Source organism: Falco rusticolus, chromosome 2, assembly GCF_015220075.1.
Source record: "Falco rusticolus isolate bFalRus1 chromosome 2, bFalRus1.pri, whole genome shotgun sequence".
Lineage (NCBI taxonomy): Eukaryota > Metazoa > Chordata > Aves > Falconiformes > Falconidae > Falco > Falco rusticolus.
Window position 1 is genome coordinate 90,019,979 of NC_051188.1, and position 59,048 is coordinate 90,079,026.

The window sequence follows — 59,048 nt, forward strand, 5'->3', positions numbered from 1 at the left end:
GGAATGAAACTGTTGCAGACGGTGAAGTGTTACAGGGAGAGACTGCATTTTGAAAGTTAAGGTATTGAGGGTTAAAGATTCCTACTTTAAAATGATTCAGGAGTTAGTACAGATACTTATGCACCTTTTACCAGTGCTTCTTTTTCCTTACAACCATGGATTAAGCAAAAGTACTGACTAAAGCAAAATACACTAATCATGTTAGTGCACAGTATCCATATGTTGTTACAAAACCGTGTAACCATCAGTTTTAAAAGTCACAGTTGAGGTGTGCCTTAATGGGAGGGCATGGGTGGATCTCAAAAGGGCAAGTGTTGAAGTACATTAGAAAAGGATACATATCTATCTATATATATATCATTGTGCAAGAGTATCCAAGTCCATACAAAAACTTTAGACTGAGAAAGAATAATCTCATAAGCATAATAATACTGATCAAATGTAATTTGGCAAGTAAATATCAAAGAATGCATTAATAATACATTAATTAAGATATTATCAAATTGTTAGCAGCTTAATATCATAGGCATCCTTTTCTAGACATAGTAAATGCATTTATCTTAAAATCAATTATCTATGTGTCTAATAATTAATCTCTTCAACTTTGATGTATTATTGAAGTAGAGATGTGATTATTCAGATACTACGATAGAAGACACATTGCAAAGTAGAAGTAAAACCAGTCTTAACAACACTTTCAAAAGTTCTGATGTTAGAGGGGTTTGCAGGGCTTCAGGGAAGTTATACTTGATCACAGTTCATTGCAGGTTCAGACCTAAAATCAGCTAAGATGTGGATTTTGGTATGGAGAGGTTGTAAATTTTGCCAGTTTGAAGACAATACCATCAGAACATGAATTGGTCGGGTAAGTGTTTGAGCCTTGAGGAGAGCAAATGGGTTTTTAGATATATTCTGAGTAATATTCATCGCTACATTGTTGGTCATTGAGATGAGCTAAACAGAGGAAAGGAAGACTGGAATAAAATGTGATTCTGCAAATGTTAATTTACCATCATAACTTGAAATGAAGGGGCACTTTCATGGAGCATGTGAATGCAGAATGAGCACACAAGTCTGGCTGAGGATTTAAAGCACAGATAAGGATGCATGAAAGAAGAAATAGATGGGTAAAGATGAAATACATGGTCCATTAAGCACTTGTGCCGGTTAGGAAATTGCTTCTGGAAGGAGTAAGAAAGTCAGTGTAAAGAAGAAATCTGAGACACAAGAGGAGACATACAGAGACTGGCACACTACAGAGATGTATATAGCAGCAGTTGTAAATGTTTGAAGGACAAATATGTTTTCATTTACCTTACTAACATTACTATGTAAAAATCTCAGTATATGGGAGAAGTTCAGGTAATGGGAATTATGGAGATACGTAATACAAGGGATCTTTTAAACTGAAAAACCCAAACAAGAAAAGAACTTTCATACTTGCTGTGCCTAGAAAAGGAAAGAGCAGAATGTTACACAAATTTCTTGGTCTTTTTAATGTTCCAATTACAGAACAAAACAGTCTTGCTTTATTTAAATAGAAATGAGGTCAAAATATTCTGTTAAGGTTCAGGATTTGTTTGCAGTATTTAACCTGATTACCAAAAATACATGCTGGAAAGATGGGGGTTTGACTTTTTAAACAGATGAAATTTGTTAAGTCACTGTTCATGTGAACAATTTAAGTAAAGGAAAAGCACAAGCATTCATAGAAGCATGCCTTTACTAGGTTAACCTGCTGCAAAGAGCAGTTGTACATGCTTTTTCATCATTTGTTAAATACCAGTGCTGATCTATAACAAAACAGGTTTTTCTTAATTCATAGCAGCATTTACCCATCTGTTGTAACTCTGTTAGGCACATTGTGACTGGAATTACATCCAAAAGAAGGTCCTCCAAAGCTGTTGCATTCCAAGGAGAAATGCATGTGAGACTAAAGAAAAACAAAGGAAAAGGAGAAACCTGAGAGATGTAGCTCAAATATTATTCTAGAATACAGTACTGTAAGTATATTAGTTTGAGGCTTCAGCTGCTCAGTTTAGGTGATAGTCTTGCTTGCTCACCTGTTGGGTGTTGCATCCTCTGCAGTATGTGAGAAAAAGCATGGAATATCTATTGTAGAGTAGCTGTTCAGCATTAGCTTCTACATTGGGATCTCTTTACAACTTTAAAATGCAGGAAAAAGAAGAGTTCAGCAGAGAAGGAGGAGAGCGCACAGGGAAGATAATGCCGAACAGTTGGTGTGGAAGGTTTGGGTATTGGGGTTTTTTGTTTGTTTTGGGTGGGTTTTTTTGCTTTAAATTACATTTCCCTATATACACGATCCCCTATTCTACTGCAGAATGAAAAGTAAGTGTAGAATAGTTTCAGTCCAACAGGTATTGTTTCGTGCTTACTGTAACCTGAAGTAAAAGCATATGATAGCATTAGACCTATCCAGTTTGAACCCCAAAACTTGTAGAGCAGCACTGAACCCTAGGCAAAGAAGTGCACTTAGCTTGCGTAAGTGGAAGTGAGATAATGCTTTGGGGCAAAGTGGTTTGTAGTTTAATTTAACAGACTGTTAAAGCCTGTAGCATTTCTATTCACCTATGCATATATGGTATTGAGCTGTTCTGACTAATTGGAATGTCTTGCACAGGATGAAGGGGTGAGGATATGACCATAACTGCCCACCTGGACTCTAGGGATGGTTGAAGTTGCTCCTGAATTGCTTCATCATACAGCACAGCGCTCAGTCAAACCAGCACTGATTTTGTTCTGCCTCAATGACAAGAGGGAGCTGCTTCATGATCACATAGCCCTCCACACAGTGGATGAACTGTCATCTTGACTGATGTCCTGGTACTACAGATCCCCTCTGCCCCCTGCCAGCCAGAGCACCTGTGAACTCTGACAAAAAGCTGTTTTGCTTTACATAGATCAGTTTATGTGAGGAACCTGAACTACAAAACAGTTCTTGTTTTCCTAATAAAAATCATCAGTTTGAGAGCTGGCTGCAGTAAAGCTGCAAACACCTTCATGGATACTCTAGTCAGAGTATAAATGTTATGGTCTGGCACCTCACGGATAGTTGGTGGGTGCAGGAAGCACAGAGCAGCCTGCAGCTCTCAAAAGTCATTTCCAGGACAGATGATTTTCAAGCACCACTTTTAGCTCCAGATCTTGAGAACTGAACTGTACTTCAAAGGGCTACCCCCTGAGCTGCACAGCCTGATGTGACTGAATGAAGCAGCTTAATGTTTATAGTTTCTTTCTTCGGGTTTGTTATTATCCTTGGATAGAAGGTATTGCCAGTCCACAGCCCTACTTCATACGGGTGCAAAGAAAGATGCGAAAATTTTAACAACTACTTTGTATAATTTCCTAAGAGAAACTGTTTATTCTTTTTTGTCATACTTGAGATTTGATATTCTATTGAGAAACATCATTTGGAAATTAGCACCTGGGCTTTCTGTGCCAACACTTACTTCTTTTGGCAATTTCTCTCTGAGCAGGTACAATATTTGTGCGGCAGGAGACCACAGATGATTGAAAAATGGCCCTGTAGCAGGTCTGATTCAATAAAAGTAAGGTTTGATATAGATCATGTTTGACTACTTGATAGATAGGTATGACTAGGAAATTTATTCATATCTTCACCACTGAAAGCATTCATTCTTAATTGTCTTATATTTCAGAATGTTGGAGGCATCAGAAGCTAAGAATTTTTTTCCTTGTGACTCATGGGAACTAAAATAAGTATCCTGATATTGATTGAGACTTTAAAAATCTTCACACCCACAGTTTATCAGTCTTCATCTTTTATTTTCTGCTCAGCAGATACAAACCAAAGATAGCAACTGATCAATCACATATGATTCAGCAGATTGGTGCAGTTGTCCTTGAATTTGGTCATTTTTTTAATCTAAAGGCATTAATTTCTTTAGAATATCCTTAATATTCTGCTTCCTCCAGCCCATTGCCTCATCTCCCTTGTTCTGGGTGCATCTTTCTACCAGGCAGATTTTTCATGTCTCAACCATGTCTTTATTCCTGTTAATATGCCATTTAGAGGAAGAATTGTCAGATATTAGTCCTTCTTCTCTTTGTTAGACTTCAGATGATTGCTCTTACAGTGGGATTATAGCTGTGTGAGCTGATTACCTGCATAGCTGCAGTTTTGTTTCATGCTTTTACAAGAGGTAAGTACATTGCTTTGTGTGGTGCTGAGTCCCCAAGGCCTCTGATATATCTGTATCTAGTTCCTATACATCTTTGGACCAGTTGGGTACAATGGCAAAATCCCCTCCTGTACATCAGGTGAGGTCTTAACCTGGCCATTGAAGACAAGAGCTAATAGTGTTCAGCACAGGTAAGCAACAGGCCCAATGATGAAGGATGAAGATGAAGGATGACCTTCACCAAAAGAATCTGTTATGGGGTTGAAAAAGGTAATAGATGCCTGTTCAAATTATCCTGACTTGTGAAAACAATGAGCAGTCTTTCTGTTCAAAACTTCACCAATGACTCAGTCAGTTCCTATTTTGTCAAAGATGTTTGCCCAGAACAATACCTGATGGTGCAGTGTCACTTTTTTTGTTTTTTTTCCAAATGATGCTGAATCATTATAGCAGACAGGATATCTACAAAATCAGCACATCATTTGAAATTCATATTCCCTTCAAAATCTGCCAGTAGCCTTGCTTTTTCTTATGGTATCAGTTTTTCCAGGTATGGTGGCTAAGATTTCACAGGAGCAAAGTGGAAACAAATTTGTTACTTGTATGTCATCATCGCATTTCAGTTACTCAAAACATTCTGATAAGTAGGAATTTTACAGAATACAAGCAACAGAAAATATGCCTTTTGAGTAATTCAGTGATCAAAACTATGATGTTCTAGACTTTGTGGGGGTTGTATTCATAATGCAGTTTTTAGAACTTAATACGAATTCCTAGGTGATGCTAACAACACTATTAAAAGATGCTGGAACTCTGAAATTTAGAACAAGGTCACTGGCAGCCTCTAATGAGACCATCTTCTTAATACAAGGCTAATTATTTCTTAATGGAACAGTCTGTGATAATAATCACCATGCTTTTATATTGAAAAGAAAGAGAGCATGCAGGAGTTGAAATAATATTTAGCAGCTCAGCAATGTCACAGAAACAAAAGCAGCTAATTTAGATATGTTTGTTGATTTCCTGTCCACTAGATAATAGCAAACATTTTTGTACGCTATTTTATGTCATTCATTATTTAAATAGCCTGATGTTATTGTTGTTGGCATGCTGTACAAGTGGAACTCAAGAGAAAGTGCTTGATTTTTTCTTGATCTTAAAAAATATATAGATTGGAGGAAACTGGAAGAAACAGTTTAATGGTAGATGATACTTCCACAAACAACTTCTCTTTTGACAAAGCAGCTGAGGTCTGATATTCTTTCTGCAGTCTAGGAATCAAAATTAATTTAAGTTTAAAGCAAGAGTAAGAATGGGCTCTGGTGCCTGGTAGTTGCTAGCTCCACCATATTTTAAATTTCTGTAGTTCTGTCTAAACTCATAGGCCTGGGTACCATTCCTAAAAGTCTCTGCGTTTCATCAAGCCTATGTGCCAAATCATTGCTACAGAGTATACACTTTTATTAAGGGTAAAGAGCCCTAAAGTACAAGTAAAATCTGTGTTAGTTAGAAAACGGATGGTGTTATTTTTTTTCCCAGGATCTGTCTGGGATTTATGTCTGATAAATCTTTCTGATAACAGGTTTCTTATTTTTAACTTTTAGTCAATAACTTAGGTGTGTTGAACAAAGATAATAATTGCTGAATTGCACTGCAACTTTAACTTTCCTATTCTTCACCAAGCAATTCAACTGAATGTAGAGACAGGAATTAATTAACCAAATACTTAATATCATGGGCCCACTATCCTTACCTGGTAATAAACTTTAATTTATAGAGCTAAAATTAAGATGGGGAAGCAAAGTTTTGCATTGCCAAAGATCTAGAAATTGTTGCTGCTACTTGGTAATTTGAAACAAAAGTCCAGGAATTAATTTATTGGCTTTTTACTTTAGAGAAGTCTTATTTCAAGTGAGCTAACTGCTCCTTTGTTGACTTACATTTTCAATTGTATTGCATTGTTTGCATTACACTAAAACAGTTTGGACTATAATAGGAAAAAAAAAATTCTTTTGGGAGCCTCAGGGAAGTTATATCTGTGCTCATGAGGTTTCTCAAAAAGCAAAACATTTAAAAAAGCATATTAAGTAGTGACAGCTTAAAGAAAAAAGTCTGACATTATACAGTGAAATATCTCAGTCAAGAAGTAAGACATACATGCTTCTGTTAAACATTGACTTTGCTTTTGAAACAAATAAGCTGTTCCAGGAAGCGTGTTAATTTGACAAGCTTCTAGGAATGCAATAAAAGTATATTTTGAACTATATTGAGATTTTCATTCTTCAAATACTTTGTTACTATGTCTTTTGGGTCTCTGTACACAAGACATAATATTTATGCAGTGTGTGACGATGTACCTAGTCCTAACTTGCCGGGCATTGAATCTATCATCTAAAATGCACTTATGCCTCATTATTTACTTTCTAAATCACCTGCTGCATGTATTTAGCAGATGAATCTGCAAGTCATGGGGCTATGCATGCCAGTCGTTATTCAAATGAATGGTACTCTGCAAAATAATGGTAGGTCTATTTTTCCCTTTAAAATCTACTCAGATTGACATTTTCTGATATTAGTGATAAAATCTAGGTTTACTCCTTTGTCCCCACAATTTAATACAGTTTAGGTGTGATAGCTTATGGGTGTTAGGTATGTGACAGAGGTAGATTCTTCTCCTGTTTACACATCGCTAAGACTATCTGTGAAATCACTTGTCACTGCCATGAAAATTTGTTGAAGGAAACAGTGTTGAGCTGGTATTTCTTAGGCATATTTGCAGAATGATGGGATTATAAAATGTGAGCAATGGCCTACCTTTTCTAAATGAATGACATGTGGAAGAAGTAACTGGGTATTCCAGAGCTGGTTTGTAATATAACTGTTGTAATATAAATTGAAATAAAATTGTGTATAAGACCTTGTTACAAAAATGTAGTGCCTCTTTCATTGCCTTCTAATACTTTTGTGTAAATATAAACTTTCACAAGGAGGAATGTAAAGTCACTTATTTGACTTCAGCTTTGCTTTAATGTGGCCTCAACCACCTGGAAGGCAGGACCTTAGACTGTAACAGCAAAATCCTGCATTCTGGGCAAAAGACAGGTTTTTAAGCCCTGTTGTGAACTCTACCATGGTTCAAGTGCAGTAGTCTTCTTAAACCTCGAAATATTTGATAACAGCCATGCTCAGCCTTTCTGAAGAATGGGCCAAGGGGTCTCCTTGGAACAAGCCAATTGCTATAATTATCTCTGTCAGTCTTGACCTAATACAAGTGCATGTGCTTGTTGCATATGCCTAGTTGGGTGTCCATCTTGTCGTGGATCTTTGGGAAGGAGGTGACTATGAATAGTCTGCAAGCTGCTAGAGCAAGTCATCAGCTATATCAGCTGCTTAATGATGACAGCAGTTTTGGGAAAGAGGGCAGCAGGGAGTGAGTCACAGGCTTAATGAAGTGGTCTGTGTGGTCATCTTCCCCTTTGAGATACTTGAAATGAAAACAGTGATTGATTGAACAAGTTAAAGTAAAGAGAAATCCTCTCTGAAACCACTACCCCAACCACTAGTTGTTATCTATGTCTTTGGCACTAATTTTGAAAATTCTTGATCTTCTAAAAGTTGCAAGTGGCCAGTACGGTATTGCCCATAATGACAATGCTGTTATCAGCACTAGTGTTGTGGGTCAGGTGGAGAACAGGTATGGCAGAGGAGTGATGAAGGGGAAAGTTCACCCTTAGGAAGATGCAGTGAAGAGGAGGCTGTACTTCTGGGAGTGGAAACATAAGACTGAGCCCTATGCACGAGTTGCTGGGGCAGGTCTCCTTCAGTAGCCTTCACTGGAGATGGTACCCAGCCAGCGTGAGCACAACTGTATAATAACGCTTCATTTCCCTCGTGCGCTATAGCACCTCCCCCCCTCCTCCTTATCTTCTCTTCCTCCATGTACCCTAAGGCTCAGCAGCTGGCTGCTATGGCCTTGCACAGTCAGAAGCCCTCCTTCCCGTGGGAATGGCTGTGCTGCATGGAGCACCACCACGCCGAGACCCCGAGGCAGCTGCTGCGCGACGTTGCTCCCAACCCAATAGCAATACAATTGCATTGGTGTGGCATTCACCTCCCCTAGTTCCTCTGAGGCGAGTTCTTCGTAATTATCTCTCCGTAATTATTTCCTTCTCTGGTGTGGCAGTAGGGAGGCACACGCTGCCCCAAACACCACAGGAGGAGTTACGCGTTCCCTTCTGCCACCGTATGCCTGGCACTTGTGGAAAGTCCAGAGCAACAGTGAGAGGGAGGGAGGGCAGGAAAGGACCCAAAGGTGTGTTCCTTCAACACCTCCTGCCTGACACTTGAGCCCTGGTTTGATGATGGTCAAGTGTCACAGGGGACTAAGTTACAGGGTGAATCAAGCTCTATATTTAGGAAGAACAACTGGAAGCTATGACAGGAATGCCCTTTTACACTTCGCTTCTCAGCTGAGTCCCACTCCAGCCTGGAGCAGCTCTCAGTGCCGTCCAGGCTGAAAGCATTGGAGCTATTTCAGACACATTAAAAGGATCGCAGTCAATACCTCAGCTGGTGGAAGAAGGTACCTCTTTCAGCATCGAAAGGAGGTGCACATACTCACTTGACGGTTTGGAGCTTTTCTTATATAAGTAAATAAGTAAGCTAATCTTGAAGGGGTCAGTTAAAAACTTGAAAGACCCTTATGAAAACTGTTTAATGCAAGGTGACTACGATAGTTGTGGGTTTCTGCTTATTTTAATGTCTCATACAGCGTATCAGCATATTCAGAACAGATTGTTATAATTATCGCTTCGTAGTCTGTGGAGATCTTTAAAGATTTAATACAGAAAGTCAGTTAAATACCTAGTGACTCATAAGAAGTGTAACTGTATTAGCTCGAATGCTGTAGTACATAGGCATGCTGATTGTTTTCTATATGTTTGTTATAGTCAGTGAAATATTACGTGGGGATTTTGATGGTAAGAGGTGTTCTTTCACTGTAAGCTTAGCAGGTAACTGTAGGGGAGGCAACTGCATTACAGAAACCGTGATTGCATTTGCCTAGAGCATGTAGTAAGTTTCTGTGTGACAGGCTGGAAGCTGCAAATTAGGGGATTCTTGTCTTTCTTTGCACTAGCTGGGTCTCACAGTAGTGTAGTTCCTGTCAAAGCCTTTTAATAAGATAATACACTGCAGTTCTGTGTCCGAAATGCCCGTTGTGCTTGGTGCCGTGAGTGCAGCAGGGAGAAAGGGCAGCTTCCAGCTGGGGCAGGGGGAGGGCTTTTTCTCTTGTCCCTGTGCTACTGTACATCTCTTGTGCAGATTACAGCAGATGGCATTATGATATTGTATTTAAAGCAAATTGAATAAGCCAGCTTATTATCTTGCTGCAGCCCTGTCAGAAATTATTTTTAGCAGAGGGACAGAAGACAGGTCCTTTGTTTTACAAAGTTTCTTTTCAAAACACTCATTTATTTCACTGTAGTAGTCCTGTATTTCACAAGTAGTCCCATTCATGAGTACTTTCGTGCGAAGCAAGGGGATTTGCAGGGGAAGTCTGGCATAAAACAACTCCAAACTGGACTAATGTTGCCGTTGCTTTCTAAGTTTGGCTCAGCATGCGTCCCATAGAAGGGAAAAGGTAAGGTGTGGGGAGGCCAAAAAGGTGCTGGGGAGCACAGGCTGCGTGCGCCTGCCTTTCTCTGGCTGCACGCATATGAAATCCTGCTGTGGAAATGAGGGTGAAGAGGGATTTTTTTCAAGTTTGCAGAGCTGATTGGAATGCCAGAAGTAACTTAATATGAGTGCAGCACTCCTGACTGTCTCGCTGAGATGTGTGGCAAAAGAACCAAGGAATATGTAAAAATGATCTAATCACTTCAAGTAATAGATGTATCTGTAATCTGAGGCTTCTTTTCCTGTGGTTGATGGTCAGTGTTGCTCTGGAGGGAAACTCAGGGAAGGGAGGGAAGGGGAGAGAGCCAGAGAAGATTGTCTATTTTTACTCAGTAACGTGCTGTTGTCCTGATTTCCCTGGCAGTAATGAGGACAGCACGAACTGGTAGGAAAATCACCTCCTCCGAAAGCAGTCCTACACAATTGTATCATGCATCTGTCTTTAGGAACCAGTGTCTGATTGCAATCAATTTGAACGCAGACTTCTTGTGAACCCAGAGCACCTCACTGAGGAGCTCTATCGCTGCACTTGTTTTAAAGTTGAGATTCAGTGTAAATCCTTACCCATTTAGCTCTAGGTGGCCCAAGAAGTATATATCGGTGTTTTTGCAATGCACTGGCATGTGAGATGGAGAAGTACATCAGCATGAATTTCTTTGTGACAGTGGTTAGAAAGTAGATCCATTTTATGTTAATTTCCTGTGCTTTTGTTTCCATTTTTCGTTCTGATTAGAAAGAGGAGAAGATGATAAGAAAAATTAATTAAACTTTCCTGTATTATGAGTCCTATCTTTCCAATAAACTGGAGGATTGTTTTGTATTCATCTTTGGAATACAACCACTCATTCACAGCACAGTTATTTCTTGGCATAGTGAAGATTTTCAAAAAGGAAGGAGAGAGAGAGAGCTCGGTTAATCCTTTTGGCTTTTTGAAATCTGTGCAAATTTTGTCATCAACTTCAGTGGCTGAGATTTCACTCCCCAAAGTGAATTCTAAAGTTTTTAAAACTACCTCTGGTTTTAAGATTGTAAATATAAATATAAAACCACAATATAAAACTCACTGGAAGCCTGCTGGTTTAATTTTGCATGATGGTGGTGTGGGTTTTTTCTGATTTATTAATCAGTAGAATCAGTTTAAACCCAAAGCAGCCTATGAAGATGATGTCCTCCGAGTTAAGCCTGCGTTGGTTGGAAGCGCTCTTTACAGCTGAGAGTGCGATCAGAGGGAGACCTCTAACGGCAGGTCATTTTTACTGTAAGTTCTGCTCAGCATTCTACACAGATTTAAAGCTACATGAGAATATGCAAGCGCAAGTCTTCCACGAAGCTCCAGTGATACAATTTCAGGCTGATATTCCAAGCTGAAGCCAACCTACAACTCGTCTCTACTTTTCTTTGGTACCGCCTCCATGTGACCATTACACTCTTTGCAGTACCAAAACCTTTGACCCACTTTTGATTTCTCAGTATATTTCTACTATTCTCTTCTGCATCATTTATTACTTTTCTCAATATTTTCCTTCTCATTTCAGGTTACATTTAGTAGCAAAAATATGCTGTAGATTGATTGTGATCAATGAGTTCTCTGGTGAAATAATTTCTCATCTTTTAGTATTACTAAATTATTACTATTAGTAAAGTATTACTTTTTTTTGGTTTATAATGGTTAAATAACCAGGCTTTGATGAAGGTCTAGGCCAGTTAAAATCTTAATTCTCATTGAAAGAATAAAAGGCTGAGACAATGTTTCAATTAATCTGATAATAACATTTCTTGCCTTTTTTTTTTTTTTAACCTTTACAGAATCTTTTGATTTTGGTGTATTTCCTGTTGTTATTGTATATTAATACTGCATCAGTTCGTATTTCTCCACGTACATAAAACTAGAGGGAAAACTCTGTCCTTTTTAATTTTATTTCTAAAGAAAATTGATTAATCCAATGCTCTATAACTTTGAGGAGAAGCTACTTTGTGCCCTCGATTGTCAAAGAGGACTTTAGAGTTTGACCATCTTGATCATTTTCAGTCTATAGGCATTAAGGTTTTGCAAGGATTTGTGAGTCAGAAAATGGTTATGTCTGCATTTACCAATGTTTTATAGCAAGTTATGCTTTATTTGAAAGAAGGTTTAAACTGAGAGTTCTAATAATTTCCTCATATATACTGTGACAGAGATAATCACACATTGTTTATCCACAAATGCTTCCCTTAATTCTTACTCATTTTATAATGCCGTGAAGGTTTGAGAGATTCCTTATCTCTATTCATTGTTATTTTTAATGTGAAAGAGATAGCTCCATTTGTGGCTATGAAACATTGATTGGAGAAGCTCAGGTGTTCTGTCTCCTTCTGGTATTCAGAAGGAATAACTAAGCAACTCTGAAACTGAGATGGAAACAGGAGCTGGGCAGATGAAATGGATGCCTGTCAAGAGGCAGCATGGGCTAAGTTCTAGCTTATCTCACTTAGCTATCAGAATGTCAGAGCTGGTAACACTTTCCCATTTTGCTTGCAGGGATAAGCCTCTGTCTTAAAAATGTCAAAACAGCCAGCGTCACATGTCAAAGCCATTCAGGTAAGAGACAGTATTTACGTTTCTAATATAATAAAATAATAAATCTCAACCTCCAGTGCTTGGCAAACTGCACTTTTACTCAGACAAAACACCACAGAAGTGCTAACTGGAGATTATTCCTTGAAAGTGAAAAGCTTGGTAGACATGAAAGTACTGAAAAAGTTTGACCTGAAGAGTGTCTTATGATCTGGGCTGATAAAAAACTGGATCAGGTGGGATGGTTAATCTCTTGCTTGCATGGTCTTTCCAGTGTTAGGTTATGGCTGTTGGCGGATCAGCTAAGGAAAACACAGTGATACATCTTTATAACTGATCAGTATTATGAGTAAAACTAATTCTTGCAACTGTTAGATTTCCCACAGGGTTAATATAATGCTGAAAGAATTATAGGTTAAAAAGAAGGAATAGGTATTTTGAAAATTTTCACATGTGAATTCCTTCAGGAAAAAAACCCTACAACTTTGAATATTTGTTTAAGAAGCATTTTATTTAAAAACCAAATGAGAAAAATGTTGATGTTTTAATTTAAGAAATTCTTCTGTGTCACATACCTCCTCAAATGGTATATGCTTATAAGGATGAAATTGGTTGTTACATACTTGTAAAAGAAACAGCTGGAGAATTATCCCAACATCATAATAAAGTTGCATCACAAAGAATGTATTTAGCTCATGCTATCTTTGATTCTTGTGAAAAGGTCAGAATGCATCCTGAACTGCAGATTTTTTTCAGATATTTCATATATTTTTTTAAAGTGCACTTGCAATGGAATTTTACCATGAGTTTAGGTTCCCTTGGGATTATGTAAGAAACACAAAATGGAATTTCTGAAGTCTGAGCTGTCCTCTGTTTCCTCAGGAAAATTCTAGCTCAATGGATTGGAGTGTCAAGAAGATTAATTTCCCAGTGGCTAGACAGCATACTGAAGTTGCAAGACACTGAAAAATGCTAATTCTCTTTATCATCATCAACTCTACTGCAACAGGCATATAAACTACTGCACTTCAGTTGAAATTAGCAGAAGTTTGGTATTGATGTCACTCTGTTCAAATTTTCATCCCTTTTTTACAGTGACTATGGAAATGTTTGTATGATTAATGAAAAAAGGTAGATAATTTATAGGTCCAAATTATTGACATTTTACATTTAAGCTCCATAGACACAAACAAACATTTTTTAAGGAGTGAATTTGGTTTACTTTTTTCTGTAATGTAAAGAAGTAGTTATAGGCTCCTTTTTATTTTTATGACGAGTTTCCAACTTTTAGATGTAAAAAAAATCTTCCAATTTTTCCATTTTAAAAGTCCCGTAAGTTCAATATTTTAAGAAACTTTAATTTTTGCAAAGGTAATTTGATTCATGAGAAAAATTACAGCACAAACTTTAAATCTATTAAACTTTGTGTCAAAGGTTGCTCCAGCAGGGAGACTTGTGCTTGGACTGATACCTATTACACCTTGAGCACTCTAAGAATCATGACTCAAAATGAGCACTAGACACCGAAGTGTCTTTAGACAATGACATTACTTTTATACGTTGTGATTCATATATTATAATCCCTTGCTATTATGTGCTATAATAGTAGGACAGGCATCCCCTGGAGAATGTACATCATGCTGCAGCAATGGAAATTTAACGATACTTTACTAACTGAAGTATTTCATGGTACACTTTGTCAGAAATGGCTTCTTTCTGACTGTACAAGATGTATGTTAAAATCACTTGCCAACAGCCACTAAATACAGATGTGGGAGACTTAAAGGTAGCGACTGGTTCCCAAGAGTAGTTCAGGGTGATAGAGGACCAAAGTACTGTTAATTCCTGATAACATTCATTGCTGGCTTCCTCCTCTCAGCGTGTAAAAGACTGTGTACAGCTCTGGCTGAAAATTATTCTACCCACAAGTGCCACTCTTGGCTTTCCCCAGAGATAAAGGCGAAGGGTTTCCTATTATTATTATTTTTTCTGAATTTCATTCAGTTTTCTCTGTAGTTCCTTTATTATTTTTTTAAACTGAAATTGTTTATACTAAAGTGGCTTTACAGCTTATTCAGCCATCCTTCTGGAGAGCTAGGAATGGCTGTGATGCTGTGAAGAATTTATCCATAACAGTCCTCAACTCGTACATGGATGCATGAGTTGTACCCTAATTGGGATGCCCTGTCTCTATTAAACAGAAAAAATAACACAAAAAAATCTTTAAATACCAGTTAAATGGAGTCAAACTGCAATATATGTTGGATGCCATGCTTACAGTTATTTTTCCTTTGGTCTGTTCAGGAAGACCTTAGTAGAGTACATCAGTACGCATACTTACTCATTATGAAAACTGCAATGACATCCAAAACACAGTAGGCACTTTCCAAAACCAAAAGAAGATGCAAACCCAATAGTTTTAATAATTACTATGATTAAAAATAATAATTACACCTAGAAAGTCTGTGTAAAGTAATTATAGTCTGGGAGTTCAGGAGTTTGGAACAAAAACCCTCCTGTTTAACATTTTACTGGAGGGAGAGCAGGCAAGAAAGAGGTCAGTGAGACTCGTATCTCCACCCCAGCAGACAGGTGACAAGAGCCATGAAATGTATTTTTAATACAAGATAGCAAACTTGTGCTGATAGCAGCACAGCAGAGTCCTTGCAGAGCTACACTAGCTTATAGAATTTGGTCCACCCATTACACGGCTGCTTGTCTGCAGGAAGGGGCCAGCGGCGGATTAAGAGGGAGATTTACAGCTCAGGACTTTGGTACCGCTGGTCAGGAACTGTATGGAAATCAGTCATACTTTCCTTTCATAGTAGAAATAATTGAATGTGTGGTATGTGTTATCAGACCTAGACAACGTGAAGCTATGTCTTACAGGCTGCTCATTTTACCAAATTAATATTTCATGTCTGTGTACATCTTGTCCAAACTCTGATGTGAACATACTTATTGCAGATAAAATAGTACAAACTGCTTTTGTGTGACACAGATTACTGTGAAAATGCTCAAGTAGACCAAAGAGCAGTTTGTTTAATTAACAATCTGGCACTTAATGGTTCATTTTTGTTTCCTGAACCATTTTTAGTCACAGTTGGTCTGTCATTCACAGTAGGAAACACAAGGGCTGGGCATCAGGCTTGCCACACTGTGCTGTGCCCTGGGTGGCTGTGGGAGGCTGGTGTCTGCGAGGGGCAGGGATGCCTGAGTTTAAAATGAGCACCAAGAGGAGAGAGAACCCTTAATGTTTCAGATCTGCAAACCTGTATGACCACGCTAGCTGTAAAGTACAGAGAAGTTTCAAATTCCGAAAAAAGAAGCTGTCTGAAAGTACCGGAGCCTGGCGGGGAAGATGCTTAAAGTTAAAAATAGCAGAGCTGTTTTTTTCCACCCATAAATGAAATAACAGGTTAAGTACCGTGAGGCTGAAAATGCCCTGTCTCCTGGGAACTTAGGAGGTGTAGATGAAAGGTTTTTCACTATATCTAAACTAATGCTCAGTGAAAAACCTTTGTGAAATGAATGCCCGTTTGTCTATAAACTACATGGCCCTGTGGACATTTGCCAGCCCCACTGAAATGGCAACATCACCTTGGAAAAATAGCATAATGGGAAACAGATAGGTAGTATACAGGGAAAGGTGCTTATTTCTTGGCAAAAGGATTCTTAATTTGCTTGACGTTTGATGACAGCTGTCAGAACAGTTGTTACTGAAAACAGTGGGCTGTTTTCCTGTGGTTGCCCAGCCTGGGGCACAATCTGCAAGACCGCGATTTGAGCAGAAGAATGGGATTATTCATCTTCATTTAATGCAAATCAGTCAGATGGTAAACTACAATAACACAGCTCGCTGTTGGAAGGTTCTCTGCTTCCACTCCATAACATTACCGATTCACCTTCTGGTTTTACCAGTGGGAGTCATGATATTTTGATGACATTTCCTAGGAGCACCTTCTCTTCTGAGATCATGAGATAAGAACAGGCATAAATTGTGCATTTAGTTGATCATGCCATTTGACTTTTAAAATAATCCAGCCATCGGGAAATGGATACATTTTAGCTGTTCTTCCCTAAGCAACATTTTCTGCATTTCTTTTCTCAAAAATCTTTACTTTTAAGGTATCTATTATCAGCCCCACGTGTGTTATAGCTACTGGCTTTCTGCCACAGATAAAAAGTCAGATTGATGCAGTCATGTGGGTATAATTCTGAGGGGAGTTTGCTAAAGCCAGGGGCTAGTGGTCTGTTCGATGTTGGAGCCGGCCCAGCTTGCTCCGACCCGCAAGCCCCCACTGCAGACTGGGCTGGGGCTGCTGGGCAAAACCGAGATGGGGCTGGAAGGTCAAAAAGCCCTTCCTGCCTTTTCCCACAAATTCTCTTGGCAACCCAGGGGCAGATTTCCAGGACTAAGGCGACACATTTGCAGTTTGTAGCACCCGTGGGCAAATTTTGTCTGTAAGATCACATTTGAAACACTCATGGCTTGAGTTGGCTCAGGGCAGGCTTTCCTTCCTAACTGCCTGGGATTAAACGTGATGAGAACTGGTGTCACTGGGGGAAGGACAGCAGTCCGGTGGTGTGGGGGTCATGGTAGAGTTTGGGTGATTTACATTTAAATGCTGATGCTGGCACTCACCTTGTTTGACCTTGATCGAATCAAAGCAGACGCAGATGTCTAAAGACACTTCGGTGTCTAGTGCTCATTTGTTTAAAGTCCAGTGAAACCAGGGAGGCTAAAATGCAGAACTTCAAAAGCTTTCTAGGTAGCTTTGTTTTTTCACTTTCCATCTTTAAAATGGAGATGAAAGCACTTTTCTTTCCCACAGGAGTGCTGTGATGGATGATGCATACACTGAAGGCATAAGTGCTCAGAAACCACAATAATAATGTCTATACACTTGTTCTACCCCTTTTGAGTTTTGCCATTTACCAACTGTATGTTTATTTATCAGTCACTATTATATGCATCACAATTTCCTTCTCACAGGCTAATATTAACATCCCAATGGGAGCATTTCGACCTGGTGCAGGCCACCCTCATAAAAGAAAAGAACTTGCACCTGAAGAAGTGGAGGAGGTAAGAAAAAAAACAGGGGTTTGATTTTTTCCCCGGGAGAATCCCTGCCATTGATGGAAGAAAGCCTTTTAATCAATCTTACAGCACTGCGTACCACTGTGCATCACTTAGGTGCCACAGCTGAACATGCCCTGATCATTCATGGAAATAAATGGCCACCTACTAAGCACTTCTGTCCTGGTTTCAGCTGGGACAGAGTTAATTTCTTCTTAGTAGCTGGTACTGTGTTTTGGATTTGGCTGGCAACAATGTTGATATACTGATGTTTTTAGTTATTGCTAGGATATATATATACTAAGTCAAGGACCTTTCAGTTTCTCAGGCCCTGCCAGCGGGAGGGCTGGAGGGGCATGGGAGATTGCGAGGGGACGCCGCCAGGACAGGTGACCTGAACTGGCCAAAGGGACATTCCCTACCATGGGATGTTATGATGAGTATATAAACTGGGGGGGTTTGCTGGGAGCTGCTGCTCAGGGACTGGCTGGGCATCGGTCAGCGGGTGGCGAGCAACCGTATTGTGCATCACTTGAGAGAACTCTTCCCTTTGGATTTCATTCCTCTCCCCTTCTCCCTCCTATTCATTATAACTGTTGTTATTATTATTATTATTTTATTTCAATTATTAAGTTGTTCTTGCCTCAATCCTCAAGTTTTACTTTCCTTTATGATTCTCCTCCCCATGCCTCCAGGGCAGGGGGAGTAAGTGAGTGGCTGTGAGGTACTTTAGCTACTGGCTGGCATTAAACCATGACAACATCATATATGCATAGTTCTGTTTTTTGATGCCAGGGCACCTATAGGCATTTAAACTGTTTCAAATGTGCATCACTGCTTCAACAGCAGAATCTGTCAGGAAAGAGAGCCAGGATTTCACCAGCAGTATTTATCTAGATGAGAGCTGATGATGGGACACAGCAGGAAAAGTTATAGCAAGGCTTTGGAAGAATATGCTACTACCAGCTGCCCCATGGTGTGATTTATTGTTACAATGTTGGAACAGGTTTTCAAACCTGACACTTTTTGGAATATCTATTGACAAGGAAAAATTGAATGTGAAGACACTTGCAAATTAAAACCAGAAATTGTGAACCCATTTACCTGCATAGTAGTAAAAATACTCCATTTTAGATTGAATTCTGTGTTTTCATGCTTATATTTTACAGAGAGTTTTTAACACTGAGTTTTGAATAGAAGATTCAATTTATACTATAACCAACATTGGTCGCAAAGGTTGTGATTAAACCCAGATATCATATTTTTGGATTATAATAAAGCAACTTATTTACCATGAACTTTTATAATAAGTAAGAACTAAAACTAACGGTGGAGGAGAAGGTAGTGGTAGATACTCCAAACAAGAAAAAAACTCAAGTAAAGATGGATGCTTATGGCTTCCCGGCCTGTTGCCTTATTTTGGTTTTATAAATCCCAACTGAGATCTGGTCCTGCTGGGCCAGACCGCCAATGCTGCTCAGAGCCAAGGGCAGGAAGGTCTTGGCTCGACCCCATACTGCCGGTCTGCCTCTGGCAGGACTCGGCCGGGTGGACTTGCTGCCATGGGGCCGAAGCAAAGCTGCCATGGCTGGGGGGAGCCTTCCCCTCAGGCAGAGCAGAGCTGTGGTGGTCAGGAGGGAGCGGACAGCCACCTCGTTCCAGGCACGCGGTGGCACTGCTGGTGACTCAGCTCCAAACAAGAAGCAGCCAGATTAGTTTTGGACAAATCATCAGCTCCTTCTGCCCTGGGACAGGCACTTAAAATGGTCAACTTTAGTTGTGTGAGAGCTAATTCTTTCTTTTCTGTCTAAAGAAGATTTTTTTTTCCCTGAATTTCGACATACTTAATACAAATAGTGCTCTTTTTACAAAGAACTTTCCTGAACAAATCAAACCCAGGCTGACTTAACTCTTCTTAAGAAGATTTTGTAAAAAAACAAACCCAAGCATACAACGTGACCTTGAACAGATATTGTGGCTTCCTCCCCCTGGAAAGAAATCAAAGCCTATTCTCTCTGCAGTAATTAAACTGGTGAAGGAATGCATGTTATTAAGCAGAAACTAATACAGCATGTGTGAATTTGGTAGTGTTTGAGAAATAAAATAAATTACTAGTACTGATAATTAGATTTGGTTGCGTAATTGAATATTGCTTTGCTTCTCAGCTACGTGAATACTATATATGAGACAGATGTAATGGAATGAAAGTTCTTGGCCCGGGCTTTATAGCCAATATGCAACCAAACCTATGGGAGTAAAGATGCGGAAACAGATCTTGTAATAGGAATAGAATAAAAATGCTACCAGTGGACTTGTTTTTTCAGTTTTCTCGTCTTTTTAATACAGCTTGTGATTCTTCAGAGCAGCTTTGGACAAATACTTTTGTATTTGTAAAAAAAAAAAAACAACCCACAAAACTTTTGCTAGCGCTGCTTAGCATTTTTCACTATATTTTGAGACCTTGGCAAAGGAGATGAGGGAAATACAGGTGTTACTCAAAAGGATGGTGGAGTCAGATGGGAATGTGTATTTTTGAAGGTCAAAAAAGCGGACATGTTAACATGAAAAGAAATAGGGGGTGGAAATTTCAGAAAATAACTCTTCTTCAGTCAGAGCATTTCCATGCATGTATTTGTTAACTCTTGTCATATATCTAAGTCATCCTTCAGACTCTCTTCAATAAAACTGAAGGCCAAGGTCTGATCCCAGCTGTGCACTGCACACAGAGTGGGTGATATAGGGAGGGGTGCAGTCATAAATAGCACACACCTGAGATTAGAAGGGAAAGCTGACATCAATTTATGGTGCGCAGTCTCCAAAACATGGTCAAAGTTTGCACCATTCGTACTATGAGAGGAATGGTATTGTAGATGACTTGCAGTGGTACTTTTAACACCGAATCTGCTATGTACTGATAAGAACTAAGGGGTTGGGGGAATGGTAATTTTTCCTGATTGTTCAGATTAGCTAGCTGTGCAGGAAAACTGTTGAAGCAAACAATACAAGCTCATGGCATCTTTGACTACTAATTTTGTTTTGTGCATCGTTCCAAACACCTTCTGTATCATTTATTCTCCTGCTCTGCTTTACTACTGTTTTAGGATGTTAGATCATAAAGCTAGACATTAAACAGTATATATAGTAGCTGGGGTTGGATTGCTGGCAGGGATTTTAAATGACCAAAGAGAAACAATAGTATAATGCTATTAATTAGTATTACCAGGTATTAACAAATAGTGTATTACCTAAAAGGTGAGAAAAGATAATACAAGTTTACTAAACCAAGCAATACAATTTGATGTTTCATTTTTCTTATATACGGTGATCTCTACAAAGTTCTTAAAAAACAGATAGGAAGAAAACTGTCATTTTTCTAAAATTCCTTGTTTTTTGTTACTTGGCATTGCAAAAATCTTCTTCCTGATTAGCATGTAGTCCACTAGTCAACAGAAAAAAGAGGGGTTTACTGACCAATATTTGACAGATAACTTTAGAATTTTAAAAATAAAGTCAAATATTAAAAACTGATTGTTCACAATCAATACACCTTTCCTGAAAGGGTGGCTAAAAAAATCTAAATACTGAACTAACTCAGAAAAGCCTATCTGAAGAGGACATTCACAGAGTAAGTAAAAAAGAAGAAATAATTTCATTGTGAAATTATTTACAGTGTCCGCAAAATAGCTGTGAGGCACTACCTTAATTCAAACATAAAAAGACAGAAACCCTTCTGGTCTTGCAACTGAGGTTAAGAAAAATTAAACATCAACTCAAACTGAGCTTGGTTGGAGCTTTTGGGGTCCATAACCTATTATCATAGCTCTTCTCCAGACCTGCACAAGATGACTCGCAACTGTGAGACTCTGAAAGAAATTAGATGATTAAAGTGGTTCTTCTGCTTTTTCCCCCTAGAATACAAAGGAACTGGGAGTTTCTTTAAATGCTTCACCCAGTTGATTTTCTGCTAATGGTCTGGCACTGTAAATTCTTACTCAATTAGCAAAATATCCACATTCCTCGACACTGAGCACCTTCTAATTTTTTTTTCAGTATGTTTTTAGACATTTTATACAACAACCAACAAAATAACCTATCTCTTCCTGCCCTCCCACCCATTTCCATTAGGACTGCATTTAGCATAAAAGCATCCTTTCCTGTTTCTCAAATAACTGACCTATGCTCATGCTTGAGATATTGCTACTGCAGTAATAAGGTCACTGGTATCCTTTTGTGCAGAGTGTTCCTGCTTCGACAGAGGAGGAGAAAGACAAGAAACATCTCCCAGGGGCTAAGAAACTTCCAGGTCCTGCTGTCAACTTGTCAGAGATCCAGAACGTAAAGAGTGAGCTAAAATTTGTCCCAAAAGCTGAACAGTAGCTGGAACAAGCAGGTGAGTAAAAGAGAGGTGCTTTGCATGGCTTGAGGAGAAACAGGCAGATCCAGGAACCTCTTAGTGTCAAAAGATGCCTTTTTAATTACTTCAGGGGACCTGGAATTACACCCCATATTTCAAAGACAAAATATAAAAAGAAAATGTCATAATCCTTGGAATTCTGTTATTTCAAGCGTGGAGCATATAGGAGAGTGTATCTGATGATATGTGGCACCCATCAACAGACCTAACAATAAGTGTGTTCAGCTGTTAGGAATATTGAAGCCAGTTTACAAATACCAGCTTCTTGCTTTGCAAGCACAAGTTCCAGCTTTACAGAATATAGGACTCGTATTTTTACACTCTAACTACAAATAAATGTTTTACAATGCAAATAAATTTATTGCAGTGATGGACAAGTAGGTCAGTGTTTTTAAAAATCTCCTTTGGAACATTAGATATTTGATATAACTTTATTTCTGTAATTCAAAACTGACATGCTAATGGCTCCGTGTATGTGATAACAGAAATGTACCAATGCCACTTGTGGCACCCAGGGACTTGCTGTATATCTATGCGGGGCTCTGAAATATGGTATAGGACCTTGGAGAGATCTGTGCTTCTCTGGAGTGGCAGCTGGAGACCAGGCAGTGACCCTCAGGCACTGCAGACAATACCAGACACCTAAGGGTTGAGCCACTGGTCTATGACGAGCCCCACAACTCATACTTAATCTTGTTTTGCTCAGTGTCCAGATGGAGATCAGTGACAAGTGGTGTCCCCTGGGGGTCTGTACTGGGACCAGTACTGTATCTTCATCAATGACACAGACAGTGGGACCTCAGCAAGTTTGCAGACAACACCAAGCTGAGTGGTGCCGTTGACATGCCTGAGAAGGGATGCCATCCAGAGGGACCTGGACAAGCTCAAGAAGTGGGCCCATGTGAACCTCATGAGGTTCAACAAGGCCAAGTGCAATGTCCTGCACCTGGGCTGGGGCAACCCCTGGTATCACTACAGGCTGTGATGAAGGGGTTGAGAGTGTCACTGAAATTCGGAGTAAGAAAACTCCTTAACACCAAAGTAGTATTAAGAAGCAGGCATTCCTTTATTGCAGCGCTGGATGCACAGGGGATCATTCCATCTATTGTGCCTGCTGTATGTTACATTTAGGCAAGATTATGTAGACCATACGTATGTTTATGCATTAAATTTCTTGGAAGAGTCATACGTTCATTCATTTCCTAAGAATATGTGTTACTATGTTAATTAAGCATCGTGCATGCTCCTTACAGGTATTTAAGAAAACTTCTAGGGGTCTCAAACAATAGTCGACCCTCTAGTTACAGTTGACCGAGAATTGAACCTCAGTTACCTTTCCCTACATGGACTTAAACACAGTTCAATTTTTGGCAAGTTTGGTTTCAGATCCAGCTTCACAAGAAGATCTTTTGGTTTAGTTCCTTCTTGGCATTATTGATTAACCTTCCCTTAACAATATAATGTTGCACAACTACTGTTTGGTGGTAATTGTCCATTACACTGAAATGAACAGTACATGGTGACAAGAATAGCCCCTGTGGAGAAGGACTTGGGGGTACTGGTGGGTGATAAATCAGACCTGAGCCAGCAGTGTGTGCTTGCAGCCCCAAATGCCAACTGTATCCTAGGCTGCATCAGAAGCAGCGTGGCCAGCAAGCAGGTCAAGGGGGATGATTCTCCCCGTCTGCTCCACTCTGGTGAGACCCCACCTGGAGTGCTGTGTTCTGCTCTGGGGTCCTCAGCACAGGAATGACATGGACCTGTTAGAACAGGTCCAGAGGAGGCCAAAAACATGATCAGAGGGGTGGAACCCCTCTCCTGTGAGGAAAGGCTGAGGGAGTTGGGATGTTCAGCCTGGAGAAGAGAAGGCTCCAGAGAGACCTTATAGCAGCCTTTCAGTACCTAAAGGGGGCTTGTAAGAAAGATGGGGACAGACTTTTTAGTAGGGCCTATAGCAACAGGACAAGCAGTAAGTGTTTTAAATTAAAGGAAGGCAGATTCAGACTAGATGTAAGGAAGAAATTTTTTACGATGAGGGTGGTGAAACACCGGAGCAGGCTGCCCAGAGAGGTGGTAGATGCCCAGTCCCTGGAAACATTCGAGGTCAGGTTGGATGGGGCTCTGAGCAACCTGGTCTAGTTGAAGATGTCCCTGCTCATTGCAGGGGGTTTGGACTAGGTCCCTTCCAGCCCAAACCATTCTATAATTCTATGATTATTTTATTTCAAAGGAAATATTCAGCTCTTCAGTGTAGATTTCAGAATAATTTCCGTCTGATTTTAAACAAGGCCCATAAGTCTCTGTTTTTCTACATTCTGAGATTAATGATAATTTCTGTCCGTAAAGTTATCCTCTGATTTCTTTTGAAAAGTCTAGTCAGTAAAGCTGCATCAGGCAGTTACAGTGAAAATTCAGATCCACAGAGAAGTTTCAATCCAACCCCCCCCGCCCCCAGCTACAGTAAGAAAAAGATATTTGTGTCACATAGTAGTCACCTGAATCGCCAGTTTTACCTATTGACAGAATTCCTTTTTATCATGAAGAGAGGCAGAGGAGCTGAAGAGAAGAACGTCATCTGGAATTTACTCCACAGAAACATAAATGAAGAACAAAAGAAAACAGAAAGCAGTGCAAAAGGGTTCTGGGAATGCAGGAGTGCTATGGACCAGGAATCTCAAAAGAAATGGCATATAATCTGAATGAATTGCCCCAATACACACTGCAACATTAACTTATTTTTTATGTACAGCATAAATATGCCATTTAGAAGGAAAAAGTGTTTAGTTATTTCTTGCTTTTACCCTGCTGTGTCATAATGTTCCTGTTATTTTAAAGAAACAATGTAGTCTTTATCTTCAGAAAATTTGGGAAAAGGAAAATTAACATTTTGTAAAATGTAACATTGTAGTCATCACACTAAAGCAGTGCCCAGAGAAATATGAATTTTTAATATGAGGCTTGAAAGACGCTTTTCTCTGTAACAGATATTTAGACATACATTTAACCCCATATTTGTTCTCAGATGATGGCTATTTTCAACATTTAAATCACTTACAAAGAGTCTGACAGAAACATTAGGGTGTGCACAGAGGTTCATCCTAAATAAAATATTTCTACAGAAAGGTCACCAAAGTAAAGGTCATCTTGAAGGCTCTGAGGTCATTATGAAGTAATTTCTGTCTCAAACCTTCTTTTGATGTTGTATGGGTCATCAGGTTCTAACAATGACAGAGATTTCTAGATTTTGGATAGTAAAGTCACAGATCATATTCAAAAACTTAGTTTCTAGCGGGGTTGCAAGCATGCTACTCACTGGAGACTAGGAGTTTGGGTTTGGTTGCGGTGCAGAATTAATCATGTGCATAAATTCTAGATAAAATTGGGATGTAAATCAATTACTTTCCACACCCAGCAGTCTTGAAGGGTACTAAATCTAAGGATTGTTCCTACAGAGGACATTCATCAGTTCAGTTATATTAAGCATGACCTGCACCCTTGTCTAAAATGTGATATAGTCAGCGAATAGTTTTATGACTGACCATGCCAAGTCAGTGAAGATTATCTTTATTTGCAAGAAATCCATGCGTACCTCTTCCTGATAATTTGCTTCATCTCCAAGAAGGGGTTACTGATCATCCTTTGGAAGTAATGCTCTCTAAAGAATGGTAAACTGACTAGCCAATGGAATATGCCTGTGCATACTGATAAATGAGGGTGTTCTTTGGTTTTCACAGTTGAAATTAATTCTCTTTTTTTTTTTTTCATTTCATATCAATTCAGATATTCACTGCTGAGAAATTTCCCTTTGATAGTATTTATATTTCTTGTGGTACTGTAGGAAATACCCACTGAAACTGATAGAATAGCTCCAAATTCTCTGGATAATTTCCATTTCGCTGTGATCCTATAATATTATATAATAAAAATATTAAAAAGATATATAAATACATCAAAAATACCAAAGGTTTTATAACTACAACAGTTATTTCTAACACTTCTTCCTAGTATTGTCATTTATTCATCACATGGTTTCAGTAAATTGCAAGTCAACATGATCGATTCTGTTTTAATTTTGATCCATGTTTTCTTGCTCAGCTTTACAGAGTGCAACCTCATCAGCAAAAATAAGGAGCCTGCAAAACAGTGGGTTGGTTCGTTATTTACTAACTCATTCCTACATGATTTGCACTTCAGAGTAGCTTCTATTAAATATCTCTGGTCATGCTCTTTCACCAAATTACTAACCAGGAACAGACTTGCTAAGATCATAGTTGTGAGTCTAACAGTTTGTGGGAGGGATGTAATTAGCAAGATACCACGAAGCTGGATCCACTGAAGGTCATAAAGTGCTTAGTAGTTAAGATATTCCTGTAGTCATCCCCTGCTGCTGGTCCATCTTCTATAATTAACTAATTAGCATACTCTTCTTCATCATAAAGATATTTTTTCTTCCACAGACCTGTAGATGATGTGTTTTCTGCAGCTAGTTTTAATATACAATGTGAACTGTGATTTTTTTTTTGTTTTCTCCTTCTACAGTTCTTTTTTTGCTGCTCCCTTGGCACATGCACATTTCTACATGCACAAGAGCAAAACACATGCAAAACAAAATAGTAACAAAATAGCACACACTAATCAGCTAAATATATGTCCTATTGAATAAGTAATGGTAGGAAGCATTTAATTTGTGACAAATGCAGCCTGCTGTGGATGGGATTTACTGCTGATTCTTGTGATACCTCATGTCATGACTAGCATGGTGATTGTACCTAAAAATGGGCCTGAGCACAAACTGGCATTTCACCTGAGAATATATTTCACCTGAGAATATGCAGCCAGTTACAGCTGCAACTTAGGTTCGTTCTTCATTCTGTACCACTTCAAGTCTTGTGTCCTGAAGTGGGGTGAGTGGAAGGGTGAGTCAGTGATGTGTATGTGTGTGTGTGCACGTGTGTTGTGCGTGTGTGTGTGTGTGTGTGTGACAAGACTTTTTACAATGCACTGTGAAGGACCATGGAGTCTAAATGCTAGAATTTGGTTTTAAAGGACCTAAACCTTCAGCTAGAGTGGTCTAGTCTTTTCCTTTTGAAGGAGACTTTCATAGTTACTGAAGGAACTTCTCAAAAGGGAAAAAGTTTACTGCCTTGATGTTACAAAAAAGTCTGTTGTGGACATATGGGCAGCACTCCTGGCATTGTGTTCTGGTCGTGTTTGGAGAAAGGGCTTCTCAGGATCCCCATTACAATGGTTATGAGATGGTTTCTCAAGGTGTGAGAAACCATGCAGCTGGTACTTGTAGATAAACTGTCATCTTTACCTGGAACTCTACTGGGGAGGATGGTTTAACTGCAGGGGGTAGTTCTGTTGTCGGGTTACAGAAACAAGGGAGTTGTACTTTTAGGGCAGAAGAATAAACAGCTAGCAAAAGTTTCCCAGGGCATATTAGCCTGTGCATTACTTGCAGCATTACCTCCACTATAGCATCTTGGGAATGCTGTCCTGCACAAAATGAGGGATCTTGTCAGCAGAGCAGCCTCTGAGATTGGCATTGCTTGGGGAAGAAAGAGAGAGGAAGGGGAAAAAAGAAAAGTAGTCCCTTGGGGAACAGAGGTCTTATATCCACACTTAAAGATGTTCCTTGATGTTGCTATTAATTATTTACAAAAAAAGTCAATTACCCTGGGCTAAAAATATACATTATAACTTTGTCCACTGAGTATTGCAGCTTTTAGTTAGAGTTTCATGCTATAAACTGCTCTTAAGCCACATCTCAGTTAACAGTAGCCTAGTGTCACTGCTCTGACACACAGATCAATGATTGTGTCTTACTCCTATGCTCACATGGACCAGAAGGATACAGCTAAACTGCTGTACAGTCACAAGCAAAGTTACTGCCACTTTCTCCCAGAAACACAGCCAGTGCTTTGCTAATAGAGGAACTCTTTCATGCTGTGAACACAGTTTTAAGAAAACATGTTAATTTGATTAAGCCCAGGTAGCCAGCCCTTGTGTGAGAGAAGGCAATTCTGTGTCCAGAGGGTGCCAAGATACATCAGGAGCTTAGGTCTCCTTAGCTGGATGGGGAACAATGGGGTGAAGAAGGAAGATGTGCTGCAAGAATTTCTGCAGCACTCTTCTGCCAAAGTCTGAGGAGGCTCAGGGGGGATCTCATCAATGTATATACGTACCCAAAGGGAGGGTGCAAAGAGGACAGAGCCAGGCTCTTTTCAGTGGTGCCCATGATGGGCCATCCCTAGACCCACTCACTATTTGGCCTGCATTAATTTCAAAGCACTTCTGGTGTTTTTCCGTCCTTGGTTTCCTACCATCCTGCTGTCTTTGGTTCAGAGCTTCCAGATTAGCAGCACTTGGGGTGTTCATGGCTAGCCATCAATTTTGCGATGTCGCTTCTGTTTGTAAAATTGTCCTAAGAAACTAGGTAGTTAAGGACTTTTAGAACTTTTTAACAGCATGTTTAAGATTCTTTTGGTTTGCCTTCCAGGTTTTTTGAATCTTCTTATGTCATGCTTTCAGATTTTAGAACAGAAGAGCTAGAAATTTCTTTTCAAAGAGAAAACTAGAATCTTCAGGACATAATTTAATATCAGAGGAACCTTTGGAATCTTGTTATCTCCTCAAGTAAAGAAAAAATATTCATGTTTTGTTTCCCAGAGTTTCTGTGTTCAGAAGTAAATTTTAGTTCATCACCTCTAACGTGGCCTGCAGCTGTCCATGCTGTCCATCACAAACTGAGAATCTCTTCTCTACCACTGATGAAATGCTGTGGTAAGGCCCCAGCATGTCATTCCTCAGGCCTTGGCAAGTCGAGGAGAGCTTTTCTTCTCATTCTTTTGTTGAATGGTGGAAGTGAGGAGGAAAACTGACTGGGGAGGCTCTGCTTTCTAGATGCCTAAGAAAGTCTGAAGATATGTGTTAGGAGGCTGATTTTACCAAGTAAAGGGCAGGGCATATTCTTACAAGCAACAAATGCTTCTACATAAACTAGTTAGGAAAACATTGTGTTTTGTGGTTTTGAAAACTAATAGCTTCAAAACAAACACTGAAAAATCAGAAAACATTTTTCTCTGAAGTAAACTACAAGAATGGATACTTGTATTTTTTTCAAAACATAAAATATGCAAAAAAAAGTCTTTCAATTCCAAACTGTGTCTTCAAGCAGAGCATTTTTATTACTGGAAGAGACAAGCACAAAATAATATCTCAAAGAATTTTTAGAACCTGAGCATGTTATTTACTCCTCTATCTTCACCATACTCAAGGGAGTCTGCAGACATGTAAGGATGAACAGACCTCCACTCATAGAAGAAATTTCTTCACTGAGCCTCTCGCTTTGAAATGTTAATGCCTTTAAAGGCATTCCCACGCTAGCAATGTAGTCCAACAAATCTGCTTTGTTCTCGAGTGAGAACTGTCTGTTTCTAGGAGAAAGTTCCAAATATTTTGTTTGAAAGCTGAAAATTCCCTTTTAAAAAAAAAATAAATAAAAAGTCATTGCTTTTTGAGAACTGCTTTCCTGCAATTACTCTGTTGATTACTTGGTCCTGAAATTTTGTCAAACTCATTTCTACAGAAAAAACCCTGTGCTTCCATCAGTGCTGTTCATGACAGATTTTTTGTAAGAACTAAACTAAGTCAATTCCCTGAGTTAGAGGCAATTTCTGGGGTGACATCCCTCAAAAGAAGCTCTTAAAGGCTGAAAGGAGGTCTCCTGAAGATACCAGGCATGGAGAATTCAGTGAAGTGTGAAGATGTGTTACAGTCAACAGGCTTTTTCTTGCTTATCTCTGCTATATTTATTAAGAGGTAGCATGAATGAACTGCAATGTTAAACAATAAGTACCACTGGAATGCATTCCTCTTGGAAATCTCAGAACAGGGTAGCAGGAATCCCTAAAACTTCAGCTGTTTGCTATGTGGACAGATCCTGTGACTTAAATGATGCTTATACCCCCAGACACACACATATAAACCCATGCAGAACTAATTGTAACCAGGGAACCATGGGCATTAGAAACTGGAGAGTGGGAAGTAGATCATACTGACCACTGTTAAAGAGCTGTGAGATGAGAGCAATGGTGTTTCTCTGTACCTGGGAACTGTCCCGCCAGCATTAGCTATACCTGGAGCACTCGGACACTGTAATGACAGGCATCATCAGAAACCCAAAATAGTAAGCAAATCCAGTCTCTCTAACCTTACACAGTTCAAAATGTATTCAGCACAAAGGTTTTCAAGTGCCTAGATCAGAGTAAAAAGGCTAACTGCTTTTGAATACATGAAGTGCAACTTCCTACATTATTAACAGCTCAGATAGTTTTATCAAATCTACATAAATTGTAGCCAATTAAGCTGACAGTATGATCTGAAATATCACAGCTCTGATGTGATAATCAAATGAATTTTCTTCTAAATTTAGTGCCTCATCATTTTGTTTTATAGTTTTTATTCGTTTCATTTGATAAAAGACTACCTAATTATGTTTTCACAGCCTGGTGCTCAAGAACTGCATAAATTACTGCGTCACTGTAGTTTGTCATCTCTTGCAGAGATGGCTCAATATTGCATGAGCCTTGTGATCCCTGTTTAGGAGCAGGACATCTACAAGTGTCATGAGCCCTTCTCTGTACTTAGGATTACACATGTTTCAGCTACCAGCTTGCTCCTTGTGTGTCTTGTTTTGAAAAATGTAGTTCTTTTTAGTGCCAAGGCTACCTCTATTTCACACTTGTTTGCAAACTCCTTCTGAGAATGAGTAGTATCATATAATAGAGCCCACTGTATATAGGTAGAACATCGTATATAGGCAGAGCTCACCATTACAGTGATCCCAGCATCCGTTGCCCAGTCAGCAACACTACTGCGGAAATATTGTGCTGCAGATATTATTGGTTTTTGCTGCCCCTATCTGCTGCCTTTTAACCTCCTAATCCCCCTTTGACTTACAGCAGCAGTCTCAAGTACACTGTATTTCCATGCACTAAGAGAACGAAGTCCACAGCAGAAATTAGCATTTCCTACAGGAATATGTGCTGGTTTTACTCTCAGTGTTGGTCATACTTAATTTTTCACATTTGCTATGCTGCAGGTTGTAGCTAGTTGAAAGGGAACTCAGCTGAACTAACCTTTACTTGAACTGGGGAACAAGTATAAAGTCTGATTTTCTCTCCCTCCATTTAGTGGTTGCATTAGTATGGCTGTATTTCTTTCTGACCCCAAATGGCTGAGCTCCATGTACAGACATGGATTCAATAAAAGCAGAATAAACCCCTCAGACTTGGTGTTTGGAACTCACTCCCCCACTTTGGTTAAGTTGCCGTAATACTGCTTTTAATTTAATAATTCAGTTATTCAACTGATAAAAAAATAAATTGAGTCCTTCAGCTTTTAGCTCTCCTGGGTCTTTGTTCTTGTTTGTTGCCTTGGAGCGAACCTCGTCTTAAAATTGCTGTTACTCCTGCCACGGCCTTACAGAGCCTTTCACAGCACAAAAATGTAATCTCGGAGCAAACAATAGCTGCAGACATGAATGCACTTAGGGAAGAAGAGGGCAATGGCCACACTTGCCCTGCTTTCTAGCAAATGAACCACTGGAGAAGCAGGCTAACTGGCCCATGTCTGCTGCCGTGCTAGTGTATTTTAACAGCAGTGGTAGCAGCGATATGAGTGCACAACGAGAGAGCAGGACTGGCAAAATTGCTTTTACTGAGGGAACCTCAAAGAACAAAAAACTTCCCCCAAAGCCAAACTGCTCCTGCTCTGAGGGAAAGATGATGACAATAAATACACGGTGTTATTTCAAGGCTTTGAAAGGTGCTGCCTTTATAAATAAGATAAAACCAACACAAAGTGTGTACTGAAATGGAAGAAAATACAAATCCAAAGAGTTGAAATCAAACATTTGAGCTGAAGTAGACAGAACACAGGGAAAAGCAAACCTCCAGCTGTTTCTGTGTTTGCAAATCAAGCTTCTTCTTGAGTGCAGTATCCTTCCCAAAGACTGTCAGAGACCAGGATAGAGTATGTTCTCTCCTGTAATTAATTAAGGATATGACACCTTAATTAAGCATTTAATTAAGGATCTCAGAGCTTTTACTTTTGAATTTTTCAGTTTCCTTGGTTTTGTGGTTTTGTCTGAAGACAGTTGATCTATCTTTTCAGGGTTTGAATGAAAACATTTATTTTGGAAAAAAGAGTAATCTTTCTCCCTTTTTGTTCTCAAGACAAGAAGAGCTCTCTCTGTGAAGACGAGGCATATTTTCAGTTTTTCAGTCTATTTTACTGAAAGTAAAGTGAATTCAGATGGGTGTATCTCACATGTACCTTTTTTCTTTTCTTTTGGTTTAAGTCCTTCATGAATGAAAAGTACCAAATGAGGGAACGAGGTACCATTGCAGTCCTTTCCAGTCTTTATATGCTTTTCTTATTTTTATTCTTAAGTTTGGCATGGCATCTGCCATGCCATAGATCTGCTATTATATGTTTGAACAATTACTATTGGGGCAAACCAGTTCTGCTTATTTAAGGAGCAGCTAAGTGTTATCTGTTAAGTTACTGCAGTTTAACACATTAGTAAACAACATCTGAGCCACTGTTGAGCATGTGCATGCTCCAAAGTCTTTTGTGGCGTATGAGGCGTGGACTTTGCAAGGATGGTGAAGCAAAGACTTTTATTGTTAGTTAGTTACAGCTTTTATAAGTTTATACTCTACACACACTGCTAAAAGCTTTATTATTGGTCAAACTCCACCATCCACACGCCCAGCTGCTGTTCACTGTAGGCTATCTGCTGTTCATGCTGTTTCCTTATCTTCTAGAGGTGAGACCACATTCCTCCTTCGTTTCTGTTTCATCTGGGTTTCTTCTCATACTCCCTCAAAGCTGTTTAACTCTTTGCTGCAGGATCACAGCTGCGCATCATCAAAGCAAGGCCACAGCTGCACATTATCACTTTCAAACAACCCACTGTCTCTGTCCTCTATAGTCTTTGACAAACCAGTAGAAACCTTAGTCAAGATGTTCATGCTGTGCTTCGTATGTGTAGAGGATAAGAGGTTGAACATGGCCAAACACCACAGCTCAGCTGAGAAGTGGTAGCTTGCTGGGTCATGGAGCAGCTTGGTCACATGTCCAAGTGTGAAGTTGTTTGCAGATTGGTTGAAATTAATCTGTTTCCCTAAGGCAGGATGAGAAATAGAGCAATTAACTCCAACTTCTTTAGTGCCCTACTTTAACAGACACCATAGAGGTGACTGGAGAGTGGCTCCCAGAGAAGCTTGTGCTGATTTGAGGCTAAAGGCCTCACTTTTGAGCTAAAGATTGACCATCCTTCAACAAAGTGAAGTCCCTGGGACCCCACCTGCAGTGAGAGTTGTGGCATCTAACCATTTCCATCAAGGCAAGCCTGTGGTATGAAAACCATGTGCAATGGCATTAGAGTGCCTTAAGCCAATGGAACGTTCCTTGATGTCCCTCACTGGTGTCTGGGATTTTATTAACAGCACGGGGATTGGATAAATTTTGGGTGGAATGATGCAGGCAGCTGTTTTTGGTAGCTGCGGAAGATGGCAGCACAACACATTGCACCACCATGTACTCATTTGCCCCAGAGAGGCACTACATGCTGTGTGTATCCCTACGTCTCTCATTACCATGGAGGAGATCCTCTTGTGTGGTCTGCCAGTGGATACAGCTGCCTGGACTCTAGCTTCTGTTAAACACCTACTGGCTGGCTGCCTTCACCATTAAAGAGGGATGCTGAAGTGCCTCAGACCCTGGGGGCAGGCAGACATGAGTGGTTAATAGATGGCCCAGAGCCTATGGCACCACCTTCTGCCTTGATTGCTGTGTCCCAAGGGCTGGATGAAAGTCTTCCTCTGCCAGGGTGCAGTAACATTGGTCAGGGACAAGTTCTGGTTGCTCTTAAGAGGAAACTGGCTATAAGGAGTTGTACAAGGTTACAGAGGGAAGAAAAGGAGGTGGAGACCCCTGTCTCACCCATAGTCACGAGTGTCTCTGATCACACAGGTCCCTTCAGAAACCCTCTGCCCCACAGAGGCCTGCCCTTCTACCGTCTCAAGAGGGTAGCTCTGCATATGCTGTTAAGAAACCTTGAGCCACTTCTGCAAGCAGCATTGTGAAGCTTCTCCGGAGAGCTGTTTAGAAACAGTGAATGGAAAAAAATGAAAACAATCAGATTGTCTTCTCTGGGCCTTAAGCAATGTCCTGAGTAGAGCCAGGAGCCATTTCCCCGCACACTGGATTTAAAATCTGAACCATCTCCTCCACATTCACACTTGAGTACTTTTTTTAAAGGCAAGAACAATTTGAAAACATGCAAGAGAATGAATGTGCTGGTGGCCCCTCCCCTCTGCCTTGGCTCAGCGATTATCACACATACCCAGCGAGGATGCATGAATAAAGCAGGTCAATTCCTTCTTCTCCTCAAAAGGATTAAAATCCACATTTTTTTGCCTCCCTGGAGACTGCAGACTACCTTGGCAGGGGGCACCCTTTCTAGACTTTGAGCTAAAGCTAGGCTGCTATGCAAAAATGAATTAAAATTAATCTGTAAACAAGTGAGCCTGACAGCAGCTTAGCAATGTGGAGCTCGGCTGGCAGTAGGGAAACCTGCTTCCGTGTGCCTTAGCCGGTGGAGTGCCGTGTACTTTGTCTAAAGGCTAATTTGTATAGCAAGTTTCCTCAAGCTGTGCTTTAAAAGAAACCAGGGTAGCTGCTGCTGTGTTTTTGTACGAAGCCTGATGCAATTAGGTAGGTGTCGAGGAGGAAGGTCTCTGTGGAAACCCACCAAGTTTCTGTGTGCTGCTCAGGGTTACATGTCTCCCTGGTAGTCAGCTGAGTAGGTTTATGACAGCTCAGGTATCTGTAGGCGGTCGTGGGCACTTTTGAGGTTACGGTGCTGTTGGCCCATGGTTTTGAGGATTGCAGTTTTGGTGTCAAGCGCCTATGTCCCATTTGCACCTCAGGCATCTAAATCTCTGGGACTCTGTCCCTCAGTACTAAGGAGCACAATTCCATTGTCACTCTGTGGGAACTATGCTCCTAAATAATTTAAATGCTTCTGAAAATCCCACTCCAAATTTGCATATGCAAATTGCACATTGTTCATGGTTAAGAGTGAATGGGCCTCTGTCTTCCTGCAGTCAGATCCAGGATACAGGTCCATCTATCTACTGATGCAGCTGTGCCAGTCCTCCAACAGCAACTGCTCCATGTACATTCAGAAGAGAGCCTTTCTGCAGAGCTGAGCAAAAGAAAACTTTTCTACAGAAAATGTAGATCATGATGACACAAATTCAAGACCAAAAAATAATTGTTCTTGGATGTATGTTTTTTAACAGCGGGTGGTGATTCACCTTTTCCTTCTATTTCTCAATGGAAGACAGTATTTTTTTCTTTTTCAGTTTGTTCAGTAAAAAACCCAATTTTATGTTGTGAGACAGGGTGTCATGGGAAAGTTTAGTTCTCCCATATATCTTCCACGCAGTCCTAATACCTCATTTGTAAATGCTCGCCTGTCACAGATGGCAAAATCAAGTATTAGCAGTAAAGTCTTGTACAGATAGTATGCTGTAATGACTTCATTTATGTGTTGAAGAAATGTATTTATTTCATGGGAAAAAATGGGCTTACATACATAAAATGAAGCTTTAATAAACGCCAAACCCATATAAACAAAACATATATATATACTTACCTATTACTCATGTTGAAGAACTTCATGTGTACTGTAGCTGTATGTGTGAAATATTAAGTGACTCAACAGTAAGCTCTCCAAAGAAGAGACAATTACCATGCTACCTGTAGTAGATTTGAAGAAGCAAGATAATGCAAGGAATGAAGCGTATCCTGCATGGATCAGATGTCAGAATACACAGTTTTCTAATACAGTCAGTTATATGTCAAGTTAAATTAGCAGCCTGAGTATGATGTCTTGCCTTCATGCTTATCCATCTCTGAAGAGATCCTCTGGGTTATGTACAAGACGGCTGTCAAATTTTCTGAGATGATTAAGACCTCTCACTTTTCAATGGCAAGGACGCCACGAAATCCAGGACAGGTATTAAATATTCAGAAGAGGCTGCAGAGAATGTGGGTTAGGGAACAACTATGCCGGGCTTTGACAGTTAGCGATCACTTTCTTACCACCCTTCTTTTTCTTTGTTGTATTTTTTCAATGTAGTCTGCTTCCTGTGAAGTGCTGAGCATTTCAGAAGTATTTGCAAAGTGCACAGAGACCTCTCTGTCTCGGTTTGAGCATTTTGAAAATAAAACCATAGCCAACTTCCATCTCTTCTGTAACTATATTTGCAGGGATGTGACTGTTGTCTCAGGCTCTCTCTTTTTATTGCACATGCCAGAGTTATATTGAAAGAAAACAGGTGGATTAATAGTACCATGATTAATCATGGTTCAGTCATGCTATGATATTGTCCTATAAGATGTACACTATATTTATATGGAACAACACTCACTCATACGTTATGAATTCTGTTGAGAGGAAGCCGTATGACCACGAGAAAGTAGCATTTTTAGAAACTGTAACTAGCACAGATAGTCAAATGTGGGCTATTTGCAGAACAGCCTGTGTAAGGTTGCAGAAGAGGCAGAATTCGTGATGAACAAGTTGGGTATCGCTGCCAAAATAGAGACAACTGAGTTTTCTGTTTTCTTGCTTGGAAAGGAGGCCCTTCTCAGTGTCTCCAAGACCACAGAACTTGCTGCTAATGCATTAAAAGCTAATAAATCAGTCTGAGAGGGCTTAGGGATGGGTATTGCTCCAGGAGCAGCAGCACTTTGCTTGTCCCAACCCACCATCCCCACACACCCCATCCTTGCCCTGCACCAGAGCACCAAGCCACACAGCTACATGCCAGCCTTGAGGAGAAGAACCTCCCCTGAGTCTGCACCTCAGCGAGGACAACTAAAGACCCCCTCAGCTGGCTGGGATCTCTGGGCACATCCTCTCTTCTAGTTGAAGAGCAGCATGGAACAGTGCCATTTGCCTCGCAGAGCTTCAAAGCACCTGAGTGCCAGTGAAATCCCTGAAAAATCCTGAAAGAGCTGAAATGCCAACAGAGCTACGTCCCTTTGCTGAGGCTTTCAACAAACCTGAGATCCTGGCAGAGCCCGCACTGGGGTTTAGCCCTAGGCAGCTTCTGAAGCGAGGTGGGATGATTCTTTGTCACTTTAACTGCAGTTTAGGTCTTTAGCAGCGAGCACAAGTGTGGTCACAGCAAGCTGGTCCCCCCACCCGTGTCACTGGGTCGAAGTGCTGGAGGGACAAGGCATTGTGTCAGGCAAGGGTTTCTGGGGTTTTAAGTGCCAAGGGCTTCTTGTGTTTACTGCAAAGACATCAGGGCACAGAATCATAGAACCGTTTAGGCTGGAAAAGACCTTTAAGATCATCAAGTCCAACTATTAACCCAGGACTGTCAAGTCCATTCACTAAATCATGTCCCTAAGTTTCTGTGTCTACGTGCATCTGTACAAAAAGGCTCTGTGCCAGTTAAACCACTGTATTTTTTTCCCTTTCACTGTAATAGTGGAAGCAGGTAGTCCATGATGCTGCCCTTCTGGGTTTCCCTGGCTACCAAACAAATGTGCTTTTTTTAATACCCCCACCCTCTTCTCAATAGTAACATAAAGGAGCAGCATGTCCTACGGCTCCTTCAGCCGAGTGAAGTGCTAAAGTGCAAAAGACTCTTTTCTGACAGTCATTTCTCTTCTTGTGTTCACTGGGTTTGTCATTAATAAAGGGTACTTTTGTTTTCAAAGCATTGGTTTTCAAATGAAATTGTGGTTTTACCAACTACTTATATCATGATTCTAGTACAAAACATTGTCCAAAAGTATCACAGTGAATCTAGTCTCTTTACACGGTGGGTTGTTGTTAGGGTTTGGTGGGGGGAGGGATTTGGTTTGGGGTTTTTTTGGTAGAAAAGATAGGGAAATGATCGTTATACTGAGATAAATCACATTCAAAACATATATGTAAATACTGCATCGTGACAGTAGCTCTTCAGGGAAACTAGAGGGCAGACTTCTAAAATGCTTAGGGCTCTGTAAAGATGCAGATAGGTACCTCATCATCTTCCCCCAAAAAATGTTAAATGCCTAACTCCTAGGAGTTTTGCATGTTTAACCAGCTAAATGCTTTCAGAATACTGCCCTGAGATGGCTCAGAATCTTATTGCATAAAAATAAGTCATGGCTGTGTGTCAGCAGCCAAGCAGTTCCTATTGTAAGTCTGCTAATTATTATATCAAATATAACTGAGTTGTCATTTCCTTATCCCTCCCTTTGTCTCAAAGTTGTTGTGTCATGAATTGTGTCTTATTGTGTAGTAGAAATCACTTTGGACTGGGCAGTTGTTTAAAATTATTATTATTACATGTGTGAATATTGCTTAGCATCTTCATGGGGCTTGGCTTCTGACCTGTTCATTGTGCAACATTTACGAAGACCCTTGCATTGGCAGAGAAAAAGAGAGAGAAGTGAAGTCTCATGGTCAAATTGCCAAGAAGGAAATGAAATTAATAGAAAATCTATTTGGATTTTTTTTTTCCTTTTCTTTTAGCTTCTTATGGTTCAGTCTCTGAATCTGGGGTTGATACAGTATAATTTTTAGGGCTTGGAGTTGTCAAAATGAGTCTTGAAGGGTGTCATTAAAGTGTTTTGCATAACACGCCTGAATGAAGGTGGAGGTCAATGCAGCAGGAGGCTGGGATGAGGCAGAGGCGGAGGAACCAGTCTGGACATGCCAAGTTCATGCCATGCTGCAGGGCTGGGCCCTGCCCTCGGCTGGACCACAATGGTGCAGGAAGAGCTGGGCTTAAACCATGCAATTTAGAGTTTTAAAAATAGAATATTTCTTCACTGATTTGAGAAACTAGTTGTCTCCAGCAGCTTCTGGACATTAGGAGCGTTGAGTAGGACGGCTCTTGGAAGCCCCCATCAAAGAGCTGTAAAAGCCTCTTGGCGGGCTGCCAGGGAGCCAGCACAGGGGCTGATAAGAAACTGGCCAGATCAGTCATGCTCAAAGTTCTGTGTTGCATCAGGAGAATTGCTGAAAGCAAGATGTTTCCACAGAAAGTTACACTTTCAAAGTATAAACATTTCCCAGTGGAGAAATGTTCCATCAGAAAATGTTGGACCACTCTGAGTCTTGGCATACTCTAAGGTACAAAAGCTCATTGCATTTTAAATAAACTTCAGCAGCCTCAGCCCATGCCAATTCTCAAACAACAAATCAAGCAAACTTGGCTTTTTCTCCTGTAATTATCCAACCTAATAATTCTCCTGTCATTTTCCCCTTTTGCTTCACTGAAGGAAGAAAGGTTGTGTTTGCAGTACACCAAGATGCTGCTGGCTTCTAGTTTCATTGCCCTGCAATTTGAAATTCCTTAAGAGTCACGATATAAATATACACATAGCTTTAATCCCAAATTATGTATGTACAAATGGCACCAAAATTCAATTACCTTCAGGACACACACGATCAGACTTTGTTTTATAAAACACTTTTTTGACATAGTCCATTCTAAAACAAGTATGAAATGCATCTTTTCTTCAGGGACAAATGAAAGACAAAGTCTGCCTTGCCAGGGTTTGAACACATGGCTTTAGATAGTCTAACCAGTTAACACCTAATACTTAGATCTTTTCCCCCAAACATTAAAGTTGAATGAGAGATGGAGTGTATTTGCAATGAAAAATGAATGGAAGAGCTAGCAACCTGAAGGATATGTGACTTCTGAAGAATAATGAAATAAAAATGTTCAGACAATGTTAAAGTCTGGTAGGAACTGAAATATCTGGCAGTATAGAAGATAAGAGTGTTTATGTGTTTGTTGGTGCAGATGAATTAACATACTGTACAGCCTACCTTGTATTGTGTTACCTGAAAACTACATTTTATAACAATTTTCCCCTGATCATCTCGTATCTGCAAATTTATGTGTGGTTACAAAACTAACATGGTAATGCCGATGCATCGTTTGTACACACCACTACCTCTCTGAAGAAACCTACCTCACTTTAAGTATAGGGGAAAGAAAATTTGGCACCTTTACCTTAACTTTTGAATATGAATAACCACTATTAGGCTATGTGTTCAGTCTTAACTGATTAACTGATGCTTATGAAAGCCATTTTTCAACTTAATATTGTTTTACTATATGCTTTTTATCATTCAGTTCCTCAGCTGTTTTTTGAAGGGAAAAAGCCGTTGACTCCACCGATTTCAATAGGCAACAAAGACCAATGGCACTTCAGAAATGCCATTAGTGAGGGCAAGTACTTGTGGGCTCCATAGGACTCAGCAGTATGCCAGATATTTCACTTTCCACAGCCTTTGCTCCTGCAACTCTACCATCTCCCACAAAATAAAAATTCAGAATCTCTTGCTTACAATTTTTTATTCGAAAAATAAAAATAATTTTAAAAATCCTTCTCCATACGTGAAAACCATGCAGATACCAAGCAGTGTTGATACTGCTGGACGTGTGTCTCTGGAGAAAATACCAGCCTATCAGGGGTATTAAGTGGCAGCCAACATGACAATAACAAAAGATGTGAACATTCAGGTGTGAAATCAAAGAACCTTTCCAGCAGCAGCATTTTGCTGTGTGATGTGTTGCATTCAGATTTATGAGAAAGTTTTGTACATAATTTAGAATAAAGCTTTAATAATTGATTGGAGAGCTAGCACCAAATGAAGTGCCAATGTAAAAGTCCAGGGCAAGTGCCTTCCTCCAGAATCTTTCGTGTAGTAAAACAACTTACTTGAAAAATTATTGTTCATCATTTAATTATGTAGCACAGCACGTTCTAGAGTTCACATGGCATGAAGCAGCATGATCTTGAGGGTGATAGCCCACTCCTACAAAGGCTTTTATTGTACTGTTTAAGGGACTGCAATAAGACTGCTGAAAGGATTCAAATGGAAGAGTCTTTGCCCTACCATAAAAATGTCAGTAAAAATAATGTCACCCTTCTCCAAATTTCAGCCTCCTAAACCCAGTTATTTTTCTAGAAAAACAAAGCTGGGTGGCCTGAATTTCTACAGAAAAGCACAGAACATCTGGGGATTTTCGATTTCTAAGAACCAAAAGTCTTAGACTAAATCAAGCATATTTCACAAGAAGCTTTGTTTTGTTATATTTCCAGGTTCCCATCCACCCCAGACAGCAAATAACATTTTGCAGTACTTCCAACACCTGTTTTTCAGTGACTCTAGACCCTTGATGCTATGGGTCCGGTATAGACACAGACGTTAGGATTGTTACAGAATTTTATAGTCCAAGCTGCTGACTGAGGATTTACAAGGTTACAAGATGCCACCAAATGTCCTCTTTCGCTACTGGGCCCAGCTCCTGGTGGTAGTTGGCTCATGCATCTGTCTGTAGGTCACTGAGCTGAGCGCTTGGCCGAGGCATGTCCAAGGCTGGTGGGGTGAAGCTTCCACTGGAGAGAATGGGATTGCCATGAGAGCAGGCAGCAAGGTTTTGAGATGTGCAAAACACCTTTGGTGACCCTGCTTGTGCTGCCCTACATGGGACATGAAAGGGTTTGACTTTTCAGAGATGAAGGGCTTGTGGTGGGCTAGCTCATGAGCCAACCTGAAGGTTGTGGCCCCCACACTCATAAATTACTTTTGAAACTATCCAGGAATTCTGGTTCTTATCTTTATATTAATTTGCCTGTGTTTAATTCAGGTTACACAGTCCAACAGTGGTCATTGAATTCTTGTGTCTTGTACTTTAGAGGCAGACACCTGTGAGGCATTCCCCCCCCCAGTTATCCCTGTGGTGGGTTACCAAGCTCTGTCTGTAGGGAGTCTCAGTGGCAAGAGCAGTCACCACCATATATGTTTTCTGCTAGCTGGAAACTTTGCTTTCAGAGACACATCTTGATTGAGAAACCCCAGTCATGCAATTAACTCGCAGCAGGTGCATTTCATATTGCATCAATAAGTGCTTCCTTACAGAGCCTTCATCACTCCCAGTACAACAGAGATGTTCCATTGTTTTAAATGTCACAGCTTTTTTGGACTTTTTCTTTTAGTACTTGATTTTTATTGCTGCTTTTTTTCTGTGCTGTATAGAATCAATCATTATTTTATTTCTAATAGTACTTAGCCTGGCCCCTTCTGTACATATGTTTGGCTATTTTCCACCCTGTGCCTGCAAGCTGCTAAGTGGTTTTGCTTATCATTGGAGAAATCAATAGGATTTGTAGCACCTTGAAAGAGGTAATAAGCACTTTGCAGGATCAGCTCTTCAGCCTTGGCTTCCTTACTGATGGATATGAAAATAATTCCTGAAGATTCACCATCTCTGTTAGCCTTTGTCTTGAAGAGTTGCTATTATGCGGTATGAAAATGAAATAAAACTAAACTGTGCCAGAAATCCCTTTCTAATCTTGGTGCCATAATTTTTTACTACTTCAGCTCTTTAAGTTATCTGGCTTCATTAACAGCCTATTTGGGTATACTTGCTAATATGATCAGGAGGATACCTTGAAAAAAGGACCAAGCCTTTGAGTGATGCCTACACTGGGAATCAAATACTTTTTTAAAGCAGAGGTGGTGTAGGTGAATGAGAATAGTTTAACATGAACTCAGAGAACATTTTTCCCCTATATTGATTAATAAGTGCAAAGAATAATAATTATAGGCACACGTGCATGAACTTAGAAGGACAGTTCACACAGGAAGAACTTTTTTTTTTCCCTTCAGAAAGCAGTAATTTAAAAGGTAGTAAGTACCGCAGCATAGTTCTCATTAACAGAGGTAGAAAGAGCCCCTGCAGCTCCCCATCAATAATCACAGCATTTGGTACATACTGCTCAGTCCTTGCTTCCCATTATGAATCACAAATGACTTCATACACTCCCAAAGTAATTGAAGATGGGTCTGGGAGACCTTGTTATAGGGATGACAGTTTATGCTGTGAGAAGTTGGAGGGGAAACGTTAGTGAAAAGCAGAAAATTAAAATTAAAACTTGAATTTAATGTGAGGTAAACATATGTTACAGCCATTGCGCAGAGCAAATGTTAAGGGTAGCTCCAGAAAAAGTCACAGCAGCAGTAGCAGTACCGATAACAGAAAATATACCAGAGTTTGTATAGGGTTTTTGTAATACCATTTTGAAGTGTTATGCATAATCAGTCCTTAAAAATTCAGTCTCTTTATGAACCACTCAGATACGATCAACTTCAAGATATGCTTTCCCAACTTTAAGAAAATGTTTATTATTATACCTTATAAACAATACATTTATACCAGCATCTGTAGTGAAACTATGGTTTCTGTATGGTTCTGTAGTGAAACTATGAGCTAAAATTATTTGCTCATTAAGGCACTTCATCTAAATGATAACTAGTAGCCGATTGCATATTGCATTAGGCAGCATTCTGATCTCAGCCAAGAGATGCCCAAGCAAAAGAAAAACAAGGACTGATAACATTGAGGAGATAAAAAAGTTCAGAACACATTTCCATGCTCTGGAGTGTGTAATGGTCATAACACGTTATAAATCCTAAACTTTTTGACTTAGTACTAGTCAGGAAGTAGAGACATTTATTCTGGGAAGAAGTTCCTTCTTTTTCACTGGAAATGCTGAAAGCTGAGGGTATTTTTCACTTTTGAAGTTGCTGCTAGTTGCAATATTTGGGAATGTTAGGACCCACATATGATAGCATTTGGGTCATCTGCATTTGGGTTCCACTTACCAAGAAAAAACGCAGGCAGTATAACTCATGTCAAGTATCATGGCTTTATGGACATTAGGTCTTTTCAGAGAATAAAAATTTAAAATTCATGTTCTTTAAGAACTTTTGGGAAAAGATTGATTTTGATTCAGAAAGAAAATGAGGAGTTTTTCTTCTCAAGATAAAGAAATTCTAAGGACAAAATAATTTAGAAAAAATACAAATATTTCAGTATGATTTTTCCCAAGTATTTCAGCAGCCTTTGCTCTTAGGTGCTTTCCTGGGAGTGTCCTGGGAGGTGATGGCAAACTCGAGACTTGCCAGGTGTGTGGTGGCTGCCCCGAAGTTCCTGACTCTGGACATGGAGCCTGGGACCTTTAAGGGCTCCAGCTCCACCTGAGGTTTGCAGGGCTGCCTGACCCCTTACTGCAAATCCACAGCTGGAAGTTTGGAGATACCAGAACCCAGGGTCTTTAGGGGTTTCAGAGCCTCTCCTTAGAAGTCAGAACCCTGAAGTTCCCTAGACAGAACTAGGCACTCCCGCATGCTCCCAATGTTGGACCTTGCCCTGCAGAACATGGCTTGGGCCCTCTGCGAGCTGCCACCTCTGCTTGGCTCTCTGGTCCGTGGCAGGGACAGAGGTTTGAGGGAAGAAAAAAAAATCTAACCTGAGAAAAATTTCAAGATGTTTTTATACCTGGAGTGAGACAGCTGCATGGTTGTCTTCTCAAGGTGAGAAGATGCCTGCAGCTGGATAAGTGAAGAACAAGTCTCTTGCCTGAGAAACGTATAATGGAATTTCTCCTTTTGGATAACAATTGTCCTAGAGGCCAGCTGATTTTTTACTGTTGTTACATGGTTAATCTGATGATAGCTAATGGGAAATATTGGTCTTTCAGGGTACTGATAGATTTATGTGCTTACACAATACTTGGTCATTTGCTTTAGAAAGTTAATAAATAGCTGATGTATAGAATGTAAAGAAGCCAAGCTGCTGCTTCAGCTGTCTCCAAGCGGGAGCTGGTGCCCAAACCTCACCATGAATAGTACTCATACGTGTAATTTGTTGATGTGTTCTCTTGTTCATACTTATTGGCTCTCTGGGAGCCATTTGCATAAATCAGCTGCTGTGCCCAAGTAGTTGCCATCTCCAAATAACTAAAGGAACAATCTAACAACCATGCACAGTTTAATAGTACTGCACTGAGCCAAAAATTCTCCAAAGAGCTTCAGGCACGTGATGATATCTAATCTGTTGTTTTATCACTTAAACTGTTAGGGTAGCTGTTAGGTTAGCGCAATGCAGTTCTTAATTGTGTTATGCTGGCTAAGTATCCAATTTATACCTTTCAAAAATGCCACGGATTTGTTCCTTATTTGGCAGGAGATAAATCTACTGCCATAACATCTTGATCTGAAAGACCTCCATTCAATAGCTGCCACTTCAGCGCCACTGGGCTAAGTTGTCTCTCCTTTGCAAGTTCCTTTGCTGATAAAGCTTTGTATCAGTGTAGGTAACAAGAAATTTTGACAACGGTGTAACATGGGGAATGTTTTCACTTGACCGTTTTTTTTGTCTTAAATAAAAAGGTCTGTTGCGGCTGACTAGACATGCTGTTACACAGCTTGATTGCAGCTCCCTTGTGTGTCCACTACTGAACCACGGACAATGGAAAGGGTCAAACCTGCCCTTAGTACCCCACATCATACTGCCTGAAGACAGACGTAAATTAATTTGAGGAACAACATATGCATGATAAAGTGAGCATATGGCTTTCAATAATTTCTTCATGGTGAAGATAATCAAAGTTCATTATTAAAAAAATACTTTTTATTTCAGTGGAAAAGACATCTTTTATGCCCACATTTTTTGTGAGACAAATCTAAAGGATAAATGTTCTGACCTTTTTTGTTTTGAAACTGTGTGTATGTGTATGCACAACCTAAATGTCCATTTTTACCTGCTTCCCCACATATTTCAATTAACTGTAAGTAAAATGCAAAAAAAAGAGAGAGAGAAAAAAAGAGAAATTACTTAATCCTTCCAGTATTTCACTGAATCACAGAACGGCTGATGTTGCAAGGGAGCTCTGGAGGTCATCTGGTCCAGCCTTTCTGCTCAGGTAGGGCCACCTAGAACAGGCTCCCCTGGATCTGAAAATATCCATGAGAGCAAATCTATATTAAAAGATATAAGAAAGATGCTCAGATATACAAGAGTTGCTATTATTATCCTGACAGAAACATAAAATATGTGTTGAAATAATTTGCAAAAAGCATGCAAGAAAGCATTGTTTAATTTAAAGTAGGCTTTTTCATTTAGTCAACCAGTTATCACTGGGAGGGAGTCAAAGGATGAACTCCTCTTCGCAACCTAAACCCTCTCTCCGACATCCCATCACAATATTTATGTGTTAACCTGGAGCACATTTGACTTCCTGCTGCTTCTTCTGCCATCTGTGTGGACAGTGATTCCGATAGGATATAAATATTAAAGTAATTACACAGGAGAGGATGATCTTAGCGAGCGGTGCCCACCGAAGTGAAGTGAGGGCAGACAAATTAAAACAGATCCCTTGGCACTCCAGGTTACTGTCTCAGAAAGGACAAAGCTTTTAGCAGATGTGCGGGAGAATTAAAGAGTCAAGGGAGATAGTCCAGCTTTATTTCACATTCCAAATTCACTAGAGTAATCAAAGAAGACATGCCCCTGGATTTACCTTTTCCCGAGGTTTTCCTTCTAAGATCAGTCTAAGATCAGTGTGCTTGTAATTCTAAGATAATTCTGCTCCAGACTAGCAGAAGTTCATACCTCTGTCCCCTTCTTACCTTACTGAAACTGATACCCTTTTCATTCCCAGGGTGCTATTTGCTAGGAATGGCCAGATGTCATGTAAGAGCTGTGGGAACAAAACTCTTTCCTAGGTCTCCTAACTCCATACAAAGTCATTACCTTCATTTCCCACTTGCATTTTTGAAGAGGTATTTTTTGACCCTGTTACCACTTTTTTCCAATCAGTGTAAAATTTCCCCCAAGTAGCTGTACATGTTGTCCATGTGCAATGCCCACAGTATGCAATGAATGCTTTCAGTTGATTATAATCTTTAGAGTTTGCATGATTTAAGTCATGCTTCACAGCTTGGTTAAATAGTATTGTAAAGAAAACACACAGTTCTCCAACTATAACCTCCCATCCACTCCCGAACAGAGGGCTTCTTGCTGCCTTTTCTTAAATATTGCATGTATAAATGTGATAGTGGTGAGTAAGAGATCTATAAATGGGTTCTGGTGAGGAGTAAACATCATGTGGTCGTCCGCTTTGGAAGCTTGTTGAGTGGGAGGCATTTATTGAACCTTGGTGCACTTGCTATAATCACTGATTTTCTATGAAGTGCTAATAGGATATGACTGTTTTCTCCTTTGTAAAACAACAATAAAATTATTTTCCCCTGGGAAAATAGAATTATTTATGATATAAAGATATCGTAAAATAATAATAGAAAAAGAATAAAATTTTGTAAAAATAATAGGATAAGACTGTTTCTCCTTCCTTGCTCTTATAAAACAGGCTGCCTTAACAGAACCTTAGGGTTAAGTATATAAGGCTGGAAACTGTTCAAATGAAGACAAATTGTATTTAGCCCCCAGGTGATTCACACATGGTCTTTAACTATATAACAATAGGACTGAATGTGGTCATTTTATTGCACATATGGAGATACAGCCAAAATCAGGATTCATTTCATGTTTCAACTTCTTTCAGCTAACATGTTGTATAAGAACAGAAAATACAGACAGTTGGAATTACTGGAGCTTTTTTTAGAGCAAATCGTTCATCTGCTTGCTGCTAACTAGTTTGGGCATATTTTCAGGGAATAACAGGGAGATGCAATGTTAAAAACTGTAATTTTGAAGAAGGAAAAAGTGTGATTTTGGGATTTATTTAATTTTATTTTTGAAGTTGCATCTATGTTGAATAGCACATAAATTAAAACATTTTTTTACATAAACATAGCCATTGCTTTCCCCTGTGGTTAGAAAGCGCAGGGACCCAGACTTTTTTGTCCCAGAAGCTAACACTGGCATTACACTGACTGCAAACCACAGCCCTGCAGATTCTCAGAGAGGGAACGGAGAAAGTCTTGAGGGCTGAAAAGCCCTCTAATTCCATGATTCAAAGAAGATCCTAAGCATGTGCTTATGTCTATCCTTAATCAGGACAACATTTAAGCATTTGCTCTCAAGTACATTCTTTTCTGTTTTCTTTAAAATGGCAGTGTTGTTCAGTATAATAAGGTTGATTGGAGTGGCAAGGGAGGTTCTGGTAGATAAGCTGCAGCAGCTGAAAGACTAACTGGGGAACCTAACTGTGAGGATTATTAATGTACCGTAAGCAACCTATTTTTGAGTTTTCAGACTCCCATTGATCTCTGGAGGAGTTTGAGTTCTAAAAATAACTTGCCTTTGGGACCTGGGAGAGAGAGAATTGGAGCTGGACGGAGGGAGGTCTGAGTGCATTGAAACATCACGGGGAGATAACAGAGGGTCTGCTGACTGCAAAGGCAGTTCAGGTAGCAATTATAAGCAACCAGAGAGCAGAAAGTACATCTGAGAGAAAGGTAATATTATTAGTAGGTGTTAAAATAGCACTGCTTGCAAGCAGTGTGCTTTAGACAAAATTTGAGAACAGCAGGCTTGATTTCCCTCAGCACCTGAGCACTGAGGCAAGGTTTATCATCATGGCAACTTGGTTGCATTTGGATGGCAAATGGCAGGGCTCTTGGGCACTACAGTATTTTTTTTTTTTCTTTTGCTCCTCCTGCTAATAAACTAGTCTTGTAGGTGCATGGCCTTTTAGAAGACTGGGTTTCCTTTGACTAGAGCTGCTATGTCTCAGTTGTGACTGGGAGAACTGGAGACAGCAAATCTTTTGTTGGGTCCACTGCCTAGTGAGAGTACCCTGCCACAGGAGGAGGAAGAAGACAGCTGCTTGCTCAGCTGGATGGGATATGGTGCCAGTTAGGACCTTTCTGCCCTGAGGCCACAGAAGTATTTATTAAGTGATATTAAAACTGATTTTAGCAGGAGATGGCTGTCAAAGGTCTGGAATCGATGAGGAAATGAAGGCAGGATAAAGGAGTATTTGAAGAAAGAGCATATGGCTAAAAGTGATCCCAGCAGCCAGATTACTCGGATGATGAGCAGCACAGTAATACAGTATATAACAGCTTGTTGTTTTAGTTTGTAAGCTCACTGACAGCTCCACAGCAGAGCAGGGGCAAGCAGGGACCCTGCACCTGGCCCACAAATCCACCTTGGCCTTTGTGAGTGGAGGACAGCTTCCCTTGGGACCTACAAAGCCTCTTCCCAGACTCACAAACTGGCTGAGGCTTGAGAGCACCTCTGTAGGTCGTGGAGTCCAAACCCCTGCTCAGGACAGGGTCATTGCTCAGGGCCATACCCAGTCGGGTTTTCAATATCTCCAAGGATGGAAACTCCACGACCTCTCTGGGCAGCCTGTGCCAGTGTTTGACCACCCTGACAGCCAAAGACATTTTGTTTCCTGTTGAGGTAAAATTCTCTGTGTTTCAATTTGTGCCTGTTGTTTCCTGTCCTGTCACTGGGCACCACTGAGGGAAGCCTGGCTCCATCTTCTTTGTACCCTTATCACCAAGATCCCTGGGTGCTCGGTGTGCACAGCACAGGACAGGTGTTATGAGGAGCTCAGGAAATAAGGAAAGGCTAAAAGGCTAAACTGCTTGGAGAAGATAAGCATGGATCTCCCACGCAGGGCAGATGTCTCTTCCAGGATGACACCTGCAGGAAACACAGCCTTACCATCTAAGACACTGAATCTGCGTGATTATCTTACATGATAAAAAATATCATGCAATCCTAAAAACCAGAATGCTACATTGTAGCTGTCCTTCACACCACAAACCCACCCACAATGTGTCTGGAGGCAGAAGCTGACGCTGGCCTCTGTCAGCAGAAGGATCAGAAAACCCTTGTGCCGCCGAGGACCACATCACGCTCAGCTGCGCCCGCTGCACTCTGCACACTCTCTCTCCCGATCCCGGGCTTGAGTGCTTGAGTTTAATCACTGCCAGCAATGTTTTATCCACCCACCACTGGAAAACAGTCACCTTGTGATATTCAGGAACGGGCAAAGAACAGTTTGAAAGAGAAAGGAGAACACTCAACTGAAACACATGGAGAGCGTGTGTAGGCAGGCAGTAATTACATAGGACAGGGTTACACGTGCGTGCATATCCCGGGGAGCCATCAAATACAGCCTTAAAGTTGGCATTTGTTTTAAGATCAGAAAGATAAGTACCTAAAACTACCTGACTGGAAGGAAATTTCAGCAGAAATAGAACAGCACATTGCCTCACCGAATCAGGCTACAAGACGATTACGTTGTTTGCTTGCTAACGGCCACAGAGCGGTATTGGCACTGCATGTGGTTTTATGACCTCTTTCTTGTGGGCAATGGCACACCCTCACTTTTTTTCAAGTCTATTAACTTTTGGCTTGTTTATTCAAAAGTTGCCAACACTTTTGAGCAGTTAGTGCAAGCCGTGCAGGGTTTCTTTTAATAGCACCTCTTTTCTCCAGGGAAGTGTTTCTTCCCAAAGCTAGGCAATTCCAGGCTTTTGAATGTCCCTCCATTATTTCTTTAAATGTGTACAGCCTACATACCTTCAGGAGCACAGCGAAAACTCACTTTATATAACACATCATGAAATACAGAAGATTGCCATTTTTTTCTCTGTCCTGTGGCTTTTTCTCTGCTTTCCAAGCATTTGTTAAAACTTCGTGAGTTCAATAAAATTTACCCAGACCAGAGGTACTTGATATTCCCCCCCCCTCAAATGCTTATATCTCAGCTGAATAAACATATATGCCGAGAAAGTTAGTGTCTTGAACTTTTGAAAGTTAATCACAAAACCTGTTTTCCTCAGTACTGAGCTGTCTGGAACCACCAATATCAACAGCAACCACTGATGTCTCTTAACTTCAAAGACAACAGGAACAGACCCTATGATGGGCTCCGAATGAGCTGTGACTATGCAGGGAAAAGTCGCTGTAGACAAGTCAACGGAAATTACTCATTGTTCCCCAGACAGCAGTTAAATGCCTCCCCACCTCACCTGACATAAGTAAATAAATTAACTCCAGCTGGATTTATACAAACAGCACAGAAAATACGATGCTACCATGTCTAGAATGCTGCCTTCGGTGCTGGTCAGTCATGAAAATTAAAGCAGAAACAGGAGGGGAGTGGAGTTGTGCCAAAAATAGTTACAGGAACAGACACACCACCAAAACAGGAGAGGCTGAAAATCCCTGGGACTGTTCAGACTGGACAGGAGGCAAGGGAGACTCGCTGCCAGTAAGGACTCCAGTGGGCAGTACAGAGAAAGCAAGACAAGAGGGTGATCAAAGCAGCTGAAAAAGAAATAATTTAAAAATAATATATACACACACACACAAACACATATATATATATATACACACACCAGTAAATAGTCTTTACTGGTAGCATTAAATACTGTTTTAACTTTTATACATTTGATGCATCCCTAGTACCTGCAGCACGGCCACGCTGCTGTGCCGTACGGCAGGATTTGCCACCTGTGCCTGCTGAAGCAGTGCTGGGCTTCTCTGGGGATGAATCCCAGGGTACGTGTGGGGTTGGACCCTGCTCTCTCGAGGGCAGGGGCAGGCCAGGAGCCCTCTGTGTCCTGCCAGGCAGCCGGAGGCAGCTGGGCAATGGGATGGGGTAGGAGTCATGGCTACCCGTACTGAGGACAGAACTGAAGGCATTAAAGCCCTGAGCTCTTAGCAGAGTCATGAAATTTCATCAGACAGAGATTTGGAGTGTAGGCGGAAAAAGCTAGTGGATCAAAAAGATTTGTTTCACGCCCACTCAGTATTCCCCAAGGTTGGGTGTAAACAAGTGAAAAGCAAAATTGCAGGTGTGGGGAATATACTCCCCCTCACAACTTGCAGGTATTTTTCTGTGTGCTCTGAAAATACCTGTGAGTGCACTGATAAATGATTTAATTTCTGGTCTTGTATCTGTCATACAGGTCTGACAAGAGAAAATGAATGGATTCCAATGAATGGAGATAATTTGAAATGCTTTATATATCTGTATGAAGACTGAACTTCCTAACTCCGTGGTAGCCCATAGGAAGCATCTTCTTTGTACATTTATATCAACACTTTTCTGTTGTCCATTTTGTTTAACATAAGAAAGTACCACTGAAATAAAAAACAAACACAACTAGTAATGTGTGTGTATATATTCAGGAATTATTTTGACCTCAGAACAGGGAATAGTGTAATTTGAATTTTGAGTGAAAGTAGAATACTTTTTTAAAAAAATAATCAATATTTGCAATTAATTTGGTTTCTTTCCTTTTGAAAAAAAATCAATATGGACAAAACAGTTTTAAAATGATTTGACAAAATGCAGAATAAATTAAGAATGTAACATCTAATTTCCTGTAGTGTACTCCTAGTTACAGAACAGGAATAATGTATCAAGTGTAATAAAGGAAACTAAAATATTAAAAGGGATGTTCTTTCTGGTGAGTTTAACTAAATTTCTCTTATGTTGTAGAGCCAAAGTATTTCTTTTTCTTGAGAATCTAAAATGCACTGGTGTTCTGATATTTATGCATCACCTTCACTTTGCACAATGAAAATACAAGATGTGATCTAGCTCACAGAAAATCTGCAACCTTTATTAAAATAAACAGGTCATCCAGCCTCGATGGAACATGCCCCTGAGTATAGGTTGAAGGATTACTATCTTCAAAAGCCCAAATGAAAAGGGGACTTTGAAATACTGGTGCCGAGCAAAAATCATGTATGATCACAGCAACCCTTTCGTACAGTGATTAATCCCCGACACTTGTTTTATATGGACTGTACATAAATGAAGACTGTTTGATGCATATTCTATTTTTGGAAATGAGATCTTATTGTTAAGAGAAATGTAATGCACTGTGTCTCCTTGGTCGCTCGTGTTATTTACTGTTAATGGATTAGAGGACCTGTTTTGTAATAATATTCTTCTACTGTTGATTGAAACTATTCTACATGCTCTGAAACTCTCTGCCTGGCTCTTGTTTATTCAATTAAAATAAAGATAATTATTCTGGTTAGAAAACAGATTTCAAGTTGAATATTACTAACAATGACATCCATTAAATTCTCATTTGCTCCATCAGATAACACAAAAGCTAACTGGCAATATTTTTTTATTTTAAGTTATTACATGTGCTTTGTACAGGAAATTAGAAAGGAGCTGTACTCATTGCAACTCAATTAAAAGGATATGTTCTACTTTCCATATACAATACCAACGTTGCTTACCATCCTGCTTCATCCTTATAGCTCATGGCTGATTTCCCTCAATATATTCCTTGGAGGTGAACATCACCGAAAGACAGGTTGAAATGGAAATGCCAGGAGACAGAATGCATCAGAAGCACCTTTCATTTACATACCGATAAGATTAACATGTCTATTCAATAGAAAAAGAACAATTTTCCCTAACGCTGCATTATCACTCACTGATACTGGGCTCTGCATTGTTCCTGCCAGTATGGAAGTGATAAAAAGAGGAGAAAACACACAGTCCCTTGAGCCAGAAGCATGCGCAAGGTGAGATGAGTCAGGGCCTCAGCTTTTATTATTATTTACTCACTTTAAAAATACTAATTTCAGAAAACTGTGGAAAGGTAAAGTCACGTTTTTCCCCTCCTTTGATAGTTAGGAAACTTCATAGTGGAAAATCCAAGGGATGGGGAGATCTGGGACCACATCACAGACATCACATCTGAATGTGTAAGGGGAAAAAAAAAACCCACCCCTGACAAAGAAGTGTGCTGCTTTTGCCAGGTTTCAACTCCTTGCTCCCGAACGGAGGGGTGGCCCCAGTAGCCACTTAAACTTCTTAATGGTGGGGAGGGCTTGGCAGAGGCAAATAATATTTTTTTCTCAGATTCATTTTCATCTTAAATGAAATTTCAAAATATATCTGCTTTTAAACTATCTCGAGGCTGACAGCTATGGGCCATAGGGGTCAGTGAGGACCCTGAGTTAGGTCTTAGCACAACAATGAGTCTTTATTAAAGCATAAAATTAGTATCTAAGAACTAGAAAACAAGGAGGCTGTGAAGGCACTCCATGTCTCAGCTAGCAAACTGTTAACAACTGGTCTGAACCATCATGTGCTGGTGATGTTACTTCTCACCTGCCTAGAGAAAGGACCTGACTGTAGGGCGTACAACAGACAGATGAAAGGTGCTTCAAGCAACTCTGCAGTCTATTGCTTCTGGCATGGAAAATTTTGCCCTCCCAAAATGTTACATTTTGGTGCAAAATTAGCGAAAGATTCAGGTCTTGCAATGAAAGATGAGGACAGAAATACATAATAACAGATCATGCTAAAAACATGCTTCTTTCATGTGGTTACATGCCAGCCTTTGTCAGTATGAGCCAAACTCGCTAACAGCTATATATTAACACCTCACTAATGAGGTGATACATGACCACCCCTAGGCCGTGAAGCCAGAGGAATGATTGCAACAAAACAGTTACTGTAACTGAACCACGGAGAGAGAAACTCCACACACACCCACACACACCCCCAACTCCTAACCTGCATTATGAGGAACCCATGAAATAAAGCAAAATAACTGGATTTCAATGTCATCCCTGTGTTCTGGTCTCTGTATGGTGCTGGTGTGACAGTAAATCAAAGGGACAGTGTTGCCCTGGTGTCACCAAGTCCCGTGCAAGTAAGATGGAGGAAGAATTTCCTTTGTTAACTCCCTACCAATGCTCTGCACTGTAATTTTTTCTTCTTTTTTTGTTTTAATCCCAATGCTGAAAGAGAGATGTCTTTAATTTAACTGAATGTGTTTTTCTGAGAAGCTGCTCAACAACGTGGTGGAGAAATGCTCTGTTAGAAAACCAGAGATAGGTATCATGCTGTGCCTGCGGCAAAGGGTTTAGTCTAATGAGACACCAAGACCTCAACACATTTGGGGAGAGATTTTTAATTGTCAGCCACTGAACAAAAGCACGCTCTAATGATTTCTCTGATCATCTGCACAGAAAAATCCAAACACATTTAACTTAGAGGTAAAGATAAAGGTAAAATAATAATTACTGTTACCTGAAAACTTTTGGTAAGTTTGAATGTATTTCAATTGATTACTCTGGTTTAATCACTTTCAACTAAGAGGTTGCAATGCTTCTGCATTTCTAAGACAAACAGTGTTAATTGCCTTAAAACCCTGGAGGCTTGGCTTTATGCATAACTTCAATTACAGAACTAAACTGGCAGTTTTGCATTTTCTGTGTTGGTGTAAGCTATTATTTTTGGTAGCAAAATCAAGGCCACACTGTACTCCTTTACCTACTGTACCAGTAAAACATTTGTAGTTATATATGCAACTGTATTTATGGATGCAATTCCCAAAATCAAAGTCTCGAGAGGCAGTTCATTGAATTCAGGGGCATCTTACCAGGACTGTGTTCAGTGCAATCGCAAAGGTGATAAAGATGGCCCTTTTATTTGTCTCTTGTTCCATGCAGTCTGTAAATTATTTATGGGAAGATGTCATAAAAATACGGCACTTTGGCCATTTTGTATTATAAAAAATTGATGTTGAGAGAAGAGAATCAGAGAAGACTGTCCAGGAGAAATAGTTGTATTTTTCTTGGTAATAGCTTTAGGGCCAAAATGCTGAAACAGTTTTCTTTTGCCCTTATGACTAAGTCCTGGTTTCCCTAATGTGTGCACATTTAATTTGAATGAGTTTTTGCTGTATAAGTGAAGCAGATTAAGTAAAGCACTTGGCAAAAAAAATTCTGATTTTGGTATATGAGCTGCCTAGTACTACTGTGCATGAATAATTACAAAGGAAACTCCCCCTAAAGACAGTTTTTCAGCCCTCAAAAAGTACTGCAGTGCTAAGATAAAACAGTTTTCTAGAGACAAAAAACCAAGGGTTGGATATAAGATCAGTCAAACCTGGTAAAATCCAGTTTTCCTGTGTCTTTGGAAGCAGTCTAAAGCCATTTATAAAATAAACACATCTGTTCATATGTTATACTCCCTTCTCGCTACATTCCTTTGCATTTAACTATGAAATGGGTGCTTTCAAAGATATCCTGCAGAAGACTGGTGACTAATTGCAAGTGCAACAGGAAAGTGCAATAGCGAAGTGACAGTGTTCTGGCCCCGATACCGACTGTGGGTTTCATATGCACAGGTGGTTGGTAAATCTTGTCTGGTAACTAATTAAATTTGATTTTGTCTGGATGTTGTACTGTGAAAAATGACCCAATCCTTTGCTATATGCTAAGTGAGACTGGAATCAGATTTGTCTTTCTTACAGATGTTGCATTCTTAGTAAATGTTTTTTTACAGGTACTGCAATAGTCTCTATTGAGAGTACTCTTCATCTAATACAGTACTTTATATTCATCTGTTACTTACGACTTTCCTAGCTAGTTATTGCAGGGTCAGAATTGGTCTTAGCAGACCTCCCTTCTATCAGGAGACCAATAATCCAAGCCCTGACCTGAGCAGAAATGCAGAAGTCAGCATGCAGCTGAACTGACCATAGCAACGATGCAGCGCACAGTATTTTCTGTCCTTAGCATATAGGTGTTGACCATGCCAGGCAAGTCTGGACACAAGGGGCAGGGATTCGCACCTGCTTAGACACAAGAAGAATCCATATAAATAGATGGACTCAAGTGTAGGGGCACAACGCAGTTGGGGTGGACTCATGGAGACTGAGATGGGGAAGGTGGGAGTGAGAGGCAGAAAAGGGCATAAGTGTAGGTTTCTGCTTTGAGAAACAAGTCAGGGAGCAAGAGTGATTTCAGTGCTATGAAGATCCCTGCTGCCACACCAGTTTTTTCTTCCTGCTCAATTTTTTGGCAGGGACACCAGAGCAGGTCCAACAGGTTGGAGAAAGGTATGTGCTGGGCTGACACAAAAGATGACTGCTTAGAGGAAGGCCAAAGACTTGAGGAGACATCTCGAGGCCCTTTGGATCCTTACTGTTACTGAAATCAGGAAAACCACCTTGCTCCTTGCTCCCCACCAACAGTCCTGGTGTGTGCTGAGGTGCTGGTTTGGAAGTGGACGTTGAGTGATGGGAGAATCTGGGCTTGAATAATTAGGGCTCTACTTCATCACAGTTGCTGCCAAGGCTGGCAGTATGTAGAATTAGGAGGGCTGAGAGAATACCTGAATTTGTGCTTCCCTACAAACCAGGAAAGAAGCACAAATTCTTAACTGTCTTATTGCTCAGTCAAATAGCAAATGCACATACACACAAAAATCAAATAAAGTACTGTGCCCTGTGAAGCACATAGTGTCCTCCTCCTCATCCTTCTTTCCATGACAGCCACATGTCAGTGGAGCCAGGGTATGGTTTACCATCCCTCTGGCTTTCACAATGTTCTCGGCACTTCTCGCATACTTCCTGCATGCATGTCCGTACGCTCATCCTCTGTTTTTATTGCTGAAGGTTAGTGAGGATAAATGAAAGCCTCCAATGCCACTTTCTATGGCTGGTTTAGATCTCTCAGATAATCTCCCATGAGGTCACCCACCTCTTCTAAATGTCATGCACGCATGTGATCTGAAAGCCTTCACAGGCTGTCCTCACGCCTGAATGACATCCCAGCGACTCAGGCACTAATGCCTCCAAATGAGGCTGTATCTTAATTCCCTGCTTTGACTGTTTCTCCAATAAAATGCCTCTGACCACCCTTGCACTGTGAGCGCTATCAAGCAGGGCAGTGCGAGGGGGGAGAGCTTGGCGAAGATCAGGAAAATGACACTGGATGGCACCACACGGTTGAGAAAATTCAGTCAGCATCAGATTCGTATAGTCGTTGTGACACAAATGGGACATCTGGGCTCTTCCCTAGCCCTTGAGAAGAAAGAAACGTGCTCTGCCTACTCTGTGTGTTTGGCAAGGCAAGTGAAGGCTGCACGTGCTACAGTCGTGTTGCTGACCTAAACCCAATGGCCAGGTCATCTGCTGGTGTAAAGTGGCACCACGCTACCCACGCTGCTGGAGCTATGCTGGTTTGCACCAGCAGTTGCTTTTTGCCTGCAGCCTCAGAGAATCAGGGAGAGAGAGACACTCAGAAGAGCGTAGGCTGCAAGGCAGGAAAAAAGACGAACAGCATCCTTCACTTTGTGAGAGGGTGAGCTTCATTGCCTTTGTTGCATGTATAAAGTCCATGGCTCAGCGGTGCTCATCTGCAAAAGGGCCTCAGCAGATCAAGGGCTCTGCAGCAGCCTGGCAAAGAGCATGATTCAGAAAGGCATCAGGTGGGACTACAACCTCTCAAACCCCGTCCTGCTGGAAAGGGTGGGAGCTTCCCTCTCCTTCTCCCCAGCAGGAGCTGGGGTCCACCAGCCTGGGTGTCTTCCATGGTCACTCCCATTCAGCCTGCTCGGTCAAGGCTTCCTGCCTTGCTGTCCTGCAGGGAGCTCCTCATATCCATGGGGAACCAGCCTAGGATTTCTAGTCCTTCCGCACAAAACAGGGACTATCTCAGCCCTCCAAGAGCTTCTTTAGTTTGACTGTGTTTTCCACTACAAAGTCATTCTGGTCTGCTTGAGCAGCAAGTGAACCAGCACAATGGGGAAGTGGTTTTGTATTGCAGGGTGGCACAGATATTTCAGGAAACGCGTGTGTATATTGATGTGGAGCCATTATTCCTCCAGAATTTGGCTTGTCGTATCCCTGCATTCACACTGGTATTGCATTTGCCCAGCAAATCTTTACCAAGAGCATCTTCCAGCTCTTCAAAGGGGCCTCTCTGCTGCATGTATCAGCTTGGTGTGGGACAGGATGATTCAGACAGAAGAACATGGCTGTTTCTAGATACTTGCTTATTGATTTTTTTTTGGCTTACTGATATTTTACACACCAGAATGAAAGCGTCCATTTCCATCGCTGAACACATAAACTTTTAAAAATAACGTGCTGAAATGGGCCAAGAGGAGAACTTTACTCTTCCATCCTTACACATAAGCCCTGTAGTGATGCCTGCTTTTATGGTGGCACAGGCTTACACAGGAAGCCAACGTTAAATAGCTTAAGGCTGAATAGCTTGGCTCCCCTTGGAGCTAGCATCTGTGACCTTTAGAAGACTGTGCAAACCAGAAGCTGGTAAATATTTGTTCCTAAGAGAAACCCAAACAATTAAGAGCAACAAGATTTATTGACAGCAATGAATTGCAGCAGTGGCCTCATGGGAGCGGAGTTCCCAGCACTTCCTGAGTGTTTCTCAAGTGCCCATTGCACACAACACTGTCCTGAAGGAAACTGGACAGTTTGGT

At 40.4% G+C, this 59,048-nt stretch overlaps 1 protein-coding gene across 5 annotated transcripts; it reads left to right on the top strand.

Annotated features, from left to right (window-relative positions):
- Window positions 1-8,668: 8,668 nt before the first annotated feature.
- SMPX (small muscle protein X-linked) lies at window positions 8,669-53,061 on the top strand. 5 transcript variants are annotated; one of them, XM_037378538.1, is made up of 5 exons: window positions 8,669-8,790; window positions 12,358-12,417; window positions 17,390-17,479; window positions 21,710-21,863; window positions 51,739-53,060. In XM_037378538.1, the coding sequence occupies exons 2-4, from the start codon at window positions 12,379-12,381 to the stop codon at window positions 21,848-21,850; spliced, it is 270 nt and encodes an 89-aa protein (XP_037234435.1). In that variant the 5' UTR covers window positions 8,669-8,790; window positions 12,358-12,378; the 3' UTR covers window positions 21,851-21,863; window positions 51,739-53,060. The 5 variants fall into 5 exon arrangements, with proteins under 5 accessions (XP_037234435.1, XP_037234437.1, XP_037234436.1 ...); XM_037378540.1 differs by having other exon boundaries at window positions 8,674-8,770; XM_037378539.1 differs by having other exon boundaries at window positions 8,675-8,820.
- The last annotated feature ends 5,987 nt before the right edge of the window (window positions 53,062-59,048 follow it).

Excerpts from the sequence above, each read along its gene's own strand:
- SMPX (XM_037378538.1), top strand. The coding sequence starts at position 12,379 with ATGTCAAAACAGCCAGCGTCACATGTCAAAGCCATTCAG. Across the intron at positions 12,418-17,389 it reads CACATGTCAAAGCCATTCAG|GCTAATATTAACATCCCAAT; the intron begins GTAAGAGACAGT and ends TCCTTCTCACAG. Across the intron at positions 17,480-21,709 it reads CACCTGAAGAAGTGGAGGAG|AGTGTTCCTGCTTCGACAGA; the intron begins GTAAGAAAAAAA and ends CCTTTTGTGCAG.